The sequence below is a fragment of the Pongo abelii genome, chromosome Y, assembly GCF_028885655.2.
Source record: "Pongo abelii isolate AG06213 chromosome Y, NHGRI_mPonAbe1-v2.0_pri, whole genome shotgun sequence".
NCBI lineage: Eukaryota > Metazoa > Chordata > Mammalia > Primates > Hominidae > Pongo > Pongo abelii.
In genome coordinates this window covers 49,402,559-49,474,647 of record NC_072009.2, presented here as the reverse complement: position 1 = coordinate 49,474,647, position 72,089 = coordinate 49,402,559, and the positions used below count along the sequence as shown (strand labels likewise).

The 72,089-nt window shown below is 36.7% G+C and overlaps 1 non-coding gene across 1 annotated transcript; it reads left to right on the top strand.

Annotated features, from left to right (window-relative positions):
- Window positions 1-49,760: 49,760 nt before the first annotated feature.
- Window positions 49,761-49,920, top strand: LOC129053511 (U1 spliceosomal RNA). Its single transcript, XR_008518300.1, has one exon. It is a non-coding gene; the product is annotated as a U1 spliceosomal RNA (small nuclear RNA).
- Window positions 49,921-72,089: the final 22,169 nt, after the last annotated feature.

Genomic DNA, 72,089 nt, shown 5'->3' with positions numbered 1-72,089 from the left:
TGGCTAGTGGTCTATCTATATTCTTGATATTATCAAAAAACCAGCTCATGGATTTATTGATTTTTGAAAGTTTCATTGGTGTCTCTATCTCTTTTAGTTCTACTCTGATGTTAGTTATTTCTTGTCTTCTGCTAGCTTTTGAATTGGTTTGCTGTTGCTTCCCCAGTTCTTTTCATTTTGATGTTAGTGTGCCTATTTTAGATCTTTCCTGCTTTCTCTTGTGGACATTTAGTGCTATCAATTTTTCTCTACACACTGCTTTAAATGTGTCCCAGAGATGGTGATACATTCTGTCTTCATTATCATTGGTATGAAAGAACATCTTTATTTCTGCCTTATTTCATTATTTACTCATCAGTGATTTAGGAACAGGCTGTTCAGTTTCTATGTAGTTGTTTGGTTTTGAGTGAGTTTCTTAATCTGGGTTCTAATTTGATTGCACTGTGGTCTGGGAGGCTCTTTGTTACAATTTGCATTCTCTGGCTTTTGATGAGGAGTGTTTTACTTCCAATTATGTGGTCAATTTTTCAATACATGTTATGTGACACCAAGAGGAATGTATAGTCTGTTGATTGGGGGTGGATAGTTCTGTAGATGTTAATTAGTTCTGTAGATGTCCACAGCTGATTTCAAGTCCTGCAAATCCTTGTGAATTTTCTGTCTCATCGATTGCTGCCTGTTCTTTTCTTTGGAAGCTTCACCCCCAAGGGGCAACTTCATATTCCAGCCAGTGCTCTCCTGTATGAGATGTCTCCCATCAGGATACACAGACACCAGGGATCCACTCGAGAAGGCAGTCTGAACATTAGCAGAGCTCAAATGCTATGGATGGGAGATCTGCTGATCTCTTCAGAGCCATCATGCACTTATGTTGATGTCTGCTGAAACTGCATCCGTGGCTGCCCCTTCCCCCAGGTGCTCTGCCCCAGGTTGATGGGGGTTTTATTTATAAGCCCCTGACTGGGGATTCTGTCATTTTTTCAGAAACGTCTTGCACAGAGAGGAGAAATCTGGCAGCCTAGCCACATCAACCTTGCTGAGCTGCAGTTGGCTCCAACCAATTCAAATTTCCCTGTGGCTTTATTTACACTACAAAGTTAAAATGGTCTACTCAAGACTCAGCAATGGCGGACGACCCTCCCCCGACACAAGCTTGAGTATTTTAGGTCAATCTCAGACTGCTGCTGTGCTGGCAGAGAGAATTTCAAGCCATTGAACCTTCGATTCCTTGCCTCTGTGGGGAGTATCACTCCCCAAGCCTGACCACTTAGCTCCTTGGCCTCATCACCTCTCTTCAGGAGAGCAAACGGTTCTGTCTCCTTAACATTCCAGGCACCACTAGGGTATGAAAACAAACAAACAAACAAAATCTCCACCTAGTTTAGTGTTTGCTCTAACAGCTGCCCATTTTTGTACTTGAAACCCATGGCCTTCACGATGTAGGCACCAAAGGGAATATCCTGGTCTGTAGGTTGTGAAGACCATGGGAGAAGCACGTATCTGGAACATGGCCCTTGGTTTCTCAGGCTTTCCAGGTGAGGTGATGCCCCACCCTGCTTCATCTCACACTCCATGTTCTGCATCCACTGTCTAACCATTCCCAATGAGATGAACAGTGTGCCTCAGGTGGAAATGCAGGAATCACTCACCTTCTGCATCAATCTATCTGGAGCTGCAGTGTGGAGCTGTTTTTATTGAGCAATCTTCCCAGCAATTCTTCTTCATATATTTTTTTTTTTAATGGGGAAGGAGCCATTAACTGGAAATGAAAAACCATGCAAATTCTAGAAGAAAGTAAGAAAGAAATTTATGTGATCTTGTATTTGGTCATACGTTTTAACAAATGACAACAAAGCCGATCAGTAACGGTAAAAAAAAAATAATAATATTAATAATAACTAAAGCCTTCTCATATTAAAAGCTTATACTCTGAGTCAAATTTTGTTCAGGAAATAGAAAGATAAGCAACAGACTGAAAGTAAGCATCTGCAAAATACAGATCTGAGCAAAAACTTGCACTGAATATACACAAATCTTGAAACTCAACAATAAAACAGACTATCCGATTAATAATGTATAGAAAGCTGAGCTCACCCATGAAAATACAAAGATGGCAAGCAAACAAGAAGATGCTGAAACTCATATATCTTTAGCGACTGAAAATTAAAACAATGAGTTAGCATGGCCCATCTATATTTGTTGGAACTGCTAAACCACTTTTAAAACATGACAAGTGATTTGCTGGAGGAAAAACAGCAATTCATTCATTGCGTGTTGAATGCATGATGGTACAGGAAAAAAAAAAAAAATGAACTCTTTCAATCTCCCATATTAACCTAAAAGTCTGTTTCTCTCCTCTACCACACACAGAGGTGCTATGTGGTCTACCTTTTGATTACAGTCTCGAGATCCAATACAATCTGTGCATCTGTAAGCAGCAGTTGGGATCCAGGCAGAAGGCAGATGGTCCCCACAGTCAAAGTCATCTAAGAACTTTTGAATAAAGAGTGACTTATTCAGGGTACCCACAAAAGATGGTGGAGTTCCCTGGGATAGTAACAGGACCATACTCTTAGTACTCCTTGTGTATGGAGAATTAGGGGAGAGATAAATTCTCAGCACTGGAGAGAGGTAGATGGTTCAGAGCACTTGGAAGATGTCATCACAGGCACTATGACTTCACTGGGCCTTGAGATGAGGCAGCCAGTGTAGGGCCACTCTATGTGGAGGCTGGTGTTCCCACTGGCCAAACCCAATCAGCAGGCAGAGGGCAAAAACATGACTTGTTACCACCTAGAGGCAGGTTAGCAGAGTTTAATCCAGAAAGCATAATTTTATAAATCTTTCCAATTTAAGCCTCCTTTACAAGTACAAACCATAGTTTTATGATACTGACTTAGCATGAATCACTAATACATGCAAGCCATGCACAGTGTCTTATGTCTGTAATCTCAGCTATTTATGAGGCCAAGGCTAGTGGAACATTTTGGTCAAAAGATTGAGACCAGCCTGGCCAACATGGTGAAACCCCGTCCGTATTAAGCATACAAAAATTAACTGTGTGGTGGGGTAAATTCCTGTAGTCTTACCTACTTGAGAGGAAGAGGCAGGAGAATTGCTTGAATGTAGGAGGTGGACATATGGTTTAGGAGGTGCATTTTTTTTTTTATTCTCTCCCAGTGTTTCTTCTTTAATAGTAAATAATCACTTATCTCTTGAACATTTTCATTCAGCATAGATTTGTTTTGGTATTGCCAAAGGCTGTGCTTTGACAGACACTAACTCAATTGAAATTTAAAAAGGAAAATTTACATTTGAATGATGACTTTATAGTGCTGCAAAAGTAAAAGCTGGAAGGCTCCTTTTAGCATAGCATCACAATTTAACTAAGGTCACAGAACAGATGTCTGAATCTCTGCAATAACACCCAAACTACAGTAATAAAAATTGTCTTCTGCCCTACAGTTGGGGCAGAGGAAGTTTTATGGACCACCTCCCATGAAGCAAGTCCTTCTAAGTAAGATCATCACCCCATTTTGTGTAGGCAATGAAGAACCTAACAATAATCACTCATCATAGCAATATAGATTTGTTTTAAATATGAAAATGTAAGGTAAAAATGGCCAAGCATGGTGGCTCCCACCTGTAATTCCAGCACTTTTGGAGGCCAACATGAGAGGATAGCTTGAGCTCAGAATTTCCAGACTACTTTGGGCAACAAGGAAAAACCTGGTCTCTACTAAAAGTACAGCAGGTCACTATGGCTCAGGCCTGTAATCCCCGCACACTGGGAGACTATCGTGGGCAGATCACTTGAGGTAAAAAATGTGAAAACACCCTAGCCAACATGGTGAAACCCTGTCTCTGCTAAAACTATAAATATTAGCCAGGCATGGTAGCAGGTGTCTGTAATCCCAGCTACCAAGGAGGCTGAAGCAGAAAAAATCACTTGAAAACAAAGGCATTGGTTGCAGTGAGCCCAGTTTGCATCATTACACTCAAGCCTGGGCAGCAGAATAGACTCCATCTTGAAAAAGAAAAAAGAAAAAAAGTAAAAAAAAAAAAAAACATAATTTGCTTGCTGTGGTGGGGCATGGATATAATCTGAGCTTCTGAGGAGATGGAGACACAAGAATTGCTTTAACCTGGGAGGTGATGATTGTAGTGAGCTGATATCACACTAGCACACTCCATGGTTAATGACAGAATGAGACTCAGTCTCAAAAAAAAAAAAAAGGTAACATTTTGTTTAGAGGTTTTCTTTCCTAGTATTCTAAATCTCATATTTGAATAAGAAATCATAGAAAGTTTTTACATAAGTTCAACTAGCAAAAATAAACTTTATACTTAAAATGTTTCAAGTGCCTAAAGTTCCAGCTTCATCTTCAGACAGCAAGCACAAAAATAAAGAGAAAAGTAAGGAAGCAATGGCATGTGATAAATGCATTGCATTTTGTTTTAATATGTGAGATAACACTATAATGTCAGAAATGTTTACCTGCTGCTGATGGAAAGAACAAGTTAATGTAGAAACAGAACAATAATAACATTGGCCACCTGCTATGAACTAGGCACATAAGTTAACTCACTGAATTCCCTCAACAACCCTATAATGTGGAAAACATCATAGAGTTCACAGCTGAGGAATCTGCAATCAAAGGACCTGCCCAAAGGCACACAAGCAATTAGGCCACAGATAGGATTCAAGGAGGACCCTAAGACTCAAAACACTGTCTACACTTTCATATATGATGTTGATTGAAATTAAGAACTATTGAATTAACTTTAGTCAACCCCCCTTTGCCATAGAAATGGCAGTTTAAACATCTCGAGAGAAAGATTTTGAATAAATTATATATGACCAAAATTTTATATATTCATTAAAATCGGTTTCAAAAAAATATGTCAAACAATTCCTCAAGTTCTTACATGAAATATACAGATTGATTGAGTTCCTTCTTTTTTGCATTAATAACTGTGAGCTCCTTTTGCAAATAAACTTTTTCCTGAAAGAAAGAGCCCTTTAAACAACATAATGTTTTCATTGTGAATACAAAAGCTATTTAATATTTATGGTCAGTATGTCAGACAGACCTAATGACCATTATTTTATAATATGAAATAGCCTGTGTAGGGGACAAAACTTTCACAGGCAAGTAAGAAATTAGCCCTGTTACCTAACAGGTGATGTGAAGCCATAACTCTCATGCATGTGGTGAAATTCCACCATCTACACACGCTAACCAGAGATGTTTTAGTTTCCTTGAAGCAGATCTGCCTGTTACTATATTGTAAAAGAAAATATTGTCATTGTATTGCAGGTATTACCATTTCATTTTCATTTTATTTAACTTGAGTCTATGTAGATGTACTATCAAAGCATAATTTGTTACATAGATGATGGTACTAATTTATAAAAGAATTGTTAGTCTGCACAAAATAGTAGTTAAAGGGGAAGCCACACACTGGGTGTCTGGAAAACATCAGATAACTACCCTTGGTATACTTTCAAGAATCTATTTGAAAATTCCACGAAAACTTCACTTCTCATTACAGGCAATTTCCTAAAAATATATTGAAATATAAAATATCTAAGGATTGAGACATTACTCATCTTCCAGTCTCAAGGGCAATATACACAAGAATTCAGGAGGTTATATGTAAAGTAAAAATATTATAAATAAAAATATATATTAGAAGGCAACAAAATAAGAAGCTATGTCACAGGAAACAGAGAAGTTAAAATTTTTCCATAAGTGAAAAAGAATGTATCTCATGGTTAAAAATAATAGGTACCAGAGGCAATAAGTTGCTGCCAACTTCTTGATAATTGCAGATTTATCAAAATTTATTGAAACAAAGTTTAATAAAATATCCAGAAAAAATCACTGGCCTTTCTGTTTATATAAAATATTAAAAGTAATGGTTTCTCAAAAGGCAGGAACACAATGTTTTTTTAAAAAAATTTTACATAATTAATATTACACAAAAAAGTGTACTATAGAAAAGAAAAACAGTGTAAGCTTTTTTTTAATATAAAACAGACTCAACTAGGGAAGCTAATATCTTGTATCAAACCTGAAAACTATGGCTTCTGGCTCCACCCAAACATCACCTTTATTCTTCCTTTCCTCTTCAATCACTCAATTAGTTCTAATGATGCAGTCATCCGTTAGTTCAAGTTGATATCTGAGAATCAGAACGAGTAAATACAAGTCTCACAGTTGCCTTTCCAGAAAGATGCTTACCAATGCAGGACCTTAGCTATGGTACAGATACACCTGGGGACACTGAATATGACATTGCAGGACTTCAAATTCCCTCAGTACTAAAGCCAGGGATATGACTTTCAAACATAAAATGTCCAACAAAACACTGCCTTGATGTTATAAAGCACAATCATACAAAAAGCAGGGTTTTGTTTTCCTAAGGTTACTGAAAGCATTACTTTCCAGTTGGTCTCAACTGGCCCAAACAACAGGGAAGGTAGTTAAATTTACACAGCACACAACAGGCTCAATCCCAAATGATAATTAGACAGTCACTTTCAACCCACCTGTACTATCTGCCCAGCCCAAACAAACGTAAGGACTTTGGGCCCAGGGACCAAGCCCAGTCCAGGGAACCAGGTGCTGAAAGCATTATATCTGAATTAGCAATATCCAAAGGCACACTTTCACATTTTTACTTTTCTTTCTCAGCTTTTACAAGTTGATTTTGATTCCAAAACGATCAAGAAACACTCCTGTTGTGAACAGTCCCCAAACTCCAAGACTTGCCAAAGTCAAACGAGAATTCCCAAAGCCAGAAAGACACCATGCAGGCCATGCAAGCTGTCACAATAGTACCAAATAGTTCACTAGCTCCATAACTATATAAAATTAACATACTTTAATCTAAAAATTACTAAATGTGAAACTAAAAATTAGTAAAAAATACTAATAAATGTATTACTAAAAAATTACAGAAACTTCATGTCAGCTATTTTAATATAGAAACTGACAAAAATTCCATAAAATACTTCATTTTCAATGGAAAAATAAAGTCTCTCATGGTTAGAAGTAATATGTACCAGAGGCAATAAGCTGCTGCCAACTTCTTGACAACTACAGATTTATGAAAATATATTGAGAATATATTGGGAATTCAGAATCTATAAAGAACTGGTCTATTTTTTACAAATAGAATGTGTTTATAGAATAACCTCAAGAAACCTTTGCAAGTTCTGTGTAATGGAATATTGATGATAAATTATGAGGGAGGCAATTAAAAACAGGTGAAATAAATACCCAGAGCACCTAAGTTGAGTCATTTCCTCTGGACACATTAACAGCAAATATTAACTGAGCATTTTTTATGTGTCAGATGCTTTCGAACACACTGAAAACTTACAACATGGGCATAGGGTCTTAGAACACAGGTATTACTCACTAATACACAAGGTGAGAGTAAAGCAAAGCCAAAGTAATCACAGTTGTCCATATTTTGCTTTCCTTTATCAATATTTGCCCCACATAGTTAATTTTAGCTCTTTTTTGTGATTATGTCTTTCCAGAATCATGAAAGAATACAAGACACACGTTCACTGACAAAAAATCTGACTACTAAGTGTAATTTTTTTTACAGCATGATAAGCTTTTTTTAAGTTGATTTTGTTTAATTTCAATTTTGATTTTATTTTACTTTATTTCATTTTTTTAATATGGTCTTAAACCTTTTTTTTAATTTTATAATTTATGCGTTGCTAGATATCCCCATCTTTGTGGCAGTATGAGTGTGGTAGAGAAAAAGAAACTAAAAGTTATTATAATTCAAACTTTGCAGCTTATTATCTATGCAACCTGAGCAAGTCACAATATGCCCTGAAAGTTAAAGCAAATCACAGCCCTTGATAAATATTTGAGAAGCCATGAATATGAAGAACAGAGGGTGTGCTTTTCTCCACCTTATCTTTTAATAGCTACCCTAACTCAAATGCAGGAATATATTGGTTATTGATGAACATAAGTATTTTTTAAACACTAAAGTTTGCATAAAAGATTGATCATAGACTACTTCCTCGGCTTTTGTTATATATCTGCCAATGTAATTTAAACATATTACTCCTTCAAATGTGCCAATTACTTTAGAAGTTCGTTTTTTATGTTTCAGTCACAGTTTTCCTCAAGACACTTTGTATTCTGCTCCCATCTCCTAAGTCCTCAGTCATGCTTTTATTTTTCTTCCTGGAGTTTTTGGGTCCTGAAATTAGCAAAAAACATAAAGTAAATCAACTATAACAGCAGAGTTAACAAATTTAGGGAAAACATCAAATGACACGTTTTTAGTTCAACAGACTAAAACTGCTATGTGACCAGCCTGGACAACATAGCAAGACCCTGTCTCTTAAAACTGAAACAACACCAACAAAATATCCCTACAAAACAACAACAAAAAAACTATTGATTGAATATTGATCAAGTACCAAAAGAGAGGGCAACAGATAGATGGGTCATTCAGGGCTTCCAAATATTTAAGAATAGAATGCTCTTCATAGGGAGACTTGAAATCACACGTTACACCAACTCCCCAGCCAGGGAGGTGGATTCACAGGAGATGAGATCCAGCCATCCTGAGTACTGCAAAACATTAGCTAGTCTAGGAACAGTTAAAAGCTCCAGGCATTAGCTCCCTCTTCTGGTAATCTGGAATGGCATGGAGAGGTAAACTACATTGATTGTGTATATATGCTGAGAGAAGGGAAAAGGAGTAGAGAAAACGGAGGTAAAAAAAGTGACACACACTCCCTGCCCTAATGTTTCTCTTTTTTTTCTCTCTCTCTCTTGTTTAATTTACCTTCTCGTTACTGCCAAAAAGAGAGTAAGGTACACAGCGGGCTGAAATAAAAAATCAAACCTACAGAAGTGAGAAAACAACATTAAATACAATAGGGACAAATTCTTTAATGAGCTGAAAGCCCTAAAATATCTATGGGTGTCAATTCACAGAATATTCCCAATGGAAAAGAAGGTTTCTTGGGCAAACTATAGACAGGTGAGCTTGCTGTCAATCCCAGGTAATATATGAAGGATGAAACATTTGTGAGCACACAGAAAAAGTGAATAGCATTGAGAAATAGTTTCATCCAGTACAAGTCAAACCACAATATTTCCTTTTTTTGAGCACAGAGCAGGTAAAAGCCACAGGCCTGGATATTTGGAATTCAGTTACAATACATAAACATACAAAAATATCAGACATGAAGGTCTGAAGTTAACTTTAAAACGTATGATCTGTTCAAGTATTAACAGCATCTCCAAATTTTCTATTTGGTGTTACTGTAGCCTAGTGATAGCATTTCAAGTTAAAGTTTAATATTTCAAAAACACAGCCCTGATGTTTGTTTCTGCTAATGTGTAACTTCTATTGCCGGGTGATACCACCCTTATAAGAAAGAATTCTACTCATCAATAAACACTACAACATTTAGACATATATTTAGAAATTCTTTTTAATCTCATCATTCTGAATATTCAAAATAAACTTGAATACATATAATTCAAAAGCTTCAACTCTCTGCTTCAGCTTTGCTTTTTTTTCCTCTTAACAAATCTATATCTTTTGGCAAAAGAAGCCTTTGAACATAAACTTTCTTGTTTCAATCTGTAAAAAAGCATTAATTTTGGCCGGTTATGGTGGCTCATGCTTGTAACCCCACATTTTGGGAGGCTGAGGCAGACAGATCACGAGGTCAGGAGTTGAAGATCACACAGGCCAAGGCGGTAAAACCCCATCTCTACTGAAAATACAAAAGTTACCTGGGCGTGGTGGCAGACACCTGTAATTCCAGCTACTCAGGGGGTTGAGGCAGGAAATTGCTTGAACTTGAAAGGTGAAATTTGCAGTAAGCCAAGATCACAGCACTGCTCTCCAGCCTGAGTGACAGAGAAAGACTGTTTCTCAAAAAAAAAAAAAAGGTATTATGTTTTAGCAAGAAAGTTAACGAAAGTCGAACAACTTGAAATAAATATACTGCTTACTACAGAAATTAAGAATCCAATTTCAGAGCCAAGATGGCGGAATAGGAACAGCTCCAGTCTACAGCTCCCAGCATAAGTGACACAGAAGACGAGTGATTTCTGTATTTCCATCTGAGGTACCAAGTTCATCTCACTAGGGAGTGCCAGACAGTGGGTGCAGGACAGTGGGTGCAGTGCATCATGCACCAGCTGAAGTAGGGTAAGACATTGCCTCAATCGGGAAGTGGAAAGGGTCAGGGAGTTCCCTTTCCTGGTAAAGGAAATGGGTGGCAGAGGGCACCTGGAAAATCAGGCCACACCCACATGAATACTGCGCTTTTCTTCCTGGTTTAGGAAATGGTGTACCAAGAGATTATATCCCGCACCTAGCTTGGAGGGTCCTATGCCCACAGAGTCTCGCTGATTGCTCACACAGCAGTCTGAGATTAAACGGCAAGGCAGCAGCGAGGCTGGGGAAGGGGTGCCCGCCATTGCCCAAGCTTGCTTAGGTAAACAAAACAGTCCAGAAGCTCGAACTGGGTGGAGTCCACCCCAGCTCAAGGAGGCCTGCCTGCCTCTGTAGGCTCCAAATCTGGGGGCAGGGTACAGACAAAAAAAAAGACAGCAGTAACATCTGCAGACTTAAATGTCATGGTCTGACTGCTTTGAGGAGAGAAGTGGGTCTCCCAGCACGAAGCTGGAGTTATTAGAATAGGCAGATTGCCTCCTCAAGTGGGTCCCTGACCCCTGACCCCCGGGCACCTAACTGAGAGGCACTCCGCAGTAGAGGCAGACTGACACCTGACACGGCCGGGTACTCCTCTGAGACAAAACTTGCAGAGGAACGATCAGACAGTAGCATTCGCAGATCACGAAAATCCGCTGTTCTGCAGACACCACTGCTGATACTCAGGCAAACAGGGTCTGGAGTGGAACTCTAGCAAACTCCGACAGACCTGCAGCTGAGGGTACTGTCTGTTAGAAGGAAAACTAAGAAACAGAAAGGACATCCACACCAAAAACCCATCTGTACATCACCATCATCAAAGACCAAAAGTATATAAAACCACAAAGATGCGGAAAAATGAGAGCAGAAAATCTTGAAACTCTAAAAAACAGAGCACCTCTCCTCCTCCAAAGGAATGCAGTTCTTCACCAGCAATGAAAAAAAGCTGGACAGAGAATGAATTTGATGAGTGGAAAGAAGAAGGTTTCAGACAATCAAACTACTCCGAGCTACCGGAGGAAATTCAAACCAAAGGCAAAGAAGTTGAAAACCTTGAAAAAACTATAGACGAATGTATAACTAGAAAAATGAATACAAACAATTGCTTAAACGAGCCGATGGAGCTGAAAGCCAAGGCTTGAAAAATACGTGAAGAATGCAGAAGACTCAGGAGACGATGCGATCAACTGGAAGAAAGGGTATCAGTGATGGAAGATGAAATGAATGAAATGAAGCAAGACGGGAAGTTTAGAGAAAAAAGAATGAAAAGAAAGGAACAAAACCACCAAGAAATGTGGGACTATATGAAAAGACTAAATCTGCATCTGATTGGTGTACCTGAAAGTGACGGAGAGAACGGAACCAAGTTGGAAAACACGCTGCAGGATATTATCTAGGAGAACTTCCCCAATCTGGCAAGGCAGGCCAAAATTCAGATTCAGGAAATACAGAGAACACCACAGAGATATTCCTGGAGAAGAGCAAGTACAAGATACATAATTGTCAGATTCACCAAAGTTGAAATGAAGGAAAAAATTTTAAGGGCAGCAAGAGACAAAGGTCGGGTTACCCACAAAGGGAAGCCCATCAGACTAACAGCAGATCTCTCAGCAGAAACTCTACAAGCCAGTGGAGAGGGAGGGTCACATTCAACATTCTTAAACAAAAGAATTTTCAACCCAGAATTTCATATTCAGCCAAACTAAGCTTCAGAAGTGAAGGAGAAATAAAATACTTTACAAACAAGCAAATGCTCAGAGATTTTGTCACCATCAGGACTGACCTAAAAGAGCTCCTGAAGGAAGCACTAAACGCGGAAAGGAACAACCAGTACCAGCCACTGCAAAAACATGCCAAATTGTAAAGACCATCAAGGCTAGGCAGAAACTGCATTAACTAATGAGCAAAATAACCAGCTAACATCATAATGACAGGATCAAATTCACACATAACAATATTAACCTTCTATGTAAATGGACTAAATGCTCCAATTAAAAGACACAGACTGGCAAATTGGATAAAGAATCAAGACATATCAGTGTGCTGTATTCAGGAAACCCATCTCATGCGCAGAGACACACATAGGCTAAAAATAAAAGGATGGAGGAAGATCTACCAAGAAAATGGAAAACAAAAAAGGCAGGGGTTACTATCCTAGTCTCTGATAAAACAGACTTTCAACCAACAAAGATCAAAAAAGACAAAGTAGGTCATTACATAGTGATAAAGGGATCAATTCAACAAGAAGAGCTAACTATTCTAAACACATATGCACCCAATACAGGAACACCCAGATTCATAAAGCAAGTCCTGAGTGACCTACAGAGAGAATTAGACTCCCACACAATAATAATGGGAGACTTTAACACCCCACTGTCAACATTAGACAGATCAAGGAGACAGAAATTTAAAAAGCATACCCAGGAATTGAACTCAGCTCTGCACCAAGCTGACCTAATAGACGTCTACAGAACTCTCCATCTCAAATCATCAGAATATACATTTTATTCAGCACCACATCACATCTATTCCAAAATTGACCACATAGTTGGAAGTTAAGCTCACCTCAGCAAATGTAAAAGAACAGAAATTATAACAAACAGTCTCTCAGACCAGAGTGCAATCAAACTAGAACTCAGGATTAAGAAACTCACTCAAAACTGCTCAACTACATGGAAACTGAACAACCTGCTCCTGAATGACTGCTGGGTACATAAAGAAATGAAGGCAGAAATAAAGATGTTCTTTGAAACTAATAAGAGCAAAGACACAATGTACTAGAATCTCTGGGACACATTCAAAGCAGTGTGTAGAGGGAAATTTATAACACTAAATGCCCACAAGAGAACACAGGAAAGATCCACAATTGACACCATAACATCACAATTAAAAGAACTAGAATAGAAAGAGCAAACACATTCAAAAAACAGGAAAACGAAAGAAATAACTAAAATCAGAGCAGAACTGAAGGAAATAGAAAAAAAAATCTAAATATTAATGAATCCAGGAGCTGTTTTTTTTTAAAGGATCAAAAAAATTGATAGACCGCTAGCAAGAAAAATAAAGATGAAAAGAGAGAAGTATCAAATACATGCAATAAAAAATAATAAAGGGGTTATCACCACCAATCCCACAGAAATAAAAACTACCATCAGGAATACTACAAACACCTCTACACAAATAAACTAGAAAATGTAGAAGAAATGGAGAGATTCCTTGACACATACACCGTCCCAAGACTAAACCAGGAAGAAGTTGAATCTCTGAATAGACCAATAACAGGCTCTGAAATTGTGGCAATAATCAATAGCTTACCAACCAAAAAGAGTCCAGGACCAGATGGATTCACAGCCAAATTCTACCAGAGGTATAAGGAGGAACTGGTACCATTCCTTCTGAACCTATTCCAATCAATAGAAAAAGAGGAAATCACCCCTAACTCAATTTATGAGGCCAGCATCATCCCGATACCAAAGCCGGGCAGAGACACAACAAAAAAAGAGAATTTTAGACCAATATCCTCGATGAGCATTGATGCAAAAATCTTCAATAAAACACCGGCAAACCGAATCCAGCAGCACATCAAAAAGCTTATCCACCATGATGAAGTGGGCTTCATCCATGGGATGCAACACTTGTTCAACATATGCAAATCAATAAATGTAATCCAGCATATAAAAAGAACCAAAGACAAAAACCACATGATTATCTCAATAGATGCAGAAAAGGTCTTTGACAAAATTCAACAACCTTTCATGCTAAAAACTCTCAATAAATTAGGTATAGATGGGAACTATCTCAAAATAATAAGAGCTATCTATAACAAATTGACAGCCAATATAATACTGAATGGGCAAAAGCTGGAAGCATTCCCTTCGAAAACTGGCACAAGACGGGGATGCCCTCTCTCACCACTCCTATTCAGCATAGTGTTGGAAGTTCTGGTCAGGGCAATTAGGCAGGAGAAGGAAATAAAGGCTATTCAATTAGGAAAAGAGGAAGTCAAATTCTCCCTGTTTGCAGACAACATGATTGTATATCTAGAAAACCCCATTGTCTCAGCCCAAATTCTCCTTAAACTGATAAGCAACTTCAGCAAAGTCTGAGAATGCAAAATCAATGTACAAAAATCACAAGCATTCTTATACACCAATAATAGACCAACAGAGAGCCAAATCATGAGTGAACTCCCATTCACAATTGCTTCAATTAGAATAAAATACTTAGGAATCCAACTTGCAAGGGACATGAAGGACCTCTTCAAGGAGAACTATAAACCACTGCTCAATGAAATAAAAGAGGATACAATAAAATTGGAGAACATTCCATGCTCATGGGTAGGAAGAGTCAATATTGTGAACATGGCCATACTGCCCAAGGTAATTTATAGATTCAATGCCATCCCCATCAAGCTACCAATGACTTTCTTCACAGAATTGGAAAAAACTACTTTAAAGTTCATATGGAACCAAAAAAGAGCCCACAACGGCAAGTGATTCCGAACCCAAAAGAACAAAGTTGGAGCCATCACGCGATCTGACTTCAAACTGTACTACAAGGCTACAGTAACGAAAAGAGCATGGTACTGGTACCAAAACAGAGATATAGATCAACGGAACAGAACAGAGCCCTCAGAAATAATGCCACATATCTACAACTATCTGATCTTTGACAAACCTGAGAAAAACAAGCAATGGGGAAATGATTCCTTATTTAATAAATGGTGCTGGGAAAACTGGCTAGCCATATGTAGAAAGCTGAAACTGGATCCCTTCCTTACACCTTATACAAAAATTAATTCGAGATGGATTAAAGACTTAAATGTTAGACCTAAAACCATAAAAATCCTAGAAGAAAACCTAGGCATTACCATTCAGGACATAGGCATGGACAAGGACTTCATGTCTAAAACACCAAAAGCAATGGCAACAAAAGCCAAAATTGACAAATGGGGTCTAATTAAACTAAAGAGCTATTGCACAGCAAAAGAAACTACCATTAGAGTGAACAGGTAACCTGGGAGAAAATTTTCAAAACCTACTCATCTGACAGAGGGCTAATATCCAGAATCTACAATGAAATCCAACAAATTTACAAGAAGAAACAAACCACCCCATCAAAAAGTGGGCGAAGGACATGAACAGACACTTCTCAAAAGGAGACATTTATGCAGCCAAAAAACACATGAAGAAATGCTCATCATCACTGGTCATCAGAGAAACGCAAATCAAAACCACAGTTAGATGCCATCTCACACCAGTTAGAATGGCAATCATTAAAAAGTCAGGAAACAACAGGTGCCGGAGAGGATTTGGAGAAATAGGAACACTTTCACACTGTTGGGGGGACTGTAAACTAGTTCAGCCATTGTGGAAGTCAGTGTGGCGATTCCTCAGGGATGGAGAACTAGAAATACCATTTGACCCAGCCTTCCCATTACTAGGTATATACCCAAAAAACTATAAATCATGCTGCTATAAAGACACATGCACACGTATGTTTATTGTGGCAGTATTCACCATAGCAAAGACTTGGAACAAACCCAAATGTCCAACAATGATAGACTGGATTAAGAAAATATGGCACATATACACCATGGAATACTATGCAGCCATAAAAAATGATGAGTTCATGTTCTTTGTAGGGACATGGATGAAATTGGAAATCATCATTCTCAGTAAACTATGCCAAGGACAAAAAAACAAACACCACATGTTCTCACTCATAGATGGGAAACGGACAATGAGAACTCATGGACACAGGAAGGGGAACATCACACTCTGGGGGCTGTTGTGGGGTGGGGGGAGGGGGGAGGGATAGCATTAGGTGATATACCTAATGCTAAATAGCGAGATAATGGGTGCAGCACACCAGCATGGCACATGTATACATATGTAACTAACCTGCACATTGTGCACATGTACCCTTAATCATGATAAAAAAAAAATACAATTTCACCTTCAAGTGATTCCTACTCAGCTGCGAATGGTGATTCACTGCTGTAATCCTAGTCCTTTGTGAGGCCAAAACAGGCTGATCACCCAAGGTCAAAACTTGAGAACCGCCTTTCCCAATATGGTGAAACCACATCTGTATAAAAATTACAAAAATTAACTGGGTAAGGTGGTCAGCACTTTTAATCCCAGCTAACTGGGAGGCTGAGGCAGAAGCATCACTTGAACCTGGGAGGCAGAGATTTCAGTGAGTCGAAGTAGTGCCATTGCACTCCAGCCTGGGAAAAAGATTAAAACTATATCTCAAAACACAAGAAAAAATCCAATTCAATGTATAACTCAACTAGCTATTCCAGCTGCACAAGTATTTACTCTCCCAACTTCTGTTACAGTAAATTTTCATATATTTCTAACATCCCCATTCAATTTATGCTACTTAATTAACATATCTCAGTCCCTTAGGTAATTTTAGGTAATTTTTGTTTTGAGACTCGGTTCTGCTCTGTTGTTCAGGCTTGAGTGCAGTGTTATGATTTTGGAAAATTGCAACCCCTGCCTCCCAGACTCAAGGCATCATCCTACCTCAGCCTTTTGAGTAGCTGAGTTAGACTACAAACACAAACCACCAAGTTCCCCTATTTTTTTGTAGAGATGGGGTGGTGCCATGCTGACCAGACTGGTGTTGAACCTCTGAGCTCAAATGAGATCCCCATCTAGCCTCTCAAAGTCCTAAAACTACAAGCATGAGCCACCAGACCTAGCCCCCTTAACTAAAATTTGGGAAGTTCTTCAGGAAAATAAACAAAATGTACTTTCAGCAATAAAACTCCAAAGAAATAAAATCCTCATGGATTTTAGTGGTGGTGTTGCCTAAATGTTTCTGAGTCATCAAAATGTTCATGAGTCATTGTGATTCAGAGTTAGTAAGCTCATATGAACTTGTAAATGAATGAGCCAACATTCCACTTTTGTCTTCACAGAGCAAGAACTTACTATCTATCATATATCAAGCAGCATACTAGGAACTGGATATAAAAATGTAGACAGATGTAGTCCTCATCTCTGAAGACCTCACAGTATAGTCAGGGAGAAACAATCACACTGAGATAGGATAATTTTATAACTGAGGTAAATAAAGACTGCAGGCAGGAATAAGGCCTAAATGAGTTGCTCAGTGGGAGTCAGGGAAGGCATCTCAGGGGTGACATCAAAGCTGGGACTCGAATGACCCTATGGTTTTATCAGGGAAAGAAGGGGTTTGATATTCCAGGTTGGGAAATACAGGCATGGTGGTTTTTATGAGAATGACAATCTTCCTCAAAGGCTTCAGATATTTGCAGTTGAATAAACAGAAATTTAGTCAGTCACCTATCTTGAAGATGAAGTTATTAGTCTAAACACAATCTAATCATCTGTAAGATCTGTGTGTCCAATGTCCAGTTTTATAACTGAAGTAAGCTGAATTTCCAGAAATGCTATGGAAAATTTTAGAGTGAGTGCCCTTAGCATTAAACAACTATGTCTCATTGAGAAGATCCAAGCAAGAGTGGGCACTAGGGGGAAGACTTCATACTTTTAACATCTGGCAGCAGCAGTTTTAGATGTATGTTTGAAATACTGCTGTAAATACTGCGTGGTCTAAGACACACACATGGAAAAGGAATAAAATTTCTTAAAGGAGTAGATCCAATCCAACTTGCCAACACAAACTCCCTGTCACTCCTCATCCCCTTCATCTCCTTCAAGTTACTTTCCTGGTGATGAGATCAAATGGCCACATGGGAAAAAAAGTTGGTGGAGGGAGCCAAGATGGCCAAATAGGAAGAGCTCCAGTCTACAGCTCCCAGCGTGAGCTACGCAGAAGACCTGTGAATTCTGCATTTCCATCTGAGGTACCGGGCTCATCTCACTAGGGAGTGCCAGAGAGTGGGTGCAGGACAATTGGCGCAGCGCACCATGCATGAGCCAAAGCAGGGCGAGGCACTGCCTCACTCAGGAAGCCCAAGGGGTCAGGGAGTTCCCTTTCCTAGTCAAACAAAGGGGTGACAGATGGCACCTGGAAAATTGGGTCACTCCCAACCTAATACCGCACTTTTCTGACAGGCTTAAAAACAGCTCACCAGGGGATTCTATCCCGCACCTGGCTCAGAGGGTCCTATGCCCACGGAGCCTTGCTGATTGCTAGCACAGCAGTCTGAGATCAAACTGGAAGGTGGCAGGGAGGCTGGGGGAGGGGGGCCTGCCATTGCCCAGGCTTGCTTAGGTAAACAAAGCAGCTGGGAAGCCCCAAATTTGAGGAGCCCACCACAGCTCAAGAAGGCCTGCCTGCCTCTGTAGGCTCCACCTCTGGGGACAGGGCACAGACAAATAAAAAGACAGCAGTAAGCTCTGCAGACTAAAATGTCCATCTCTGACAGCTTTGAAGAGAGCAGTGGTTCTCTCAGCACCCAGCTTGAGAACTGAGAATGGGCAGACTGCCTCCTCAAGTGGGACCCTGACCCCCGAAAAGCCTAGCTGGGAGGCACCCCCCAGTAGGGGCGGACAGACACCTCACACAACCAGGTTCTCCTCTGAGACAAAACAACCAGAGGAATGATCAGGCAGCAGCATTTGTGGTTCACCAATATCCGCTCTTCTGCAGCCACCACTGCTGAAACCCAGGCAAAAAGGGTCTGGAGTGGACCTCTAGCAAACTCCAATAGAACTGCAGCTGAGGGTCCTGTCTGGTAGAAGGAAAACTAACAAACATAAAGGACATCCACACCAAAAACCCATCTGTACATCACTATCATCAAAGACCAAAAGTAGATAAAACCACAAACATGGGGAAAAAAGAGAGCAGAAAAACTGGAAACTCTAAAAAGCCAAGTGCCTCTCCTCCTCCAAAGAAACGCAACTCCTCACCAGCTGGATTTATAAATCATGCTGCTATAAAGACACATGCACACGTATGTTTATTGTGGCATTATTCATAATAGCAAAGACTTGGAACCAACGCAAATGTCCAACAATGATAGACTGGATTAAGAAAATGTGGCACATATACACCATGGAATACTATGCAGCTATAAAAAGTGATGAGTTCATGTCCTTTGTAGGGACATGGATGAAATTGGAAATCATGATTCTCAGTAAACTATCGCAAAGACAAAAAACCAAACACCGCACGTTCTTACCCATAGATGGGAATAGAACAATGAGAACACATGGACACAGGAAGGGGAACGTCACACTCTGGGGACTGTTGTGGGGTGGGAGGATGGGGGAGGGCTAGCATTAGAAGATATACCTAATGCTAAATGGTGAGTTAATGGGTGCAGCACTCAGCATGGCACATGTATACATACGTAACTAACCTGCACATTGTGCACATGTACCCTAAAACTTAAAGTCTAGTAATAATAAAATAAAATAAAGTAAAACAAATGGCCACATGGATGACCCTTGGGGTCCTGATGACTCCTTCACTCCAAGGATCTTTACTCTTGCTTATTTCCATGGCTCCATCCAATGGCAGCACGGTGACTTTGATTTCCACTCTCTACCTGAAACCTCATTCTGTGATTCTGCACTCCTGGACCATCTTTATTCTTCCACCTGCCAGTCTCTCCAGATCTAGTTCTTGATCACTGAGACTACCACTCAACACTCCCTTTCCCCCGAGGTTACCAGCCATCTGCCCTCTCCTCTGCTTACCATCACTACACAGGTGATCCAGGGAATCATCACGAAATAGTCTGCCTTTCTCAAGGATATTGAGTTATGTTCTGCAAATCTCCACTTCCCAAGCATCTCCATCTTTATACCCTCACTGAAAGGGGCAGCAGAGAGAGACCCTTAAAATTCCTCCCCTGAGGTAGAACAGAAAACTCACCTACAAACATGTGGTTTTGTCTCTCTCACTTCCAGGGTTACCCCAACCACAGCTGTGCCTTCAGTACAGGTAATCAGTCTGCTCTGCTTTAAAGAGTTGTTCGTCCATTACCCACATGAGCTACTCTGCACCTCAAAGCTGCTCCTGAAACCTTTCATCTATCTCCTTAATTTGCCAGACAAGATGAAATTTTTTAGGGTGTGTTTCTCATCATTCCAACTTGACTGGTCACCTCTGCAGGTCTTGCATTTCCAGAAGTCTCAAATAACGCAAATCTGTATCCTTTTCAAGGCCCATCCTTCTTTAATTTGCAATCTTGGCCACAGTCACTACTGCTCTTCTGGAAACCTGTTCCAACATTTGTAACATCTCATTCCTTGAATCAATCTAGAAATAGCTGTAGGAAATAGCCACCCAGTAAAATATTTGTAAATACCACCTTTTGGTGCTTTTGATGTCTCTCAAGGATACTCTACTTCCAAAGACTAAAGTTTCCAGATTCTGCTTGACAAGCTTTCTCAAAATCATTTCAGAACATAGCTAATTCCTTCTCCTACTCTCTTACAACTTTCATAAAAAATTTCAATTGCAAATTGATTACAAATGTAAAAGTTCCAGTCATTATCTTATAAGTGCAGTAACAGATTCTCTCTCCACAGGTAGGCTATACATTAATGTTCTGTCCAAATATGTTATATTTATTTAATCTATCATTTTATACCATTTGCTGTATTTGTAGGACCGAATCAAAAAGAATAAACAAATCTCATCAGAAATAAATTGATTTGCAAAACAGTGAAGTACCCTATTTTGTATTAAAAATTCCAGGTATTTTTTAGTATATCTAAGCTTAAATCTTTAGATGACAATCAAAAACATGACTTCTTAACTGTAACAAGATAAAGATTACCTTCTGACACATTTCTGCCAGAAGTAGCCTTTCTATTTCTCTCTTATCTTCATTTAGTTTTATTTCTAAAAACTCAAACTTTATATGCTGAGGAAAAGCATCTGCCAATTGACCATCAATAACCTGAAGGTTTTCAGCTATTAAAAAGTAACAGGTGAAATTGGGACACAGAAGCATGGTCAGGTGTGTAAGAGGCCAGACTTCTGGTTCAAAAGTAGAGCATTCTTAGGGGAAAGCACAGGTGTCTGCAATGTACTTTGAAATTAAAAAAAAAAAGTATGATAGATGAATAGATGGACAGATTAAAAATGATGAAGTATATATAATACAAATGTAATAGTGAAATCTAGGTTGTAGGTATGTGTTGACTACAATTGTTTCAACTTTTCTATATGTTGAAAACGCTCAGGAATTTACCACCATCCATCACGCCGAGCTAATTTATTTATTATTATTATTATTATTATTTGTATAGACAGGTTCTTCCTATGCTGCCTGCCCAAGCTGATCTCAAACGCATGGCCTCAGGTGATCCTCCTGCCTGGGCCTCCTAAGTTGCTGGAATCCCAGGAATGAGCCTCTTTTTCTGGTTATAACTTTTAAGAGTAAATCTGGAAAAAGTCCTTCCCAAGCATGATACAAAACCTGGAAGCAATAAGGAGAAATATTTATCAATCTCACTACATAAAAATTAAAAGATGGTGTCACAGTGTGAGAAATGTGAGAACTGCTACCACAGTTTATTTTATTTTATTTCTTTCTTCCTTCTTTCCTTCTTTCCTTCCTTCCTTAACATTATTAAAATGAAGCTTGGCAATTAATATACACACACAATGGGTGGCACAAAGTATGTACTCAAATGATTAAGTTCTGAATGAATGGATGAATGAATAAATGTCTGTGGGGATTATAGAAATGCATGTAACAGAAAAAATCCCAAGGTGGTAGCAACACAAAAAGACCATTACTCACTCACAGATTATTTTAAAAGACCTAAGGGATAACTAAGAATAAAAAGGCAAGTTTCCAGCTTATGTTCATGCTACAAAGCCCGTTATCAAGTCTAACCAATGGTGTGAAACCCACAGCACTTACAAATTTTATAAAAGTTTTGTATGAAGGCCAAAATTAAGGCAATTAATCAGGTCTGCATAAACATTTAAGACCAAAAGTTATATTACACTTTACCAAACACATATTCTATTCATTAATGACATATTAATGCATTTAATACTCTATCAATTGTATTTGAGAGGCATACCTAGTATACAAAGACACCTGGGCTAAAAGGCAGTTCTTTGAATGTTTTTGTTTTTCTAAAAAATTTTGCCAACAGCGGATATGTTTACAAACATTATCCTTTCGTGTGTCTGCACGACCCTTGATGCCATCTGAAGTTTTAATATTTGACTAAATAAATTTATTACAAAAATGAAAATATGGGAATAATGACCTGCAGAACAGGTGAACTATTGTTTACAAACTAAGATGTGGTGAGCAAGGAAGAACATGTAATTGAAATGAAATTAAATGTCTTAATCTTCTCACTCAAAATTAGCTTCATTCTTTTATAAGGAAAATTACATAGAAAAACCTTGCTATAGTTTACAAATACATAGGCTCCTACATTTTTGGTTTTCTTTATCAAATCCTGAGACCTGTTAAAAAATTTTTTTGCCCTTTATAACGCTATTCAGTTATAATTAACAAACCAAAGTAGATTATAGAAACTAATCTTACCAGTGATTTCTAGAAACTGGAAGTATGATGAATTCTTTTGAGTGCAATCAATCCTGCATAATAAATACGTTAACAAAATAAGAAGTTCCTAATTAGACACGTTTATAGCAGTGTTTAAATGACATATTATAATATACTTATGCATATGAGATTAAGAAACATCCTTCAAAAAATAAGATTACAAAGCAAAATTGAAGCTCTTTCTTACACTGTTAGATAAATTACAAAATCATTTTGAGGTCAAAATAATAAAATATCTTTCTTGATCAGGTAATTAACCTCTAAGTATTTTACATCAAATGTCATTCAATTACATTTTTTTGAAAGTAGTGCTTAAAAATGTAAATAAACTAAATTTTCACTGTCTTTACAATCATGATTAAAATGCACTTAAAATACCCTCAAACAGACATTTTGGGCAGCTATTTATATCTGTTTCTACTACACTATGTATCAATTATGTCTACTCTGAGAACACTGACATGTTTTCAACTGGATTTCCTTTAAAGAAAACATTTAGCATTGGCATTTTCCATTAGGAGAAACCATTAAGTTGTTTGAGTGGGATGAATTCCTGTCATAAGAATTATACAACTGGTAATTACAAAATAAGTAGAATATAGAGTGATTAGGAAATTAGACAAAGATATATAAAAAATGAATTCCAGACAAGGTACAATGTCTCACAGTTGTAATTACAGCACTTGGGCAGGCTAAGCGGGCAGATGACATGAGCTCAGGATTCAAAACAACACTGCCCACCATAAGAAATCCAGGATCTACTAAAAAAAAAAATAGCAGAATGGGGTGGTGTGTGCCTGTAATCCCAGCTGCTTCAAAGGCTGCAGTAGTATAATTGCTTGAAACCAGGAGGCAGTTATTGCAGTAAGCTGAGATTATGGCACTGCCCTTCTGACTTTAGTAAAAGCGAGACATTATTATTAAAAAATAAGTATGTAAGTAAATACATTTATAAAGCCGATAAGTAAAATTTGGTTGCTTATAAAGAAACTCAACATATTTAAAATTTTCATTCAAATCCTCTACTAAGGCCAGGCATTGTGGCTCACATTTGTAATCCCTGCACTTTTGGATTCTGAGGCAAAGGGATCACTTGAGATCAGGAATTTGAGACAAACCTGGCCAACATGGTGAAAGCCCACCTCTACTAGAAATACAAAAATTAGCCAGATGCCTGGGTGAAAACCTGTAATCACAGCCACTTGAGCAGCTGAGGTGGGAGAATTTCTTCAACCCAGGAGGCAAATTTTACAGCCTGAGATCATGCCACTGCACTCCAGCCTGAGCAACAGAGTGATAGTCCATCTCAAAGAAAATAATTACAATACCAAGCTTCTTGTGTCCTTAAAAATTTGGAATATGAAATGTTTAGATAACTATGGACAACATAAAGAAAATAAAGACATATACACACCACCAAGAGTGAAATTTAATGCAAACGATAGACTTTGGGAATAATGACATGTCAAGATAGGTTTATCAATTGTAGAAAATGTACCAACTTGATACAAGATGTTGAAAGTGGGAGACACTGTGCACGTGTAGGCACAGTGGGTGTATACTAACTCTTTGTACTTCTCCATCTACCTGGCTGTGAACTAAAAACTGCTCTAAAAAACAAAGCCAACAAACACCACCCCTCCTCCCCACAACATACACGCATATTCACAGGGAAACTTTGCTGCATCTAGCTTTAAAATATTAAACTGGGATGAATGTTCAAAAATAATGGTGGAGAAATATAGTTAAAATAATTATAAACGTACTAAAAAATAAAATGAAAGTATCTTTGTTATTTGGAAACTTTACAGACTTTTCAGAATTACATCACTTAAGTTACTTGATTCAACTCTCCGCAGTCTGGTTCCTCATCTGTAACATGCAAAACATCTGTCATGTGTTTATCACAGTGCCAAACTCAGAGCAAACATTCAGCAGATTGGGAAAGTCTTATTAAACAACATGGAAAATAGATAAACCAGTTTTAGCTCTTAAAGCTTTAGAGATTGTAGATCACAATTTTACAAAATACTAAATGGGATACCAAGACATTAATTTCAAATTTAGTACCCACTTGTTACATAACAAATGTATTATGTGCAGGTATGATGTAACTTCAAAGAGGAATGAGAAACAGAACTAGTTTAAAAGCAATTAGCTATAATGCAGCATGTTACAGTCTGCTGAGAAAAAACTGTTAATAAAAAGTTCAAAACAGAAAAGGAAATTCATTACATTTTCCTTTTCTAAACCAATTTCTGGAAAGAAAACAGAAAGTGAAGACTCACAGTCACATCTTTGTTAGCGATCGGCGACTGAAGAGTTAGAGGCTACAAGTAAGAGGGAGTTCCCTTGCACTGAAGTGGACTGAGGTTGCAATTCTTCGTTCAATTCAGGGTGCACCTACTCACAAATTAGCTGGTTTTGAATTTGTGTCTTGCAACGGAGGAAGGAAAAAAGAAAGGAAAAAAAATAAGAAGGAGCAGAATGAAGGAAGAAATAAAGGGAGGGAGGGAGAAAGGGAGGGAGGAAAAGAGAAAGGAAGGAAGCAAGAAAAGAAGGATGGGAGGAAGAAAGGAAGGGAAGAAGGAAGGAGGGAGGGAAGTAAGAAAAGTTAAAAAAACTTCAGTAGGATTTTCTCAGTAGAGGTATACAGAGATGTGTTATATTCATTAGAAAACTTCCTTTTATTTCCGTAATGTTTCTAGATCTATGGCCAGAAGTTAGAAACTTTCCCTTGCAAAAGTCTTACCACATGAAACAAGAAGGCCAGTGTGCTCTAGAAAAATGTCTGTTTCCTCAGCTTCCAAGTGAACCTGGTGATTAGCCAGACCCACTTGCAGACTCTTCACTTCACTTCCTAGAAGCCCATTTCAGTAGCTTATGCTTGAGATATGAAGTATAAGAAAAAATTCTGCCATTTCCTCGCACCTCTATGGACTGTTGTAAAATATAGCCAAAATATTCAACAAGGGACTGCTCCTGTGTCACAAAAATATCCAAAGATAAATCTGTTACCCCTAAAAATGAGGATTTCAAGAAACTTTTAAGGAAATAGAGAAATGCTCACACCATATAACTTAAATTTAAAAAGGATATATACACAGGATATATCTACATATTTTAAATGTAAAATATGCTTTTGAAATACATATTGCAATGAAAACACACTGAGCTAATGCTATTCCTAGCTGTTAATCCAAATGTAAAGCATACCTACGATACTTCCTGCACAAGTTAAATAGGCAGGCAGATCAATATAGTTTAAAGATGAAAGTGTTCATTCCCAAACTATTAAAACAGCACACTAGTGTTTTCTATAGGGTGTCAATATTCCTCGTCCAAATGTATTACACACCCACTTGTTAGTTTAGCAACCAGTAAGCCAGATTTATAAAACAGGCCTCATCTTACTAAAATGTGTTCATTATATAAATGCTTTCTTCTCCTATCTTACTGTGGGTTCAATTAAGTATTTGAACATTCTCCTGAAAGTCGATTCAAACGCAACAATTTTCTCAATGGATTCAAAGAGACTGTAATATTTCAGGATAGTTTTAAAACCCAAACTTTGGATGAATTTAAATGTGACCTACTTGTTACAGCTTACACTTTTAAAAGTTATGTAACAGATAAACCTCAATCCGATACTTGAGTGTGCCCTGTATTCCCCGATCCTTCAACATTTGTTGTAGCTTTCCTCGCAGCTCATCTTGACTCAACACGTCAGACATGGGGAGCAAGTTGAACTAGAAGACAAAATGATTACAGGTTATCTGGGGGATAGAGGAAAGGTGAACGAAGGAAAAAAGATCACTGGTCTCTGGGGACACCCTGAGTGGCCTAGCAGGGAAGGAGGTATTAAGGAACATCAACAAGACTTCATTTTCACCTGTCGCTGACGAGGGGCAGTTGTGTATTCCTGAGTCATTAGGCGCCAGCTTCCTCCCATCATCAGCTTCCTCCCAGGCCTACTCCCTCGCCCCGCCATGGCCGGAGTTGAGTGTGCAGGACAGGATGCCGGTCCAAGATGACGGGGAATCTCCGCCCTCAAAGCCCTGCCTGCGTCCCAGGTAAGGAACAAAGGTGCTGAACACTATCACACTGCCAAGCAGGTTTTCTATCAAACATGCGAGCCTCCTCTCTTGGCGGTTCTGAGGCATGGCCAAGGACCGAGACCTAGGCACAGCTCAAAGGAGGCTTGAGGGCTGAGATCCAAAGACTAGGGATGGAAAGTAGTGAGGCAGGACAGCCAGAATACAGCCCTCACATCCCATGCTGCGCTTCCTGGAGACCTACAAAGTGCAGTCTTCCTGTTCTGAAGATACATGGCGCATGCACTTGGTTGACTAACACCCGACAGACGCTCCGCCCACATCTCGCCAGAGCACATCCAAGGTATCCAAAGAACTGCCCCCAGCATACTAGACCGAAGCAGCAGCAGAGCAGGTCTCCACAGCGGGACTGAGAATTCCTTTCCCTCCTTGACCTCTGGCTGCAGATAGGGGGATGGAGTGAGTCGAAACAGGCATTTTGAGACCCTGTGGGACTTTACTGGCCCTACATGACAGTGCAGGCTGGTGCTGTACCTCCACTCCTACCTGGGGTAGCCAGATCAGATCTGCCCACGCCCCAACAGGTTCATCCATGCACTGTGCACACTTCCACCTGCAAGTGTCTGCTCTCTTGGGGGCTTTGCTTTCACAGTTAACAGGGTCATTCAGCTGACCCAGGGTTTCTTAAGGGAGCCACTATTGCCTTTCGGAGCCGGCTGATTCTTTGTTTTGGGAGGCTGTCCCATGCGTTGTAGATTTAGCTGTATCCTCGGTCTCTATGTTGTCAACAGCACCTTCTCTTCCAAGTGAGACAACCAAAAACATCTCCAGACGTTGCCAGATGTCCTTTTGGAAGCAAGACGGCTCTGGGTTGATATCCACAGAATGAAATATTTTTTAATAGCCACCATTGTGTGTTGTGAGGAAAGGTGAGACTGACCTCATGATGCTTATATGTAATTAAAAAGAAAAGGAGCCAAAACTCTCAGAAGCAATAATGAAAATTTTATGGCCAGAGCATTGAACAAGAGCTAAGAAAATATTATAAACTGAGTAAAGAGTTTAAAGGAGAGTTGGGAGAAGATGGAAGTGATCCAGATCATCTCTCAGAAAAAGTCATCAGGGCCTTGATGCATAGGATTTACATGGGGTGTAAAAGAAGAGCACTGTAGGGAGGGGAAAATTGAGCAAAGGAACAAAAACAAAAAAACAAACAAAAATCCAGGACCTTCTTGGGGGCAGTGAGGAATCTAACCTGAGTCCAGAGTTGTGCGTTGGGAAAATAAGCCTGATAAAGTATCTGTGTCCTATGAGGACAAAATTTGATCAGATTCAGCTTTGTACACAACATTGAAGAAGTGTACAATGAGTTTTCATCATTGGCTGTGAAAAAAAAGACTTGAAGAGGCAATATGAGGGAGAGGACTTCTTAGGATGTGAAGAATGTGTAGGTTTTTCTGGGAAATAATCGAGGAGGGTGAGAGATTTAGTTGGATTTTTAAAAATAGGTAGGGGTTGCAGGCAGAATAAGGGAGAAGATTCTAGGCATGAGAAGAGAAATAAGAGTAGTTCTGAAGTCGATAGAGTCAACGTGGATTTGGGGGAAAAAAAGTGAATGACAAAACTCTACCAGAGGTGGTAGATGGCCGAATAGGAACAGCTCCAGTCTACAGCTCCCAGCATGAGCGACACAGAACACGGGAGATTTCTACATTTCCAAATGACGTACCAAGTTCATCTCACTGGGGAGTGCCAGACAGTAAGTTTAGGACAGTGGGTGCAGCACACCGTGTGCGAGCTGAAGCAGGGTGAGACATCCCCTCACCCGGGAAGCACAAGGGGTCAGGGAATTCCCTTTCCTAGTCAAAGAAAGGGGTGACAGACAGCTCCTGGAAAATCGGGTCACTCCCACCATAATACTGCACTTTTCCAATGGGCTTAAAAAATGGTGCACCAGGAGATTATATCCCTCAGTTGGCTAGGAGGGGGCTATGCACATGGAGTCTCACTCATTGCCAGCACAGTAGTCTGAGATCAAACTGCAAGGCGGCAGCAAGACTGGGAGAGGGGCCCGCCATTGACGAGTTAGTTGTTTGATTAGGTAAACAAAGTGGCCAGGAAGATCGAACAGGGTGGGGCCCACCACAGCTCAAGGAGGCCTGCCTGCCTCTGTAGGCTCCACTTCTGGGGACAGGGCACAGACAAACAAAAAGACAGCGGTAACTTCTGCAGACTTAAATGTCCCTGTCTGACAGCTTTGAAGAGAGCTGTGGTTCTCCCAGCACGCAGCTTGAGATCTGAGAACGGGCAGACTGCCTCCTCAAATGGGACCCTGATCCCTGAGTAGCCTAACTGGGAGGCACCCCCCAGTAGGGGCGGACAGACACCTCATGCAGCCGAGTCCTCCTCTGAGACAAAACTTCCAGAGGAATGATCAGGCAGCAGCATTTGTGGTTCACCAATATCCACTCTTCTGCAGCCACCACTGATGAAACCCAGGCAAAAAGAGTCTGGAGTGGACCTCTAGCAAACTCCAACAGATCTGCAGCTGAGGGTCCTGTCTGTTAGAAGGAAAACTAACAAACAGAAAGGACATCCACACCAAAAGCCCATCTGTTTGTCGCCATCATCAAGGACCATAGGTAGATAAAACCCCAAAGATGGGAAGAAAACACAGCAGAAAAACTGGAAACTCTAAAAATTAGAGCACCGCTCCTCCTCCAAAGGAATGCAGCTCGTCACCATGAAGGGAACAAAGCTGGTTGGAGAATGGCTTTGATGAGTTGAGAGAAGAAGGCTTCAGACTATCAAACTAATCTGAGCTACACGAGGAAAGTTGAACCAATAGCAAGAAGTCAAAGGCTTTGAAAAAAAAATTAGATGAATGGCTAACTAGAATAACCAATGCAGATAAGTGCTTAAAGGAGATGATTGAGCTGAAAACCAAGGTACAAGAGCTAAGTGATGAATACAGAAGGCTCAGTAGCCGATGCGATCAACTGGAAGAAAGGGTATCAGTGATGGAAGATGAAATGAAGTGAGAAGAGAAGTTTAGAGAAAAAAGAATTAGCCTCCAAAGAACAAAGCCTCCAAGAAATGTGGGACTATGTGAAAAGACCAAATCTACATCTGACTGGTGTACCTGAAAGTGATGGGGAGAATGGAACCAAGTTGGAAACACTCTGCAGGATATTTCTCAGGAGAACTTCCCCAATCTAGCAAGGGAGGCCCACATTCAGATACAGGAAATATGCAGAATGCCACAAAGATACTCCTTGAGAAGAGGAACTCCCAGAAATATAATTGTCAGATTCGCCAATGTTGAAATGGGGAAAAAACGTTAAGGGCAGCCAGAGAGAAAAGTCGGGTAACCCACAAAAGAAAGCCCATCAGACTAACAGCAGATCTCTCGGCAGAAATTCTACAAGCCAGAAGAGAGTGGGGACCAATATTCAACATTCTTAAAGACAAGAATTTTCAACCCAGAATTTCATATCCAGTCAAACTAAGCTTCATAAGTGAAGGAGAAATAAAATACTTTACAGACAAGCAAATTCTCAGAGATTTTGTCACCATCAGGCCTGCCCTAAAAGAGCTCCTGAAGGAAGCAGTAAACATGGAAAGGAGCAACCAGTACCAGCCACTGCAAAAACATGCCAAATTGTAAAGACCATCAAGGCCAGGAAGAAACTGCATCAACTAACGAGCAAAATAACCAGCTAACATCATAATGACAGGATCAAATTCACACGTAACAATATTAGCTTTAAATATAAATGGGCTAAATGCTCCAATTAAAAGAAGCAGACTGGCAAAATGGATAAAGAGTCAAGACACATCAGTGTGCTGTATTCAGGAAACCCATTTCATGTGCAGAGACACATATAGGCTCAAAATAAAGGGATGGAGGAAGATCTACCAAGCAAATGGAAAACAAAAAAGGCAGGAGTTGCAATCCTAGTCTCTGATAAAACAGACTTTAAAATAACAAAGATCAAAAGAGACAGGGAAGACCATTACATAATGGTAAAGGGATCAATTCAAAAAGAAGAGCTAACTCTCCTAGATATATATGAACCCAATACAGGAACACCCATATTCATAAAGTGAGTCCTTAGTGACCTACAAAGACACTTAGACTCCCACACAATAATAATGGGAGACTTTAACACCCCACTGTCAACATTAGACAGATGAATGAGACAGAAAGTTAACAAGGATACCCAGGAATTGAACTCAGCTATGCACCAAGCTGACCTAATAGACAGCTACAAAACTCTCCACCCCAAATTGACAGAAAATACATTCTTTTCAGTAACACACCACATCTACTGCAAAATTGACCACATATTTGGAAATAAAGCACTCCTCAACAAATGTAAAAGAACAGAAATTATAACAAACTCTCACAGACCACAGTGCAATCAAACTAAAACTCAGGATTAGGAAACTTACTCAAAACCACTCAACGGCATGGAAACCGAACAACGTGCTCCTGAATGAGCACTGGGTAAATAATGAAATGAAGGCAGAAATAAAGATGTCCTTTGAAGCCAAAGAGAACAAAACCACAACACACCAGAATCTCTGGCACATATTCAAAGCAGAGTGTAGAGGGAAAATTATAGCACTAAATGCCCACAAGAGAAAGGAGGAAAGATCAAAATTGACACCCTAACATCACAATTATAAAAACTAGAAAACCAGGAGTAAACACATTCAAAAGCTAGCAGAAAACAAGAAATAACTGGGACCAGAGCAGAAGTGAAGGACATAGAGATACAAAATCCCTTCAAAAAATTAATAAATCCAGCAGCTTGTTTTTCAAAAAGATCAATGAAATTCATAGACTGCTGGCAAGACTATTAAAGAAAAAAAGAGAGAAGAATGAAATAGATAAAATAAACAATGATAAAGGAGATATCACCATCGATCTCACAGAAATACAAACTATCATCAGAGAACACAATAAACAGCTCCACGCAAATAAACTTGAAAATCTAGAAGAAATGGATAAATTCCTCGACACATATGTCCTCCCAACACTAACCAGGAGAAAGTTGAATCTCTGAATAGACCAATAACAGGCTCTGAAATTGCGGTAATAATCAATAGCTTACCAACCAAAAAATGTAAAGGAACAGATGGATTCACAGCCAAGTTCTACCAGAGGTACAAAGCGGAGCTGGTACCATTCCTTCTGAACTATTCTAATCAATAGAAAAAGAGAGAATTCTCCCTAACACATTTTATGAGGGCAGCATCATCCTGATCCAAAGCCTGGCACAGAGACGCAACCAAAAAACAGAAATTTAGGCCAATATGCTTGATGAACATTGATGCAAAAATCCTCAATAAAATACTGGCAAACTGAATCCAGCAGCACATCAAAAAACTTATCCACCATGATCAAGTGACCTTCATCCCTGGGATGCAAGGCTGGTTCAACATACACAAATCAATAAATGAAATCCAGAATATAAACAGAACCAAACAAAAAACCACATGATTATCTCAATAGATGCAGGAAAGGCCTTTGATAAAATTCAACAATGCTTCATGCTAAAAACTCTCAATAAATTAGGTATAGATGGGACGTATCTCAAAATATTAAGAGCTATCTATGAAAAATCCACAGCCAATATCATACTGAATGGGCAAAAACTGGAAGCATTCCCTTTGAAAACTGGCATAAGACAGGGATGCCCTCTCTCGCCACTCCTATTCAACATAGTGTTGGAAGTTCTGGTCAGGGCAATTAGGCAGGAGAAGGAAATCAAGGGTATTCAATTAGGAAAAGAGGAAGTCAAATTGTCCCTGTTTGCAGATGGCATGATGGTTTATCTAGAAAACCCCATTGTCTCAGTCCAAAATCTCCTCAAGCTGATAAGCAACTTCAGCAAAGTCTCAGGATACAACATCAATGTACAAAAATCACAAGCATTCTTATACACAATAACAGACAGACAGCCAAATCATGAGTGAACTCCCATTCATAATTGCTTCAAAGAGAATAAAATACCTAGGAATCCAAATTACAAGGGACATGAAGGGCCTCTTCAAGGAGAACAACAAACCAATGCTTAATGAAATGAAAGAGGGTACAAAAAAATGGAAGAACATTCCATGCTCATGGGTAGGAAGAATCAATATCATGAACATGGCAATACTGCCCAAGGTAATTTACAGATTCAATGCCATCCTGATGAAGCTACCAATGAACTTTCTTCACAGAATTTGGAAAAACTACTTTAAAGTTCATATGGAACCAAAAAAGAACCCACAATGCCAAGTCAATCCTAAGCCAAAAGAACAAAGCTGGAGGCATCATGCTACCTGACTTCAAACTATACTACAAAGCTACAGGAACCAAAACAGCATGGTACTGGTACCAAAACAGAGATATAGACCAATGGAACAGAACAGAGCCCTCAGAAAAAATGCTGCGTATCTAAAACTATCTGACCATTGACAAACCAGACAAAAACAAACAATGGGGAAAGTATTCCCTATTTAATACATGGTGCTGGGAAAACTGGCTAGCAATATGGAGAAAGCTGAAACTTTATCCCTTCCTTAAACCTTATACAAAAATTAATTCAAGATGGATTAAAGACTTAATTCTTAGAATGAAAACCATAAAATCCCTAGAAGAAAACCTAGGCAATACCATTCAGGACATAGCCATGAGTAAGAACTTCATGTCTAAAACACCAAAAGCAATGGCAGTAAAAGCCAAAATTGACAAATGAGATCTAATTAAACTATAACCTTCTGCACAGCAAAAGAAACTACCATCAGAGTGAGCAGACAACCTGCAGACTGGGAAACAATTTTTGCAACCTACTCATCTGACAAAAGGCTAATATCCAGAATCTACAATGAACTCAGACAAATTTACAAGAAAAAAACAAACAAACCAAATCAAAAAGTGGGTGGAGGATATGAACAGACACTTCTCAAAAGAAGACATTTATGCAGGCAAAACACACATGAAAAAAGGCTCATCCTCACTGGCCATCAGAGAAATGCAAATCAAAACCACAATGAGATACCATCTCACAACAGTTAGAATGGCAATCATTGAAAAGTCAGGAAACAGCAGGTGCTGGATAGGATGTGGAGAAATAGGAAACATTTTACACTGTTGGTGGGACTGTAAAGTAGTTCAACCATTGTGGAAGTCAGTATGGTGATCCCTCAGGGATCTAGAACTAGAAATACCGTTTGACCCAGCCATCCCATTACTGTGTATATACCCAAAGGATTATAAATCATGCTGCTATAAAGACACATGCACACGTGTTTTTTATAGTGTCACTATTCACAATAGCAAAGACTTGGAACCAATCTAAATGTCCAAAAATGATAGACTGGATTAAGAAAATGTGGCACATATACACCATGGAATACTATGCAGCCATAAAAAATGATGAGTTGATATTTTTGTAGTAACATGGATGTAACTGGAAACCATCATTCTCAGCCAGCTATCTCAAGGACAAAAAACCAAACGCCGCATGTTTCACTCATAGGTGGGAATTGAACAATGAGAACACATGGACACAGTAAGGGAAGCATCACACTCTGGGGACAGTTGTGGAGTGGGTGGAGGAGGGAGGGAAAGAATTAGGAGATATACCTAATGATAAATGACGAGTTAATGGGTGCAGCACACCAACATGGCTCACGTATACATACGTAACAAACGTGAACATTGTGCATATGTACCCTAAATCTTAAGGTATAATAATAATATAAAAAAAACTAACAGAGGTGGAACAATAGGCACTGTAACAAATTATTACAAATTTAGTGGCTTAATACAAGACAAGTGTATCATCTTACAATTCTGTAGTATAGGAGTCCAATTCAGGTCTTGTTTGGCTAAGATTGATGTGTGCACCGAACTGTGCTCCTCTTGGAGGCTCTGGAGCATAATTTGTTTCCTTGTACTTTCTAGCTTCTAGGGGCCTCCTGCATTCCTTAGCTAGAACCCTTCCTCCATTTTCTAAGCCATGAACATCACATTGCTTTTACCATTCTTCTGTCATTTCCCCCTGACTTTTCTCTTTTGCTTCCATCTTCTACATTTAAGGCCATTGTAACGGCATTGATCAAGCTGTATCATCCTGGGCAATCTTCCTATCTTAAGGTCAGCTGCTGCACAACCTTAATTTCTCTTTGCCATGAGCCCTCACATGCTCACAAGTTTTAGAGATTTGGATGAGGGCATCTTAGAAGAGGTCATATTCTGTTTTGTCCCCTCAGCTGGACATTTGGAAACTATCCCAGATTCTCCTCTTGTCCTCATTTTCCCAATTTTATCTGTTATCTAACTCTGTGTAGCTACCTCATCAGGGCATCTGGCACAAGTGTTCCTTGGAGATTCTTCAAAAGCCCCTATTTAAAGCAATGGAAAAATCAAGCAGACCATGATTACACATTCATGCCAATGCAGGTAAGTCAGTCATGGCAGTTGCTTTATTTGCATTATATATTGGAATACTAAGTAATACGTGTTTTGTTGGTGAAGGGAAGTTGGAGGATGTCACAGAAATATTATATAAAAAATTGAAATTTGGTTGGGCATGGTGGCTCATGACTCTAATCTCAGCACTTTTGGGACTCTAAACTCAGCACTTTACAATCTCATGACTCTGATCTCAGCACTGCTGGGGTCTGCTGATCACTTGAGGCCAGGATTTCCAGACCAGCTTGGGCAATACAGCAAAACCCTGTCTCTACTAAAATTACAAAATTTACCATGGCATAATGGTGCATGCCCTTAATCCCAGCTACTCAGGAGGCTGAGGCAGGAGAATCTCCTGAACCTGGGAGGTGGAGTTTGCAGTAAGCCAAGATCATGCCACTGGCTGGGAATATTTGATCTAGACCTGTGCTGTCTATTACATAGCCAGCATCCACATGAGCCTATTTTTGTTTAATTAAAAATCAGTTCTATAATTACAGTAGCCACATCTCTAATACTCACTGGCTTTCATATTGGACAGCACAGAGGTACAACATTTGCATCCTTGGAGAAAGTTCCACAGATTGCAAAGTGCAGGATAGTAATGTGTGTCTCACCTTTACCCAATACCCTCAAGTGTTTGCTAAGTGATTGCAGCTATTGCCTTCCCTTCCTGTGGCAACGGGGCCATTTTCTCCCAGGGTTTCCAATTCTTCCACTTCACCTGTCAGTTTTCCTTTGTCAAAATTGAATGAAAAATTACAGCCTTCTTGCTTCTTCAGCTGTTTACAAAAGGAAAACAAAATTAGCAACTCACAATACATATGGAATGTATATAAAGTAAGCTCTGTCTTATCTTCTGCCTTTCTGTGTAGTTGGTAACAGCAACCTCATGCAATTTTTCTTTGAGTTCCCTTCTGTCTGTCCTCCTGCTGAATTAGCACCATGCTGCTCACACATTTGTGGCTTTTCATATAGGGATTAGTGTGGGGATGCTTGTTATCTCCCTTACACGCACACTGACACACCCACACTAAACCACACATACCCAATCACACACACATTTGCCCACCCTTTTTTGGTGCTGTTGCTGCTTCAATGTTTGTACTGAAGGAAGTAGCAACCACTTCTTTTGGCTCTAAAATTTAGCCCAGCAATAATTCAAGATATCATTGTTTACTTTATTCAGTTTTCTACTGCCCATCTTTTCTCCCATTACATTCTCTGAAGAATTATTGCCAGTTCCTGTAGTTTTTCATGGCTTTTGTATCATTCCTTTCTTACCCAGTTTTTCTATCTCATCTGTTTTTCATCTCTTTTCTAAAGCAGGACCTGAGGTTTTCTTTGGAAGACCAGATAGTGAATATTGTTGGCTCTGTGGGTAACCCTGATTGCAGATACTTAACTGTGCCATTGAAGGGTGAAAGCAGCTTAGATGGTAGTGAGAAAGTGGACAAGGCTATAGTCCCCCACATCTCAGTGTGCATTTGGCCTTTCCATGTTATTCTAGATAATATTAATTGAGCATATCCTGTGAGTCAGACATTGTGCTGGGTACTTTACCATGAAATGATACAAAATTACTTCATAAAGGAAAAGACCAACAGTAGATTAAAGACTTCCTCTGTTCACATTGCAGGTAAGTAGCAGAGGTAGACAGAACCCAACTTCCTTTGATTTCAAATCCCTTGTGTTAAGAATACACACAGTGGGGTTACCATTGCATATATCCATCCATGTTCCCACTCATCAGTCATTCATCTATATTAATTATCTGTGCTAGAAGCCATGGAATAGCTTATGTTTTTTCCCCAGTTTCTCATATGTTCATTTCTTTTGTGAATCTGTTGAAGTTTTTTGGTTTTTTTGTTTTGTTTTGCTTTTGAGTCAGAATATTTCAGCTTACTGACATGTCAGGTAATTCTCTCCTGTCAGCCTCCAATGTAGCTGGGACTCCAGGCACACACCAACATGTTCAGAAAGGTTTAGTATTTCTGTAGAGATGTATTTTTTGTAGAGAAGTATTTCTTTTTCCATGCTGTTGCCTTGGCTGGTCTCAAACTCCCAGGCTGAAGCAGGCTGCCTGCCTCAGCCTTCCAAAGTGCTGGCATTACAGGCCTGAGCCATTACACTTGCCCCAATCTGTGAAACTTCATTGTAAGGTCTCTCAGTACCTCAAAATGTCTTCCTTTATGGAATATTTCTTCCATCTCTTATAGCATGCAAAACTTCCTTTCTTATAAATTGGTGTGTCTAAAGGCATATCATAGTCTCTTTTATTGGCAACGGCATATATTATAGCACACATAACTCAGGTAGAAAGAAGAAAAATAGAGCACAAAGTGCTACGTTGCTTCTCTTTTCTAAGTGACATGAGGGAGACTTGGTTTTAGCTTCCCCCAATGGATACCTAATGGACATTTCTAAGGCAAGCTAATTAATTCCCTGGTCTTCTCAACACTGTCTATGGTCCTTACCTTACTGTCTACCTCTGTTAAATTTTCTAAGTGTCAGTGCTGGCGCTAACTGCTCCAGTCCAAGTGAAGCCTAGCTTACTCCACCAGACATTCAGGGTCCTGTGGGCTGAATGTGCCATACTTGTAGATCATGAGAATGTTGTCTGGGATTTTATGTTAGAGGTCTTCTAGTTTTCTTACAGAAATACATAGGATTCTACAAGAAATATCACAGTTATATCATTTGTTTATTCCAGAAATCATTCATCTTCACAAGTATGCGGGAAATGGTGACAAGCTTACTGGCATCTTCCAAGTTTAAGTTAGAAAACAAAACAAAAGAAGAATTATACACCTCTCATTAGTCATCTTTGAATTTCAATATTGGCTGCTAAAAATATGCACTATTTTTTACTTCATCAGTAGGCACACATTTAAGACCATGTCTATGAGCTTCTACTTTGTAATTGTTGGCCACCATGATAATCCAGTTTTTGAAATGGAGTTTTTGCCAGCTGGGAAAGCAGAATCCAAAGTGTATGTGGAAGCTTACATTTAATAAGAATTTTTATTATATTGTAACAATATAGTGTAATGTGATTTTAGAACTGGAAGATTAGAACAGAGGAGGTAAATGAAATCCAACACAATTAAATGAGGTTTCCTCTGGAGTTTCAGAGACTGATAAAAGCCAGCCAGTGAATATCCTGGGAGTTTTTTATTTATGCTTTAATTCAGCACAGACTAGCATGACCTCTGACTTTCCTATGATATTCAGTTCACTATGTCATCCACCCTGAATTGTTGCCGCTTGAGCACTTAAAAGCCTAGTTCACCTGTAGCAAGTTGGGGCCTTGAAATGTCATCCATGAGTGTTCAGGCAGTTTTCATGAATCACATTTTTCATCAGGACCTACTGGGGTTCATCCATTAAAATTCAGACAGTTTCCATGAATAATGTTTTTGATGAGGACCTACAGGGTTGAAAAAGACCCTCAGTGTCCCCTAGTGGCACTTCCTGGCTGGGTCATACATGCATGCTTTTCTCCCCAGTGACCACCTTGGCCATGCACAGGAAGCTCAAAAGCAACACCAGAGATGATGCCACCTGACTTTCTTGTCAAGAATGTTTCCAGAAACCAGGCTTGGCTCGAGAACATGTTGTCATTCAGAGTAAACAGGCCCATAGATTTTTGTCATGAGAAGAGCCCAGTCCTTTCCAATTTATGTTTCTAATACATTTCTGGAACATTTGCACTGTTTTCCTCAAGCATCCAAGTCAGCTTTAATGACTTTTGAGGAATTCATTTTGCAAGTTGCTTGTAATGCATAATGTTTAATTGTGTGATACTTTTCAACTATTCAGGACTTGTCACCAAAATATGATAGACAGGATTATGTGACAGGTGTTGTTGTGACATTATTTTCTCATATTATGAGAACAATACTCATAAAACTTGGTTTGAGTACTTGTAGCAGTATTGCTTCCTGGGATGCAGCTACTTGTATATAGTTTCTGTGCACTCCACTGGTCCTGTGGTGGACAAAGGAGCACACATAAAAATAATTTGTTGCATACATTGATTTTAATTCTTTCTCCTGCTACCATTCACCTTGTTAAGGCACTTTCACAATTTGTTCCTAAGCTTTCAGGATTGATCATCATTGTAAAAGAAACTACTGCTTGACTAGACACAAAAACATCCATTTATCTAAAGATTCACTTAGGTTTCTCATGACAACATGAGTGAAGTAAAGAATGCTTTAGATGTCAGAGACATTTTGGGACAATGGGCCACCCTCCTCCAGCCCAGTATCGAGAACAGCTTCTTCAACAAAGAGGCTGTCTCTGTTTCCTGTGGCTGTTCTAACAAAGTACCAAAAATTTAGTGGCTTTGGACAGCAGAAATGTATTGACTCATTTCTGAGAGTCACTGTCTACAATCAAGGTGTCAGTGGTGCCATGCTTCCTATGCAGGTGTTAAGGTAAGAACCTTTTTGTTAATCTCCCAGCTGCTGGAAGTTCCCTGGCTTGCAGCAGTGTAACTCCAGTCTTCCTGTGCCATTTTTCTCCCTGTGTGTATCTGCAAATGATCCTTTTTTCTAAATACATGTATGGTTTTGTTAGGGGCCCACCCTACTGTAAAATGAGATTATTTGAAATAACCATGTCTACATGTAACCTCTCCTTCCAAATGAAGACACATTCTGTGGTACTGTTCACGTGGGAAGTCAACAAAGGAATTTTGGAGAGCATACACTTCAACCCATAACTGAGGTGTCATTTTAAAATGATATATTGAAAGAAAGAATTAGATATAATGAGAAAACAGACCTCTTGTGTGTCTCTTGAAAATAATAAAAAAAGCAAAGTCAAACTTTCCTTTTTCTGCACAAGAAAACCATCCATAGAATTTACAGAACTTATTGTTTACTTTCTTTATTCTATGTGGGTAAGTTAATCTGTTGTTGCTCAGACAGTCATTTATGAGTATCATCATCTGCACCAGTTCATAGCTCATGTTGCTCTTCACCGCATAGATGAGAACATGTGGCTTTTGATCAACATGTTCTTGAAAAGTAGGGGCAACTCCAGCAAGTAGTTTGTGTCAGCATTCGTTGCTTCAGGACACAATTTTACCATTTTAGTAAAGTTCATTAACTAATGTTTGGGTTCACAAACTAGAACATGATGGAAGACAGATGCCAGGCTCTGAGATTGTACACTTCACAATTTGTATGAATTTAAAAGTTTCCATTAATGGGACTACTTTTGTTTTGTTAAGGGAGAAAATATTTTGATGAACAGCTAATTTTAAAACTAAGTCTCACATCGACCAAAAAGTTTATCTGAATAATATCAAGGGTGATGCTACTTTATTTTGTAGTTATTTTCTCACTTACAATGCTTATGTTCTCTTTCTGGTAAAAGTAAGCTAATTTTAAACCCAGTTAATGTATTCAAATCTTCCATCACAAATACATGGCCTTTGACTAATTTGAGGAATATTGTCTCAATGAACTGGTTGCTTTTTTTAATTATTATTTCTAAGAAAAGCATTGCCTTAAATATGTCACATATGAGAATTATTATTCTTCATGGCATAAGGCAAGAAGATGGAATAAATCACTTCTTTGCTGATCTTTATGATTTACATGTGAAAGTAAGGCATGTTCTATAATTTTAAAAATCTGATGATAGAAAAAATATTTGATCTTTGTCAGGAAACTGGCCTTTTGAAGTAACTCCCTTAGGCTGCACAGCTTACCTTTCAGACCGCCTTTTCTCATCATGCAAGGAAGCAGCCTATATAATAGAAAAGTAAATAAAAATGTCATCTGAAATGTTTCCATCTACTTTCCATCTACTTTCAAATAAGTTGCTGTGTTACTACTAGAGATCATGACCTGTCAGGAATTGAATTTTCTGTGATCAAATAGTCATTCAAGAAGAATGTTGCCAGTTGTTTATTTGGTTTGGTTTTTTCTGTGTGATTTTATTGTTGTTGTTATAAAGTCTCACTCTGTTGTAAAGACTGGAGTTCAGTGGCATGATCCTGGCTCACTGCAACATTTTCCTCCAGGGATCAAGTGACTCTCCTGCCTCAGTCCCTGGAGTTCCTGGGACTACAGGCCCAAACACCATGTGTGATGTGTTTTTGTATTTTTAGTAGAGATGGGGTTTCACTGTTTTCATGTTAGCCAGGCTGGTCTCAAACTCCTGACCTTAGGTGATTTACCTGCCTCTGCTTTCCAAAGCCCTCAGATTACAGGCATGAGCCACAGCGACTGTCCCAGGTACTTGATTTTAATGTAACAATCCAAAAATAAATGTCAGAGTCAAGATACGGTAGATAGATATAAAACTAACATATTCTGCAGTTGGAAATGATATGTGTTAGCACATACATTCACATTAATTCTTTTATACATTTAGAGATATTATAAAAATGTATAGGCAGTGTACACAGGAGTACTCAAGAAGCCAAGGAAACACATGTGTGGTGCTAAGTGTTGCATATATGCTTCTGCCGGTGGCTAGGAATAGTGGTCCTGCTGATTATTTCTTTTCCCTCAGAGAGTAAACCGTTGATACTTATACTTGGAAAAAGTTGTAAGTCAGTTTTTAGGAGAGTTGTCAGAGAAAATCCAGGATTACATTAACATTTGTACTCATCCTTTTAGATGCATCAAAGGTCTCTGTTAAAGCAATAAAAAAAATTGAACAGAGCATGGATACACACTCATATCAATGTAGTACTTTGGTCATGGCAGTGCTTTATTTGTATTATATATTGGAATTCTTAGTAGTGCTTGTTTTGTGGGTGAAGGCAAGGTGGAGGAAGTCACAGAACTTTTATAAAAAGTTTGGAATTGCCCTGGGCATGGTGGCTCATGCCTCTAATCTCAGTATTTTGGGAGGCAGAGATGATACACCACAGGAGGCTGGGAATCATCTCTTTGTTGCTATAACAAGATCTTACTGTAAAATAGGTAATGTCCATTGAAAACCAGGTTATACAACCTGTTCTAATGCTAAGCACTTGAACAATTTTGTTCCATTCTGAATTAACTTTAAGCAAGTAATTCTAAGCTTTTGTCTTGTGTCCTTGTGTGAAATAGCTACCATCATTTTTACCCCACTTATTTGATATTTACACTAAAGATATTTGTTCAAGATTGTGGTAGTTTAATATTCATTTTTAAAGTGCTGCCAACCACAGCTGTTTTTTGTTCTATTTCCCCTATCGGTAGTGTCCAAACTAATATGATGTCTTAACCTGTTAGGTAGCACTCATATTAAAACAAACTAAATCCCAGAGCTATGGGTGCAGAAAAAGGTAAAATTCATCTAGAATTCTGGGAGTAATTTCTGCAAGCACATATTTTTTAATATGGTTGTTCCTGCCCTCAATGAGCTTACAATCCTGAGGATTATGATGAAATCCAACCAAGAGCAGCAGGGTGAGTGACAGCAGGAAGACATGGCCAAGCTGCATGACAGTGGCACTCTGAAAATAACCTTTCCTCCTGGCTAATGAACGTGAGGTAGGAACTAGTAATCCACATCCTGAGTGTAAATTAGTAAAGTTAAGTGCCAAATTTCATGTGTGGCCAATTCTTTGAAGGAGCTGGAAGGAAAGTGGAGCATTAATTGGGACCTCGTATGTTGGCTGCAGAGAACAGTATTACAGGTGTGAAGCTGTGAAGAAGAGCACTGGTGCACATGGGTAGAAATATCAACTGATAGATAGGAGCTGATCATGAGGAAAAATAAGCTGGCAAAGCTTGGATCTAGAAAGCAATGTCCCGTGAAGTCTCTTTAACATGTGGAAAGAATGAAGTCAGTCTTAAAATCAGCCTCCCCTTAGCACATGTACATTAGCACTAAGTTTGTTTTCTGCTTCAGTGCTCCAAAAGTGATCCAGAAGAAATGTGCATATGGAGTTTCATTCTCTTGTCATAGCCAAAATTTCCTAGGATACTTCCTTTGGCATGGACATAGATACTGTTGATCTCTGTTTTCCTCATGCTGTACTTGTGATTTTTAACTTTTCAGTCACTTCAACACTTCCTGGTTGTTGGTCCAGGGTTCTAGAAATCACTGACTGTCCAGACACCACCTTTCACTGGGTAACACACTGGGGCATTTCTCTACTTATCAATTTACTACTCGGTATGACACGTTTATTGTAATAAAAGTTACATGGTGGTGCTTCATATAAAAGTGAAAACTTAGGTTTATACAGAAACCTAAGTAGTTTTCTTCTAAGATAAGAAACAGTGGGAATGTTTTGTCTTCAACTAGGAAACTTTCCCCAAAGATGAAAGTTAACAAAAATATTTATTTAATTGGAATGCAATTGTTATTTTTTATCCTCTACTCAGAACACTGTAATTATTACTTATGTTATTAAATGCACATTTGTCTCTTCTTCAATTTCTGTAGTTAGCCTTTTTCAATAAACTGAACTCTCTCTATGGAAAATCTTTCCATTCTTAGCTTGCATCTAGCTGGATATATGACAGACTGTATGGACCAACATCTGTACCACTGGGAACCACACTTTGTTCAAACTGTGGAGCATCATCTATGGTTCTTCTGCCCAGGGTGGCTCTGCAGCTGCTTCTGACTGCTCCTGCTGCCACACTCACTGCCTGCTTTGTTCTGCCAACATTTCCTATTGTATTTTTTATCAAATGTTTCCAGATGGCAATATTGGGTGGGGCCAGTAAGAGAAATGTCTCGATGTAAGTTTTCAAAACTCTATTCCCTATGTGACAGCCACCTCCCCTCACCCATCATGTCCTTTGATACGTCCATCACTCCCCAGTGGCGGGTCTCATCCACATTCAGTCCAAGCTTTGATTAGCTTCCACAGAATCAGACAGTTACCGACTGCACAGAATGTGAACATCCACAAGAGGCCACAATTTGTTTTGTCAAGTCTCATCATTGCGGCAAGGATTTTTTTTTTAAACAAACACAAAAATCCTTGAAAGCAAATCACTAAATAATGTTCAGTAATAGAGGAGACACTAAGTAAATAGGTGGCCTAATAAAGATGTCTTGATTTACCCTCTGACAAAGTACAATCCTTCTTAGTATTTCCTCTGAGAGTGATAAGGTTGCCTTCTGTCTTTTGTGAAAAAGAAATGGTTTAACTTCAACTAGTAGACTTTCCACAAGGGTGAAGAAAGTAACACAAATATTAACTATCCCATTAGTGGAATTGTAATTTTGTATCCTCTACACACACATTATATTTCTTAAATCAGCTATCAAAGGCAGATTTGTCTTTTCTCCAAGTTCAGTAGTTAGCCTTTTTCTTAAAGCTGAACGCTGGCTATGGAAAGGCTTTTTATCCATGGAGAACTTGAATTTAGCAGGATGTGTTACAGACTGTATGAAGCAACCCTTGTGCCACTGTTGGCCCTTCCTCCTGCTGGGGCAGTGAAACATGATATATGTTGGAAGAAGTTCATTAATGGCATACAAATGATGGAGTAATTGCTAGTGAGAATAATTCTAATGCTATGTAGAATGAAAATAAAAAAGGTTAAGTCATTTTGAAAAGAATAAAGAAGTAAATTAAATAAGAATGCATTGCAAATGCAGTAGATTCTAATCTTTCATATCTAACATTATTGTTTTAGGAAATCATTTTCTTTCACCAAGAATACAATACTAATTGCATAAAAATCATGTACATATAAATAGTAGTATCTGGTTTTTCCAGGAAAAAAATCCAAGTGTGAATTCTATAGTAGTCAAGTTTCTTATTTTAATTGTAATTAAAGTCTTGGTCATCTCATTTATTAGCTCTCTAATTTACATATGAAAATCAAAGAAACAATTTCAGAAAACCATTACAGTTTATAAATGTAAGGTGCCATTATTGAGCAAATATATTCCTCTATGAGTGGATTTGTCCCATCTCCCATCAACTAATGATGCAGATATATACACTTGTTGAATTTTATTAGTAAGTAATACACTCTTACAAACACTAATTCTCTTCTCCATGTCCATGTTGATTTTGTGTATACATGTGAGTTGGTTAGAATGTGTCTGCCTTATCTCTCACATTCAACAGAAAGATGAGCTAGAGGTCACATTTATATGAATGATTGACTCAGACAATTAGCAGATCATTTTAAGTAACTTGTTAAAATCACAAATATTTTACTACCTAAAATTAAGTTCTATGGTCACACATTTCTGTAATGAAAGTGTTTTTTGTATTATTAATATATACCTTCAGGAGAAAATAAATTTTACCATTTACTCTTCCTTCTCTGACCACCTCTGTACTTTCTTTTTCTCAGCCTAGCCTGACAATATCTAAGATGCTGGGATAATTTTAGTAGAGTAGGAGCATATATTATACAAACATAAACACAATATTTATTTATTTATTTATTTATTTTTTACCTAAAGTATAATAATAATAATAATAATAAAAGAAACAAAATTAAAAATAAAAAATAAAAAAAAAAGAAAAGGTGAGGTTTATGCTGACACCCTAATGAAGAGAAGTTATCTAGCTGAAGAGTGGCAAAGGAAAATGGATCCATGTGTTTGGTTTCAGATTTCATAAAGACATCAGAGAAAAAAAATATATATTTATTTTAAATGTAAAAGTATCTAACTTAAGAACTCACAAAAACTTTGTTTTGCACAATTTAACTTCAGATTTTAGTTGCTCATACAAAACACATGTTCGGTTTATGATATAACCTAAGTTTAATTTTAATTGCTAAGGTTCAGTATACATTTATACATCTTGAGGCATTTAGGTAGTATGTTTTAGGTTTTAGGAATTCTTGCATTTGAGGAAACTGAGTCAACACATTTGCATCACTTTGTGTACCATTACGTGTAAGGTTCCCGAAAGTACTCAAGAATCAAACATGCTAATGTCTCTAGGAAGAGAAATGGATATTCTCTTTAAGGGTGAAGGATACATGAATGCAGACTGAAATAGCTTCCCTCAATTAAGTCTTTATTGCATCAGAAATTGAGTTACATACCAATCTTATTTTAAAAAGTCTTGCTTAATTGAGCTTTTTCAATTTCAGATAAAGTATTTTGAATCTGTCTTAATTATGATATTGAAAATACAGTACTGAATAAAGAGCTCAGGTGGGATACAAAGCATCATAACAAAAAAATACAATACAAAGAGATCTGCCTATTATAGGGTGTATGTGACTTAGATTTGGAGAGTAAAAAGCATCTTGCAGTTGAAAAAGCTTGCTTTGTTAAGTTGATTTTTTTAAGTATACAGTGGGTACAGACTTATTATTGACATAACTTGGCTTTTTAGCAATCATGTGAGATAATCAGTGTGACTTGATAAACCATCAGAGGACAACAAAGGGCATATATTAGTAACATCTCACTGGCTATAGCGTAGAAAATTTCACAATAGACCACAGTAAGGATGTATTCAAAATAATCTGTAGAAAAAAATTGTGGGTGCTCTATATTAGAAAAGCTGGCAATGTAGAACATACATGTGGACAGATTTATGAGCTCTTAATGAGTTAGAATAGGCAGTTGTTAGCAATTGGATATTTGAGAAAGTGGGGTAGGAAAGAGATGTTAACACCTATGTCCTAGGTGTGATTTGATAAGCTGAGAGAATAGTAATGCAATTTACTGATAGAAAAAGTGAACCTCTTTGAGCGGATTGCATTTTAGAAACATATGGGGCACCAAATAAAAAATTGTAATGGGGAGTTGGATACATATGTCCAGAATTTGGAATCATCTAAAAGCATACATATGTTACTACAGAAGTAACAATGAAAAACAGTCATAGAAAGTAATGTCCTAGAATGGAAACATTTTTGGAAAAGTTAATGTTATCATGGCAGACAACATTAAGTTATCCAAAAGCAATCTGTAGCCTCTAAGTAGTTAGACTATCAGGATGTAAGAAAAAGAGCTTTTTTTCTTTTTTATTTTTTATTACTATTATTTGTGTGTGTGTGTGTGTGTGTGTGCATGTATGTGTAAGAGGAATTCTCGCTGTCTCACCCAGGCAGGAGTGCAGGAGTGGAATCTCAGCTCACTGAAACCTCTGCCTCCTGGGCTCAAGCAATTCTCTTCATCAGCCTCCTGAGTAGCTGGGATTACAAGTGCTTGCCACCATGCCTGGCTAATTTTTGTGTTTTTAGAAGAGATGGGGTTTCACAATCGTGGCCAGACTGGTTTCAAGAAAAATTATAATTTTAAAGAACTATGTTAATGCTCAACACAAATCTTTAGCATTCTTCTAGAATTCTTAGTTGTGTCATCTGCAATAAAATAAGCCAAAGATTTGCACCAGAATTAGTTGCCCAACTCTGCCAGGAGATTCAAAGTTTTATTGTTATAGGTTTCTAGAAACAATCAGACTATATATCTGGAAACTCTATACACACATGCCCACACACAAACACACAATTTTCACTCAATAAACATTATAATAAGCACACTGAAAACCTGATAATAAAATAATTATAAAGCTGTAGAACACAATAATTAAAGGCAAAAGATAATTTTAAATTTTAAACAACAGAAATATTAGATTTTAGCAATTAAAATTTTCTAATTGTTCTTTGGTCCACCATCATAGATTTCAAGGAGATAATTAATGTTGTACGAATGACACTGAGTTCCCTATCAATAGAATTTAATTTATATCATTTTAAAAATTGTTTGTATTCATATATTGTTTATTATGTAACTTCTTGTATTTGCTCTAAAGTAAGGCTAGATCACATCTTAGCCTCATCTCATCCAAGGAGGTGTTTACATTAAAGGTATACATGTTGACATAATGTGGAAAATAGTTGATGTGGATTAATGTGGGTTTCATGTATAAATTTATTATTCTCTTTATTAAGATAAGCTTGAAATATTTTTTCTAATGAACATTTAGTCTATTCAATAGGCAGTATTCAACAGATATATATCAGCATCTGCTGAGTACCAACACTGTTCAAGGCAGCAGATAACAATATAGGCAAAGATAATATTAATCGAAATTTCACATGAAAACTTTTGATACTATTAATAATGTGGCAAATGACATGATTTTCACTTTATTATAATTTTTAAGAGAATAAGATAATGAAATATGTATTGTTTAAGTGTTAGAAGAAGCCTATCCATGTTATTCTTTACCTGAAATTAGATTATAAAAATTACCTTTTTCAAAAGAAATATATATTATAAATGTTCCTATGGCAAAAAGAAAAAAAACCTGGCCTCTGACTTGGAATATAATATCATTTTATTAAGTAAGATACATGGTAGAGAGAAAAAAACTATTTTATTTATCTGTTATAGATAAATAACAGAGGTCTTCTTTTTGTGATTTTTAATATTGATTCCTAAGAACATAAAACAGTTGGCAGTGTAAATATATTGCAATTTAGCCAGCTGTGAAAGAAAATGACTGATCATTAGTAAATCAGGCAATTTTTATTTTTGTCGTTGAAAATTGTTTTACTCATCGTGTGTGTTCTTTTACTGTCAGAATTGAAATCAATTTTGTACTGCCAAGTAATATCACTGTTTTATTATCATGAGATTCTTGCTTTACATTCTAAAATGTTGTCTCTGAAAAATGAGTAAAAACCAAGTAAGTTTTGTTTTTTCTTTAAAAAGGTAGTCATAAAATGCTACTCATATTTAGTAAAAATGATGAGGTGAGTGGGACATGGTGGTGCATTTGTCTAATCCCAAGTAGCTGGAAGGCTGAGGCAGGAGTGTTCCTTGAACCCTGGGGCATGAGGCCTCATTGAGCTATCAGCTATCATCTTGTCCCTGTAGTCCAGCCTGGGCCAGGGAGCATAATCCTAAGTATAGAATAAAAAATAGAACTATGAAAAGTATTATAGCATTACAGTTTTTAATTCACTTGTAGTAATGCATGGATAGTATACTTAACCATAATATTTTAAATTGATAATACACCAAAAGGTCAGATGATTGGGTCAGATTGCTAACTAGCTCCTCAACTGGCTAAATCTGTAATAATTTGTGAAGTATTTGTTCTAACTGTAATTGATTTTTTATTTGTTAAATGGATTTACTAATGCTACCTGCTTAGGAAACTAACTGATATTAATTAGATTACCTCAAAAACTTGTTCTGAATGACACACATTAGGCAGTAAAATATTAGCTACTACATATTGTAAATTATTTTCATCTGATTATTTTTAAAGCTCATAGTGCACGTGATAAAATTCCAGAAGACCGAGAATGGCTGTTAGATACAATAGAACACTCTAAGAGTCACTATCAAAAATGAGTATATCAGTGCATAAAATGTATGGTAGTTTTATTTAGCAGTCATTTCGTTGTTTATCATACTGTTTTTTCTTACAATTTTGTAGAAGCCTGTGTCAGAATTAAGAACTCTTTTAGAAAAGAATAATCATGGATGATTGAAATTAACATTTTAAGCTGATACTGAAAATTATTCTGAATTCTATTACATTTATATTTGTATTTTCTTTCAAAGGCTAATGGAAGTCTTAAAAAGAAAATGGATATTTCCCTGCCAGGGGAGACACCATGATCACGAAGGTGGCTTTCCCAAGGAAAGGCAGATCTATTGCACTCTAGATGTGTTGACCCATGAGATTTCCCCAAATGTGGGAAACTCAACTGCATAATTTGTGGAAGTGAAGGACTGTGTTTGTGCTTTCACGTGGGAAAAAAAGAAAGAAAATTGAGTCAGTTCGTGTATATAGAAAATTGAAAGAAAACCATAAACTGGAAAGAATTAAATATGCCTACAAAAATTGTTGTCCGCCAGTACAAAACAATAAAACATCAAATTGTTATTTATTAGAAAAATCAAATAGTGCTAGGATGACACTTGCAAATGCTTGAGAACTTTGTCTAGATGAGGTGGCTGAGGGAAGCCCCCAAAGGGCAGCAGATATATCTGGGAAAAAGAGAAGTAATTTTTAAATGCATAAGCCAATGTGTATGTATTAATATTGCCCTTAAAAATATTTATTTTGTGAAATTATTAGCATTGGTTTGTTTGTTCTTGAAAAGCAGTTTCCTTTTGGAAGCAACTTGTGTGAAATGGCCTAAAAATTATGTAGCTAAAATAATTCAGAATTTTTCCCTAAATTATAAATCATTTGCAGGAATTGTAAAGATGTTATAGCTGTCAGCTTTCTTGCATTTTTTAAAAGTTTATTCTAACGAAGAAAATAAAATATAAGGTATAAAGTTACTTTTATAATCAAATTGTTGATATTTACATATTTAGAATTTGGAGCCAGTTGACCATGATGCTTTGGATGGGCATAAGACCTCTCCAACAGAAGATGTTCCATTATATCCTCATTCAATAGGCTCTATGTATCAGCAGGTTAAATAATAATAATAATAATAATTTTCTTTTTCAAAACTCATTTTGATGATTTACTTATATGGTCTTCAATTATTATTTTATAACATATTTTGTAACTTATCAGCTGTGACTGCAAATTAAAAAAAAATTTCTAGGACAGCTTTGGCAAGATGATCGGAGGAAGAATAGTTTAAGTGGGATCATGTTTTATTTTACCCTTGTTATATTTTCTTTGTAATTAGGTGCTACCTTGTCCTAGTTCATAAAAATGTGTGATATTTCAATAAGAGTATAAAGTAATTTATTTAGTCTTTCTTAAAATCCAGTGGCAGTAAAACTTAACAATTTTGCCAGCTTTAATACGAAATTTACCATAAAGAACAAATACTGACCAAAAATATAAATAAAATCCATTTATGAGCACTTCTAAGTTAAAACAAATATTTGTGTTAAAATATTCTGGGAAGATCAGCCACAATGTGAGTAATGCAGATTTCTTTTCTCTTTTCTCTTTTCTTCCCTCTTTTCTCTTTTCTTCCCTTCCTTCCCTTTCCATTTCTTTTCCTTGCTACCTTCCTTCCTTTATTTCTTTCCTTTCCTTCTCCCTTTCTTCTTTTGTTTTATTTGTTCTTTTGATAGTTTCACTCTTGTTGCCTAGGCTGAAGTGCAATGGTTGTGATCTTGGCTCACTACAACTTCAACCTCCCGAGTTCAAGCGATTCTCCTGCTTCATCCTCCGAAGTAGCTGGGATTACAGGCATGCATCTGGCTAATTTTGTATTTTTGGTAGACACAGTGTTTCACTGTGTTAGTTAGGGTGGTCTGGATCTCCTGAGTTCACAATCCACCCACCTCCGCCTCGGTCTCTCAAACTCCTGGGATTACAAGTGGTGAGTCATTGCACCCGGCCAGGTTAATCATTTAAAGTAACATTCAGCATGACTTCTCATCAAGTTCATGTAGCCAAGGGATGGAATTACCTGAATTACAACAGTTGCCTAGAATAACAGCTGTATTGCTCAGAAACCTTATTTTTTATCACCAGAAAAAATATAAAATGGGGAAAAATGTAAAAAACAAGAAGATTTTAATTATACACGTTCTTCACATTTAATGTTTGATAGTTTAATTTCTTGTTGAGATAAAGAATATGGATATATTTTAATAGAAATTCTAAAATATTAAAAGCAATATGCACAATTTTCATATGTCACAATGTGTGAAGCATAGTAGATTATATTTTTGTGCTTGGGGCACTTTTGTGGTAGAATTTATTAAGTGATGCTTCTAAAATTTGGTTTCATCTAATCCCAGTGAAGTGCATATTATCAGAATCCACAGTACCTTGAATCACCATTGTGCCAAGATTTCTGACTGCTTTGCTAGCCAGTCACAATTTTCCTTGAGAGCAGTAAGTCTCCTAGTTTATTTCTATATTATTGTAAAGCTTTTGTTGTTAGATGTAGGGTTTACTGAGGATATAAGCGCCTTCTGATTTTAAATAATTCATGTAATTTTTTATTTGACGTAATATCTCAACACCCATTGTTGGAAAAAATAGGATATGAAGTGTGTTGCGTAGCTTGAGGAACAGCAATTTGTTTGTTCAAATTGGTTAGAATATACTATGTTTTTATCTTTTATAGTACATAAGCAGTAGCATCAACCAGTATGAATGCAACATGCAGTCTACCTTAGTCGAGACTTATAAATACATCATCAGGGCTACTGATATTTGTACATTGTAATCCAACTATGTTATGGCCCTTCCTAGTTGGCCTATTGTTATTTGCCGTCTATGTTTCTCTTCTGGCCTAGACTTAGATTTTGGAATTTCTGTTCCTTAGAGAGTGTAAGAGAAATATGTGTAGATTAATCTTATCTCTGTATTACTGCTGCATCTCTATAAGTTTGCTACCTCAAGTGAATGCATCATGTTGTCCTGGTTCTAATCACCTCCCAATCATCCTGGAGAGGATTCTTCAAATGGAAATCAACATGTCCTTCTTTAATGCACCCCTTAAATTATTACTGACATATTTGTGTAAACAGCTTTCCACATCTAAACTTCTATTTATTTTGAAATCTATAACAAATTATTCATACCTATATTCTCCCTCCTATACAATCAAACTTTAGAAACTATTCCTTCTAACTGTATTTTTTACCCATCAACTAACTCACTTATTTGTTTGCTCAATATCTTTCACAGCCTATAATAATCTGTCATTCTATTTTCTACCTCCATGAGATCAACTTTGTTATTTCTCACATATAAATAAAAAGATGCAATCTTTGTCTTTTATATTTCCTGGCTAATTTCACTTGACATAATGTCCTTTGTATAAAGCCTTTTTCTGAGTAATGTTTAGTCAATGTATTGAGGTTTTTATGAAACTGAAATAATCACTTACATGAAATTTACCTTAACTGTGACCAAAATTCCTTGGGTACATAGGACTGTAGTTTGGAAACAGCTAAATGAACAAAGATGTCTTGAAGCTGTCTTAGGACACTAATATTGTACTCTTTTCTATCTCTTGTCTTACTTAACTTTGGTTTGTCTTCAAATAAATAAAACAATTCTAGTAAATTATCTTGGGTACCAACATTAAAGATCAAAAGAAATCAGTAATGCACTAATTTAACTTTATAAATACAAGGAAAGAGGTTACAAGAAATACCAAAAGTTACTGAATAAGGTGATATATTGTTTATGCTCCTAATTTTCAAAGCACTTAATTTATTTTTTAATTTTTATGATTATTGCTTATTTCAAACATGGACTATTATAACTGAGTTCACAGAGAAGTTATTATAAAAGAGTAATAAAATAATAATATACACTGGATGTAATACAGTAAAGTTTGGTCAAGCAGGCAGGAGTAAAGACAAGTGAGTCCTCTGCCATGAGTAACTTTGGGGGAATAAGTACAGTTTGGGGAGTAAGTTAATTAGTCTTTCTAGGATTCAGAATCTTCTTTTGAGAATAATGCATTTTCCAAATTACATAAGATTATTTACATGATTAAATCAGAATTATTAACACTCAATAAATATGCCTATTAACCATAGTTGTGGAAGGAAGGGGAGCATAGACAGAAGCTCCAAAATTCAAAACATGTCTGTAGCCATATAGCAAAATATTATCTGTTTACAAGTATCTGAGAAATTTCTGTATGCTTTTAATTTTGTCTTAGATTTGTGACAAAGAAAGAAACAATACCCACGTCCTGCCCTGGAGAAGCTGATTGCATAGAAAAAGAAACAAGGCAGACATATGTGCCACAGTATGTCGCCGAGACAACATAAAGCAAAAGCAACCAAGTACAAAGGTGAGATATCTAATTTGCAATTTTATATTCTGTCTGTTTCATTTGCTTCTTGCTGGTATGATTAACCATCACTATATGTGTTAAATTCAACACCCTAGGGGGCACACAGGCTATAGTACCGGAACTTACATTACAATTTTTCTTCCAATAGTGGCTGTTAAGGAAGTATTGGTGAACATCCCATATGAAGACTCTACTAAAAGTAAAGCTACCACGACTGCGATGTTTGGATGATATAATTTACTGGATCTAGCAAAGAGAAAGAAAGTGTGTGTTTTGTAATCCTATATATGATAAGTGCTGAGAAGCTAGTAGCTAAAAGACAAACTATTTCTGCCCACTTAAAGGAAAAAAAGAAGAAATTGTAGAACCATTTACTACAGTTAAAATATTCTAATTTTTAAATTTAGTTTCTATCAATATCTGTACAGAAAGGTAAAAAAAAAAAATAACAGTAATAAAGATCTTGAGTATAAACATTACCAAAATTTAGGTATCCCATATTCTCTTATTTGGAGATGTATCCTAAATAGGTGACCTACCACTATGATCTAACTTTTTTACCGCTTTATATTCAAATGAATACCTTTCATAGGCAGTTTCATGATAATTCTTAACTAATATTTTTTACAAGTTCACATAACATAATTTTAAGAAGAAATTTGTTTCTTCAGCAGAAAAAGCTCTCATTTGAGAAAAATATAGACAGAATTTTAGAAAAAGCACAGCTTATGAAACAGATAACATAAATATATCAGTCATAGTATCTCAGAGATTTTAGCCATATTATGAAGAAGATCTTCCCACATAATTCTTTTAAAGTACAGTAATTTCTGAGAGAAAAATAGTAGCTGCTATCAGAATCTTCGAAGTAATAATAATTAATAATTAGAGTTTACCTAACTGTTCTGCTTCTCATCTTTGAAAACTCATTGTCTATATTTTCACCTATGCATTCAATTGCAAGAATACTGTTTCTGGTGGAAACTATATATGTATATATATATATAATATATATATCTATATATATATTATATATATTATATATATCTATATATATTATATATACACACATACACACACATAAATTATATATATTATATATAGTTTATACTATATAAAAACTATATATAATATATAATTATATAATACTATATATAGATTTATATATAATATATGGATTTACATAATAATATATTATATAATTATATATTATAAAATATATATAGTGTATATATAATATATTATATGTGGCTGTTGGATCACAGAATTCATGTGAAAATTAGCACCAGTATTTTTGAGTCCCATAAGTTTTTCTGGTGGGTGAGATCTAACAGAGAGCAGATATTCCCACTCAAAAACTGCTCACAACCTGAGATAAGAAGAAAAAATAATGCTTGTAGTATGCAAATAATTCTATCCACTTGTCTTTTCATCAAGTGACAAATTAATATCAACAACAACTCATTTATCAATACAGCCATCTTTGAAGGAGTATTTTAAATTTTGATATTAACAACAAATCCAGTAACTATACAGATTTTTAACTACAGATCCCTTAGGTTCATATTTTAATGACATTATCTGTTTGTTTTTTAAAAAAATTTGTTTGTTTAAAAAAAATCTTTTGATTATATACATTTACTATGTCAATGCAACTGTAAATAAATTAACAAAAACAAAAGTGTTTTTACAGAGGAAACTCTTCTTTCTACATAGATCCCACAAGACAAATAAAGATCTGACCTTTTAAGCAGTGAGTTTAGCTAGAAAATTCTGCAATGTGCTAGAAAATACACTCACATAGATAAAAACATAAACAAATATAACTTCACATTTTCCAATTAAAGATCTGTACAGAATGTGTTGTGAATTGTATTCTTAAACCTCAGTTTTCTCTTGAAATGAACTAAATTTTGTTATCATTTGTTAATTTACTTATATGACTTCCCACCCTGAGTTTCAATTCTGTGTAAGATTTGAACATTACTACTTACTTTGTTGGACAGAGGTGGATATTTAGAAGTAATACAATGCACTCAAAGTTTCTCTTCTCACATTATGATTTTTAAAGCCATACCTCTCTTAGAATTTAAATAAAATAACATTAAGCAACTTCAAGGCTTGGCCTATTAAAATATTTCTCCTGAACACATTTTAAATACAAACATTTTGTACCATTAAATTTGGCTACTTTTTACACTAAGGTTTCAGTGTTTTTTAACATATGATTCAATAAGACTCAGTTTAGTTACCAACACCAAGTATAGGGGAACACTTAAGAAATACATATATTTTTAATTTAATATTGTCTGACATAAATTATTTTAAATATATACCTGATAGCTAATAAAATGGTAAACTAGTTGATCAAAAACAAACTAAAAAAAGCTAATTTTTTTCTAAAGGAAAATACACTTTCAAAGTAAACTCTTATTAATGAACAAAAACAGCTTTATAATTTAAAAACTCCCTAGGTATTCCTTTGTCTATATAATATATTGCATTCAAATTCAGGAGTTTGAGACCAGCCTAGCCAACATGGCAAAACTCAGTCTGTACTAAAAATGTCAAAAAAAAAACCCAAAAAAACCGCCAGTTAAGCTGGCAGGTGCCTGAGCTACCAGCTACTCAGGAGACTGACTCAGGAGAATTGCTTGAACCTGAGAGGCGGAAGTTGCAGTGAACTGAGATCCTGCCACTCCAGGTTGAGCAACAGAGAAAGATTTAATCACACCCCACTCATGTGCCAAAAATAAAAAATAAATAAATGAGAAAAGATCAAATTAACTGTGAATACATTTGGTATTGTTTATGCCAGTTCACCTGAGCAAAGACAAAATCCATGTACTGATGGAACTTACATTTTTGCTTTAGTGGAAAGTAGTGACAATATCTAGTGATTTTATTTTTATGTAAGAAGGATAAGGATTTTGGGTTCATTTATAAGCAGGTGAATAGCATAAGCTCAAAGGAGATTTGAGCAAACTTCTTGAAACAAAAAGGAGCGGAAAACCGCTGAAGTCACAGTGTATACTGAGGCTCTGAACAAGAAAGAGGATGGTAGAAGAAGATATGAAAAGAGAATAAGAAGAAAATAATATATGGTTTTTTGTGACATTATAAAGACCATGCTTTTAGCTTAGGAAAAAGGGAAGCTGATATTGAATGTTCATAGGTAGAGTTACTTTTTAAGGTAAGGGCAACATTCTATATTTAAATAATAGTGATGGTTTCATAACATTGGGAATATCCTGCAAATCACTGAATGTGTACTTTAAAATGGTTAATTTTATAGTATCTGAGATATAATTCATCTAGTTGTAATAGTAGTGATAGTGTAATACTTGTAATAGTGTAAGGTAGGAGATCAGTAAAGAGGCTGAGTTAATCAGATGAGAAATGTGGATAACCTGTATCTGGGTGATAGCAGGAAAAATAGGGAAAAGTGGTTAGATTCTGGACCTGTTTTAAAAGGAAAACATGCAGAATTTGAGGATCAATAGAAATGAGGAGATGAAAAGAAAAGCATCAAGGATGACCTTACAGTTTTAGGCCTTTGCAACAGGATGTAATTACTATCAGGTTAAATGGGATACACTTGGGGGAAGATGTTTGCAAGAAGCACCAGAATTCAGTGTATAGCCTTGAGATCAAATTGCCTGTTCAACATGAGTATGTGTAATAGAGCCATATATGATTTGGTCTTTGGTAAGAGAGTGGCAGGAGATTACCATTTGGGACTCATAGTACCATTCAGAAATCCATCGTACAGGAAGAGATAACTGGGAGATTGAGAGCAAATTTATCAGAAATAGTTCAAGGAAGAGGGTGAATAAGAAGTAACTTATATTTGGCCAGGCCTGGTGGCTAGCCCCTCCAATGCCAGCATTTTGTGAGCTTGAGGCAGGCAGATGACTTGATCCTAGAATCTCAAGTCAAGGCTGGTATACATGGGAGAGACCCCATTTCTAACAAAATTAGCTAGTCTGTGTGCCTGTATTCACAGTCACCCAGGAGGCTGATGTGGAAATATCACCTGAGCATGGGAGTTTGAAGCTGCAGTGAGTTCTTGATCACACCACTGCACTCCAGCTTGGACAACAGAGGAAGACCCTGTCTCAGTAAACAAACAAACAACAAAGACAAGAAATTAAAAAAATATATATAATATATATATAATATTCGGCAAAAAATGTGATTATTTTAAGTATAGTATATTTGGTAGACTGTTGGGGATGGTAAGGTAAGTGGAATTTTCAAGTGAGAGCATATTATCAATGGAAAAAATATTCACCTGAAATTCAATGTAACCTTTTAAATTTAGCAGTTAGGGTGTCACTCATGGCCTTTGAGAAAGGACTGTGACTTCATTGTTGTGGGATAAAACCTGAGACAGAATATGAACTGATGGAAATAAAATAGCTAATAGAAATTCTCTGTTGAAATTAAAAGCAGAGAAAAATGTCAGTACCAAAAGAGACAGTCTCTGCTGTGGATCGTAAAATATGGAGTTTTTATATATGTGAGATAAAGAAATCAGGGCAGTGAAGAAGAGAATAAAAGAAATTATATGAAAGAGGAAAAAATCAATCACATTGATGGATTGGGTCCAGGAGGATGTATTTTAAAATATGATAAAGCTTTTGTCTTTGAATAAATACATGCATATAGTTAAAGGTGTGATTTAGATCAGAATAACAAACAACAGAAGTTGAGGAATTTAACACTCTACTTTAAAACTTAACAAATTGGAGGAAAGGATGTTTATGGTAAGTTATGAGAATAAAAGCAATGCAAAGAAAGTTCAGGAAATGAAGATCTTATAAAATAAAAATAAAATAGATAACTTCTTGATTCTTCCCTCCCTCTTTTTTAAACTACTACGTCTATTTTTCCCATTGATATTTTAACAAATGACCACCATCTTCTGGGGAAATATTATGTTGTCTCTCTGGTAATTTGCATTGTATTCTTACACATTTCATGTCTTTTTATTATATTAACAGAATTTTTAGTCAGAAAAGTTTTCTGTCTAAATTCCATTCCAATATTTACTTGATTTAAAAGTACTGTTGCCTTTTGTCTTCCTTCCTATTCATTTTTGTTGAATATTGCTTCCCACCCATAATGACTAATTGACCTTCACAAAATTTCTCTGATAGTTTGTCTAGAAAGAACCTATTATGACCTGCTTCATACGACCCCCCAACAAAATAGAATTTACATGTTCTATAACCATGCAAAGTCTAGATTTCCATTCTATTTAAATTGAAACTTTACTTGATTAATAACTGCAGCGCATCAAGCCAAGAAACAGTATTTTAAATGCAAAATGACTAACATCTAACAAGTGGAACTTAAAGGACTCACTGTTTTGTATTCCTTTCCAAATAAGAAATATCTGCTAGATAGTTTTCTTAGTGTCATGGTTGGATTTGGCTTAGAACTTGTGCCGTTTTTTTTTTAGCCAATGTCGGCGGCAGACATTGGCTGCAGAGCACAAAAAGAAAACTTATGAGAAATATATCCCTTTCTTCTTACTACTTGAATACAGGAGTATCATCTTGGTGTTAAGAGGTAGTTTAGACCTCATAGAAGGTTTATTGTCTATTTCCTTGAAACAATGTTTGCTGAAGAAATAATATGTCAAGTTATTTGACATATTGACTAAATTATGTCAAATGCTTAAATTGACTGCATTATGTCAAGTCATGGTTCACTATTTCCTAAACCAGATATATGTATTTGTATTGTGATTAGGGATCCATATTTACCTTTTTACATTTTCCATGTATAGTGAATTATACAGAATCTTGTTTTCTTCTCTTTGGATTTGATATGGAAATATACTGGATTCACTAACAAGAAGTGTTTGAATTAGCAGCATGCTGAGAATGGACACCATGTTTGAAGAGACTGATAAACAAATTACAGGAGGAGTTTTATCTTTAGAAGAAAAATTGGTCCCTGGGCACAGACCCCATATGAGCTTTGCTTCCTAATGTTTTCCAGCAAAGACTTTAGAAGAAATAAAGCTGCATTACTTTTTTTGGCACGTTCTTCCTTTAGGACCTACAGTGAGGTAAGTGACACAAATATCTCCCATTCTGTTTCCAGCAAGTGAATAGAATACATATAGTTCACTAACAAGATTAAGGATGGGGTAATCATCATTCCTCTAAGTGAAATGCATCCCTGTTCAGTTTTATTTAGCTTTCACAATTTTGAAAATTTTCCTATTCAATTTTTATCAGTCATAAGATAATAGTTTTTAAAAAATGAAAATGGGATTTAGTTAGTGGTTTTTTCTGCTCCCTTTAATATTATTCTCATTTAGCCTAATGGGCATTCTAAATAGTAATGAGGGATACGAATATAACCTTAAATTAAGGAATGAGGGTAGAGTGAGAGAGAAGAGAGTATGGCTCAAAAATAATCTCACAAGTTTTATTTGCCAACTCATGTGATTTAACATGTTAGTGGTAGATTTTCTAGTCATCCTAAATTTGGAGCTGTGACTTGGAATATCAAAATTAGCTAAACAATTCATTTCCATATGATTTCTGTCTGCTACTATACTGATTTTCATGAGTACTATAAATTTTCTAAGAACTAATTTCATTCAGATCTGCATTTAGACTTCCAAGACACTAGAATGTATAAAAAATATGTACGTTTTATAGAATAAGGAGTCACTGGGGGTAAGTGTTACTTTTCTTTGAAAGGTAAGTGCAGAAGTTTATAAACACTTGCAAAAGTGTGCAATCTCACGATTTAATCTTCTATGCAAATAAAAATTCGTAATTGCTAAGGCAATTGGTGACACTAGCAGGGCAATAAACACTCCTGCAAAGCCAAAGATTTAATACCAGTGATAATGGATGAAGTGATTTTGGGCCATACTCTGGAGATAATTTAAGTTTAATTGACTGAATCTCCTGAAATAAAAGGATTTAGGCAGAAGGGACAAAAAAATGAACAATACATTAGCCAGAAAACTCAACAGATAAATAAAACACCTGAAAATATTAGAACCAATAAATCCCAATGTAGTAAAAACACACCTAGTTGTGTTGCTGTAGTTGTTGTTGTTTGGAGACAGTGTCTGTCACCCAAGCTGGAGTGCAGTGGTATGATCTCACTTCCCAGCAACCTTCAACTCCCAAGTTCAAGATGTTCTCTTACCTGAGCCTCCCAAATAGCTGGGGCCACAGGCACACACCAACAAGCCCAGCTCATTTTTGTGTTTTTAGTAGAGATGGCATTTCACTATATTGGCCGGGATGGTCTCAAGCTCCTGACCTCGTGATCCACCCACATGGGCCTCCCAGTGTTGGGATTACAGGCATGTGCCATCGTGCCTGGCAAATTTCTTCTTTGTTACAAGGTTAATTTAAGAAATTTTATACATTTCTTAAATTTGTTGCAATAGGCTGAGCATGGTGGCTCACACCTCTAATCCCAGCACTTTTAAAGGCCAAGTCATGCAGATCATCTGAGGGTGGCAGTTCAAGGCCAGCTTAGATGACATGGTGAAACCACCCCTACTACAAATACAAAAGTAGCTGGGAATGGTGGTATGCCCCTGTAATCCCAGCTACTTAGGAGATTGAGGCAGTACAATCACTCGAACCTGGAAGGTAGAGGTTGCAATTCAGTGATGATGAGAAATGTTGAGATATTTATATATAGTGTGTGTGCACACACAGCTACAGACACACACACACACACACTATACCTGTTAGCTGTGTATATGTATTCTTTGGTAAACAGAAGATACTTATTTTTAATTGGGTTATTATTTTCTTGTTCTTTTGAATCTGTTTTTCTTTCCTTGTACATTTTGATTAACCCCTTGTCTGATGGACAGTTTGCAAATATTTGCTCTCATTATATTAGTCTGGTGATTTATTTTATTTTATTTTTATTTTTTTCTGTAAGGAATTTTTGTAGTATCATATAACCTCATTTTTCTGTTTGTGCATTTTTTTTTTGCTTGTGTTGTTGAAGTCTTATCCAAAAAATATTCTTGCCAAGACCAAGTTCATTAAATGCGTCTTGTGATTTATTCTACTTGTTTCACAGATTGGTGTTGTCATTACATCTTTAATTTTAAATGTTTTTAAATATATATTCTTATAGGTCAGGTCTCACTATATTACCTGGTGTAGACTGCAATGGCATAAGTGTTTCATTCTATAGTTTGAACAGTTAGGCTCAGGTGATCCTCCCTGCTGGGACCCTTGAGTAGCTTAAATTATAGAGGCACACCACAGCACTAGGCTTTTTAATCCATTTGAGTTAATTTTTGTATTCGATGAGAGACAGAGTTCTAATTATGTTCTTCTGCATATAGTTGTCTAATTTTCCCAGCACCACTAATTGAACAGACTGACATTTCCTCATTTTGTTTTCTTGGCACCTCTGCAGAATATCAATTGGCTATACAGGTGCAGATTTATTTTTGCTCAGTGTTATCTATTGTATTGGTTTATAGCATTGTGACATCCCAGTTCCGTGGATTCAATCCCCAACCCCATTGACATCTTCGGGATAGCTTTGGCTATTCATGGTTTTATTTTTGTGGTTTCATATTTATTTAGGATTTTTTTCAATTTCTGTGAAAAATGTCATTGGTGTTTTGATAGAGACTGCACTCAACTTGTGCACTTCTTTGGATCATATAAACATTTTAACCATATTGCTTTATCCAGTCAATGAACATAAATATATTTCCACTTATTTATGTCATTTTAACATTTTGTTAGTGTTTCATAGATTTCAGAATGCAGATTTTTTTTATCTCCTTGGTTAAATTTACTCCATTTTATCCCCCATACTTATTGTGAATGAGATTGTGTTCTTAATTGTTTGTTTTTTGATATTTTGCTGTTAGTGTATGGAAATGCTATGCAACTTTATATGTTGATTTTGTAAGCTGAGACTTTACTGACCTTCTGTATTAGTTCTAACTACTTTTTAGTTGTGTGTTTAAGGATTTCCATAGTATGTCATTAGCATATATGGACAACTTTACTTATTCCTGTCTAATTTGGGTAGGTTTTCTTACTTTCTTTTGTCTAATTGTTCTGGCTAAGGACTCTTATTGTTACATTAATAGAAGTAGTGAAAATGAACATCCTGGTCTTCCTTCAGATCTTCACAGAAAAGCTTTCACCTTTTAATTCCCTTTGAGTGTGATATTAGCTAAGGGTTTGTATATATGGCATTATCTGGTTATTTGGGTCTATGACTTTTGTTGTGTTGAGTTACAGTTGCTCCACGCATAATTTGTTAAGAGATTTTATTGAGAAAATATTGAATTTTGTCAAATTTTTTTTTCACTTATTGAAATGACTGCATGGATTTTGTTCTTTATTTTGTTGATATAATGTATGACATTTAATGATTCTAGTGTATTAAACCATTCCTGCATCCCTGTAATCTCACTTGATCACAGTGAATGATTTTCTAAATGGTCATTATAAGTAATTTTCCCAGTATTTTATTGAGGATTTTTACATTATGTTTATCAGATATAATGGCCTATAGTTTTCTCCTTTTTCTTGTATCCTTGTCTGGTTTTGTAATCAGCATAATGCCATCCCGATGAAATGAGTTGGAACAGTTCCCATATCTTCCTTTTTGTTTTATATTTTGACTAGGTTAAAAAAAAAAGTGGCAGTAGTTTCTTTTTGTGGTAGGTAGAATGCAGCAGTGAATACATCAGGTCCTGGGCTTCTTTTTCATAGGTGACCTTTTATTGCTGATTTGATTTCTTACTATTAATTTGTTTCTGGATATCAGTGATGGTATCTCTTTTATGGCTCTGATTTCCTTTATTAGGGACTTTGTTTTCTTTTTTTTTTTTTATTTTTGAGTTTAGATTTTTATTTTCTAATTCCTTCATTGAAACATCAAGTTGTGTATTTGATATCTTCTTGTAGTTGAAGGCATTTATTGTCATAACTTCCCTCTTAAAACTGCTTTGGTTGAATCTCATAGGTTTTGGTGTGCTGTGTTTCTATTTTTGTCTCAAGAAATATGGTGTTTTCTCTTTAATGTCTTCACTGACTTATTGGTTATTCAGGAGCATGTTTAATTTTAATATACTTATGAATTATGATTTCAGAAGAGATACTTGATATGACTTTGATCTTTCCAAATTCATTAAGATGTGATTTTTTACCTAATGTGTGACATATGCTGGAAGATGTCTCATGTATGCTGTGGAGAAAAATGTTTATTCTATAGCTCTTGGATGGATAGTTCAATAACTGTTTTTAGCATTTTCTCTACATCGCATTTTCATCCAATGTTTACTTATTAAATTATGTCTGCATTATCTATTCATTGCTGAAAGTAAGGTGCTGAGGTTTTCTAGTATTATCTTGCATTTTTTTCTTCCTGTGGATCTATTAACATTTGTATTATGTATATGCATATATTACTCATATAGATGAATTCCTGTTATAGTATGTTATTTTTTTCTGCTGCTTAATTCTGTATCGTCTCTTTGTCTTTGATGTTTAGTGGCTTGATAATATTAAATCATGGGGATCTTTTTATAGCAATTGAATGCAATTTTAAGCCTTCGATATTCCTATAGCAGAATATTTATATTTTATTTAAGTTTGAAAGGCTTCTGTTATTATTTCTTCAAATAAGCTTTGTACTCTTTTTTTATACTTTTTTTCTGGGATGCAGGTTTGCTCTTGTCTCTCAGGTTGGAGTGCAGTGGTGGGATTGTGGCTCACTGCAACATCGGCTTCCTGGGTTCCAGTGATTCTCCTGGGTTCCAGTGATTCTCCTGACTCAGCTTTCTGAGTAGCTGGGATTACAGATGTCCAACAATACACCCGGCTAATTTTTGTTTAATGATAGATAAATGGTTTCACCATATTGTCCAGGCTACTCTCAAGCTCCTGATAACATATGATCCACCCACCTTGGACCCCAATGTGCTGAGGATATGGGCATGAGCCATCACACCCAGCTCTACCACACTCTTCAATGCCACTGTCTGATATATTTGCTCTTTGGAGGTTATCCCATTAATCTTATGAATCTTATTTATGTTTTCTCCTCTGACTGTACATTTTGAATTGACCTGTCTTTGAGTTTTGATGCTTGACCACTTCTATAGTCACTGCTGTCAATTGCATTTTTTATTTTGTTGTGTTTTATTCTTCAAGATTTCTGTTTGTTTTTTCCTCCCATATTTTAATCTCACCTGTAAGTTTCTATGATAAAATTCAGAGTTCTCTGTGTTTTGCTGAAGTTCACTGCATTGTCTTAAAACAAGCATTTTGAATTTCTTTTCAGGCCATGTGTCCATGCCCATTTCTTTTGGGTCAGTCACCAACAGCCCTTTATTTTGACCACTTGATGACATCATATTTCTCTCATTGATCCTAATGCTTGTGACTATGCATCAATGTCTATGCAGTGATGTAGGTGCCTAATTCAGTGTTTGTAGTTTGTCTTTGTTTGGAGGCTTTCTTCCACAGTAAGGCTGTCCAGAGATTCAGGGCAAGGAGAAGAAGGAAATTAAGGTCTTTAAGTCTATGATAACTTCAGCCCTGGTAGCATGAAGGGAAACATTAATGAGCAGACTTTCATGGCTGGAGTAATTTGACTGACAATGTTGACTCAGTGCAAGGTTGCACCTGCATCACACAGTTGAGCACTGGGTGCACTCAAGGCCTGTAGCTTCCATGGTCTCCCCTCTGACCTTTATTTGGTGCCTGAGGTTACTGTAGTCAATCAGCAGGAATATTGACTGGAACTCAGCTCCATTCTGCTGAGGTCATAGTTTCTTATCTGTTGCCAGCGTTGGTCTACATGATTACCCCTGGGTATCAACCTCATAAAGTGCTGGGGTAAAGGGACAGGCAAATAAAAGTCCCAAGGCAAAATGTACTATGCCTACTTCCTTTGCCCAGGCAAGCCTCCCACCTCCACCTCCTGAATAGTTGAGACTACAGGAAAGTGCCACCATGGCTGGCTGACATTTTTGGTGTTTTGTTGTTGTTTTTCTTGGGCTCAAGTGATCTACTCACCTCAGCATGATAAAGTGCTAGGGTTACAGGTATGAGTCACCACACCCAGCTAAAATTTACTTTCTAAAATTTAACTTTTAGGTCATTTCTTTTTTTCAGTCTTATTTCTCATAAATGCAGTTAAGAATGTTATTGCTTTAGAGTTTCTCTTTGGGTATTCCTGAAGGAATAAATGGACTCTTGATATTCATTTTCTAAATAGTGTTAGAAAATGAACAATTACTTTAGATGAGTAAAGACTATTTGGCCTCTTTTTGTTTTCTGACTTCATTTCATTGTGTATGAAGACTGTGTTATTTTAACCCTCCTGTATACATGAAACGAATTTCTACTTTTTCAACTGAATGTAGTAGAAGATTGTTTAAACTGATTATTCAGCTACTACATAATTTTGGTTTTCTTCCTTGTGCATATTAGTCTAGTTATTGGGATAACAATGTCAAAATTAAATTAATTTTCATCTTAAAAAGTTTCTGATAAAATTACCTAAATACACACAAACAAAAACATGCCCACGCATATCACTTAATTTCTAAAACTTTTAATTTTTCTGCTTCTCTAGCACCTTGTATTCCATCACTCAGCAAAATCTGGCAGCACCACTTCCAGAATTTACTTGGACTCCACAGATTATTTCTGATTTCCTGTTATCACCATTACACTGTAATTTCCTACTTTACACTCTAACTTTCCATAAAAAAGAAACTACCTTTTCAATATCTAGTTCAGGTAATTTTATTTGTTCTTAATTGAGACTTCTTTCTAGGTGCTGTCACACCTTATAGCATCAGATATGAATGTCTCTATCCAATTTCCTGTGTTCCAATTATTTTATTTTGAGGGAATGTGTATATACATTTATAAATTTGGGTATGTGTGTATTCACTTATTATTTGTTTTTCCCAGGTGTAATATATGTTTTGCATGCAGATATTTACTAAATCCCTGATAATGGAAAGATAACAGTTTTTTTTTTTCCTTTTTGTAAGTAAATTATTTTCTGAAGGAGGTGGGTTGGGAGAAATATATCTTAACATGGAAAGTTTAAAAGAGAAAGTGGCCATTACTAATGAAAATTATTCTCTAACATTTACATGTTTATCTTTAATTGCATTGCTGATGCATATTCCCTCTTCTCAGTTGTGTAAGTGCCATTCACTGCAATATACGGGCCATCCACACTGTCAACGACTTTGCTGCCATTAAGCTACAGGTGATAAAATTCATCTATATCTTGATATGGCATTCCTTGGTGATTATCTCACATGTAGAGACTGTCATTTTTCCCTGCATCTCTGAAACAGGGGAGATTACATTTTCTATTAATCACATATTTTGTGTTATTGTTGACACCATGGCTGGAGTTTTGGAAAAGTGGAGCTCATCTTCCTAGCAACACAGAAAATAATTCCAGCTTGGTGGGTAACTATGGATGCTTATCTTAATCATGCTAGTATATGCTGCCATCAATTCTCCTGCTGGTCAGCAGTGAAACTGCAGCTGTCAAATCAGGAATTGATAAGAGGCCAACGTGGGCCATACAATCCTACACTATAGTTTTCAGTTTTTAGAAAATGTGATAATAATAGTGATATTTAGATACTCTGGAGGGAACATTTTACTGAAGTCTTGCGACTAAATAACTGCTGTGTAGCTCCTCATAACCTACATAGTAGCCATTGGCTTTATGCTCCTCTTCTGTCAGTATTTGCAACCAATGTGGTCAGTCAAAGTATTGCCAGGAGATACTGAAAATCATCCAGAAGCACTGTGATATAGTGTAAGCATCTGGAGAAAATTTCATTAAAATAATAAATGTAAGCAGCTGAGGAATTACTATCACTCATGGAGAAGGGTTAGATATTTTCAATAAATGAGTATGCAATATCCATATATACTTTCACAGAAGAAAGAGAAAAGAGGGTGAGTGTGACTTTATAAAGATACTCATAAAAAATTATAAACAAAAAAATCTTAGAAGTAGTTTCAAATAAAATTGTCTTTTCTAATGTGACTATGCATTAATAATTTTTGTTTTCTTAAATATAATTGTACAACTTATTAAACAAAACAAAATCCAAACTCCATCTGGCTCCAAAAACTAAGCAGAAAAAATAACCATAATACATTTTTCACCTAGTACATTTTTGGAACTTATACCTTTAATTTCATAAGTGTTTGTAATATAGCATATACATTATCAGTGAACATTTTCTTTTCACCCTTTTCCCTCTGTGGTGCAGAAACACTTCAGTTTGATGTAATGTGATCCAATTGTTTTTTGTTGTGCTTTTGTAGTCTGTGCTTTTGGGGTCATAGAATTGAGTTTTCAAAAATACAATTAAATTAAAAATAAGAATTACCACATAATCCAGTTACTCTACTTCCAAATATGTACTCAAAGGATATAAAATTAGCATGTCAATGAGATATCTGCACTTCTGTATTCATCTCAGCGTTATTCATAACAGCCAAGATACGGTAACAACCCAAGTGCTCATCAATGCAGCAACAGATAAAGTGTGGCACATATACAGAAGGAGATATACTATACAGCCTTAAAAAAAGGAGAAAGATATTTTATTTATTTGTGACCAAATGAATGGAATTGGAAGATATTTTGCTCAGTGTAATAAGAGAGGCATAGAAAGACAAGTATACAATGATCACAATTATATGTAAAATCTAAAAAAGTTGAACTCATTCAAACTGTGAATATGACAGATGTGGTGGCTCATGCCTGTCACTCCAGCACTATGGGAGGATGAGGTGATTGGATAACTTGAGGTCAGAAGTTTGAGGCCACAGTGAGCCATAGTTGTGTCACTGTACTTCAGCCTGGGCAATGCAGCAAGGCCCTGACTCTTTCTACAAACACACAAAAAGTAGTCAGAGATTGGAGTGTGTGGTGGTGATGGGAGTGGATAGAGAAAGGGGAGGTGTTCATCAAATGATAACAAATTTCAGTGAGACAGGAAGAAGTTCTGGTGATCCTTTGCACCGAATGGTGATCACAGTTAATAAATGTCAACTTCAAAATTGTTTAATAAAAGAAGGTCAGGCATGGTGGCTCATGTCTGAAATCCCAGCACTTTGAGTGGCCATAGAGGGAGGATCATTAGAGGTCAGGAGTTCAAGACCAGCCTGGCCAACACGATGAAACACTGTCTCTACTGAAAATATAAGAATTAGCCAGGTTTGGTTGCATGCACTTCTCACCCCAGCTACTCAAATGGCTGAGGCAAGACAATAACTTGAACTCGGGAGGTGGCAGTTGAAATGAACTGAGTTTGCACCAGTGCACTCAAGTCTGGGCAACAGGAGCAAAACTCTATCTCAAAAATACAGATTGTTTAAAAATTAGAATTTACATATTCTTACCACAAAGAAAGAAATGGTATGTAAGTGAGGTAATGGATATGGTAAATAACCCAATATAATTATTTTGCAATATATACATGCATTATAAAATCACTTTGTGTCCCATAAATATTTATATTTCTTCATCTAAAATACAAATTTTAAAAGAATGACAGTTAAAATAAACTTGGCTTAATATATATAGATAGTAATATATGCTAAAGTTTTCTTCTATTTTGAATATTTGGCTTCTGTTATTTCTTGAGGAAACAATAACCATGGGAAGGGATGAAGAACACTAAAGCTTAACATTGTATAATTTACATTATTTTGTTGTGGTTGGTGTTTCTCCTTTTTTCCTTTCTACCAAAGCAATGGTGGCAACTTTCTTTTTCACATTTTCTTTTTCACACTTTCTTTTGTGTTTCTTTCTCCTAAGAAATCACCACCAAAAAAAAACTTGTATAGATTTGTGTGTACTTTTTACTGCTCCTTGTTATGACCCTCTTTGCCTTTGCTTTGAATTTCCCAGCTTCTTAAAACACTGATTTGCTTATTATTTGTTGTCTCCTTGTACCATTACTTCTTCATTCTACCTGCAGGATCATTTCTTTTTATTTTATTTTAGTTTAATTTTTTTGAGAGAAGGTCTCTGGCACAACCTTGGTTCAATGCTACCTTGGCCTCTTGGATTCAGGTGATTCTCCTGCCTCAGCCTCCTGAGTATCTGATATTACAGGCATGCACTACCACGCTTGGCTAGTTTTAGAATTTTTAATTGTGATGGTGTTTCACTGTGTTGCCAAGGCTGGTCTCAAACTGACCTCAAATGATCCACCCCCTCAGCCTCCCAAAGTGCTGCAATTACAGGTGTGAGCCACCAAACCAGGCTTGATCATTTTCTTTACTAGATCTACATCCTGCTTGTCTTAGTCCTAGATATGCCACTGTCAACTCATTTATTTAGATCCTGTGATAGGAAGACTCATGGAAAGAGTTGGCCCTGACAAGGTTTAATTTTATTTTTCTTAACTCTCCTTTCTTAAGGCATTTACCCTGTTTTTAGAATCATATCTTCTACTTGTCACTAAATCCCATGTATCACTTGTCTTTTGCATATTACTCAGTCATGTGTATTTGTAAAACTGAGTCACACCATCATTCTTGAAATACTATTTTGCTTTGGATTACATGACTCAACTTTCATCTGATTTCTCTATTTAGTTGTCAGTGTGTTTTGTTTCATTTTATCTCATAGATGTCTGTTCGTTAGACCACTAATGTAACTACACAGAATACCTCTTTCTACTTCCCTTTCTCCTTTCCCTTTTCCCTTCGCTTTTTATTTCCTTTTCTTTTTTAAGAAAGTGTCCTGTTACCTAGTCTGGAGTGCAGTAATGAGACCTTGACTCACTACAGCCTCAAATTGCTGGGCTCAAGCAATTTTCCTGCATTGGTCTCCTCAGTAGCTGAGACTACAGATGCACACCATCACACCTGGCTTTTTATTGAGGTTGTTTTGAGAAAAAAGCCTCTTCAGTTTTAAATCTGTGGTTCTAAGGAATTCAACCAGTGTTATGATCTCTGAATTTCTATACATTGTTTTTTTTTTTTCTTACGAGTGCCCCAAGACTAAGACAGCCAAATTTAAAACTTCCCCTGAACTTCTTTACACTTTCTATATGCCTCTCTCTTCTGGTTTTTTTTTTCCAAAAGTACATCACCTATATAACATAAAAACTGGGGATATTCCAAATACACTTATTTTCCCTCATCTCTTTCATATTTTATCTATAACAATATTTTATCTATTATCTACTGCCTACAATTTTTTTTCTTGTTGCTGTTTATGCATTAAAGGTGAGGTCATCATTTATTGTTCCCCAAATGATAGTATTAACATCTTAATTTACTTCCTTCTTCTGTGTTACCCTGATCAATTTATTTTTCATTGAGGGTCTAGAATTATTCTACTTTTCAACGAATGAAACACATCTCTTTTCTTTTCTGTTCTTGTTCCTTTCTGCTTTACTATTAACTGTTACTTTATGAAGTGAGGGGCCATTTCAGTGTTATTTACTATTATATCCACCATTTTAAGCTAGAATTCTGAGATATAATAATGTCTCTCTAAGTGTTTAATATTATAGTAAATAATACAACTTTGTAATTTCAGTATTACATTTTTGAATACTAAGTCTATATAATATTTATGAAACAATATTTTAGTTGACTTGCAGATAAGCTTATGCTATCTTCTCACTCACTCCTTCCATTTCTATCTAACCTAGCTATAAGACCCTTAGAGGTGTGAACTTGACATATTCTTCTCTATACTTGAGAGCCTGTTATATGAATAAAGAAATGTATGCTCACTATTTAATTCATATAAATAAATATAAATGTTTAAAATTTAAAATGTATTTAAATGTTTTTATTACTTAAATATATTATTAGAGTTGTCATTTACATTTTTTATTATTCAAAACACAATACGGGAAACAAATGTGGAAATATCTCAAGTTATTCATTATTTATCATTCCTTTTATCATAGAGGTCACAAGCCTTCTCCTTACTGGTTAGGGTCATATTTCCAGAACAGTTGAAACATTTCAGTTTTCATTTCCCAGTGAAATCTGAAGAGTGTCTTTTGAAATCTATATTGGTATGCCTACATCTACCAAGTGTAATTCTGCCTTCTTAGGAGGGTATGACTCTACAAGATGAATAGGATAGTGTCCTAAAAT